We start from the raw sequence: 53,629 nt of genomic DNA on the forward strand, positions 1-53,629 counted from the left end.
GCTCTAGTCGTGGAGAACTGGATTCTTCGCGAGGGCGATGGCAGGCTGGTTGTCCAGCATAAGTGCTAGTGGGTGAGCTTTCACACCGGTCAGCTCGCCCAGTAGCCGGCGTAGCCACACAGCTTGGCACGCCGCTGTGGCTGCCGCCACGTACTCTGCCTCACACGTGGACAACGCCACCACCTTCTGTTTCAACGACAGCCATAAGATTAGAGCCGATCCGAGGAAGACGAGCACGTCAGAGGTGCTCCGCCGTCCATCGATGTCCCCCGCCATGTCTGCATCGTTAAACACAGTGAGCTGCAGCCTACTCTCGTTGATTTTGGGGAAGACGATCCCATGATCCACCGTTCCCTTAACGTAACGCAGCAGCCGCTTTACCGCAACCCAGTGATCCTCTCGGGGATCCTCCATGAAGCGGCTGACGTAGCCCACGATGAACGCAATGTCTGGCCTCGTGTGGACTAGATAGCGTAGACCGCCGACGATGCTTCGGTAGAGTGTTGCATCTACCTTCGCCGCAGTACTGGCCTTCGTTAGCTTCAGCCGCTCCTCCATTGGAGTCACGCACGGCTTGCACTTAGCCATGCCGCTCCGCTCCAACAGCTTTGAGGCGTACGCGCTCTGACCGAACGAGCACATCATACCCCTGGCTCACCTCGATGCCGAGGTAGTAAGAGAGCGTGCCGAGATCGCTCATTTGAAAACGAGCCGCCATCTCACGCCTGAAGCTATTGATGTCCTCCACACGCGCGCCGGTGATGATCAAGTCATCCACATACATGCCGCCGACGAGCTCCTCCTTCCCCGTCGCCGTGTGTAGAGCGCATGCTCGGTTGCGCACCGTGTGAACTCAAGCTCGCCCAGCGTGGCATCAAGCTTGGCGTTCCACGTTCGCGGAGCCTGCCGCAGCCCGTAGAGTGCCTTGCGCAATTGGAGCACCCTATGCTCCGCTCCCTTGACGGTGAAACCCGGAGGTTGCCTGACGAAGACCGTCTTTGCCAGCTCATCGTTGAGGAAGACTGATTTTACGTCCAGGTGATGGACGCGCTAGTCCTTTGCTGTTGCCAAAGCCAGAAGCAGTCGGACAGACTCCATGCTCGCTACCGACGCAAAGACTTCCTCGAAGTCGATGCCCTCGCGCTGGACAAAGCCTCAAGCGACGAGGCGCGCCTTGTGCTTGACAATGGCGTCGTGCTTGTCTCGCTTGACCTTGTACACCCACTTCAGTCCGATCGGACGACATCCTGGAAGTGGATCGATGAGCTCTCAAGTCTTATTTTCCTCAATCGCCTTTGAAAGGATCAAGATGCCCAAGAGGGGGGTTGAATTTGGCTAATTCTAAAATTCTTTGCAATGATTAAACCCTACACTTAGCCCACTTCACCCCTTGTGCCTCAAATATGATTCTAATGATCTACCGCACAAAAGTTTAGCACCCTAAGTTCTAATCATACTCTAGTATGACAATTCTAAGAATGTAAAGACAAGAATTGAATTGCTCAAAAGTAAATGCTCAAAGTAAATAAAGGAGAAAGAACGCGGCGATATTTTACCGAGGTATCGGAGAGTCGTCACTCCCCACTAGTCCTCGTTAGAGCACCCGCGCAAGGGTGTAGCACCCCCTTGATCCGCGCAAGGATCAAGTGCTCTCTACGGGTTCATTTTTTGATACTCCATCACGGTGAATCATCCACAACCGCTCACAACTTGAGTTGGGTTATCCACAAGCTCCGCCGGATGATCACCAAACTTCCAATCACCCCCAAGTCATCTAGGTGATGGCGATCACCAAGAGTAACAAGCATGAACTCTCACTTGACCACAACAAGCCTAATGAGAAGGGTGGATGCACACTTGCTACTCTCCTTGCACTAATGAGACTTAATCTTGGATTCTCAAATCTCAATCACCTCACTAGGCTCTTGCTCTCCAAAGCACTCTCAAGGGTGCTTCTTAGCTGATCAAATGGGCAAGAGACCTCCCTTGGATGAATAGAGGAAGTATTTATACCCCCTCATTCAAAACGAACCATTAGGAGGTTGCGTCAGCGTTCTGCCGGGTGACCGGATGTTCCGGTCAGTTCTCCCCGCCACAAAGCCGTTAAGTTGTGACCGAACTCTGACCCGCGTCCAGTCAGCACTGACCGGACGTGGCCGGTCACAAAAACTGATCTCTGGACCCTTGCTGATGTTGACCGGACGTTGGAGCCTAAATCCGGTTGCTTCGCTGTTCAGCGTCCGGTCAGTAACCGGAACCTGACCAGCGTCCGGTCAGCACTGACTGGACGTGTCCAATCAGGATTCTCCCTCTCTAGAACCTTACTGGAGTTGACCGGACTCTGGCACCCAGCGTTCGGTCACAACTAGACGACTTCTTCTTGATCAAATAAACTGACCAGACTCTACTGCCAGCGTCTGGTCACAACCGGATCAGTGTCCGGTCAACATTTGACCCTCCATTCACTTCCAACTCAAAATCATATGTGAATGAAGTTTGCCCTAATTGATCTTAGGGCTACTCCAGAGCTACCTAGTGCTAGATTTGACAAGTGTGCACCACACCTAACCTACTAGACTCACCTAGGTCAAGCTACTAGTTTATACCCCCCTTAATAGTACGGCTAAAGGAAAAACAAAGTCCTAAACTACTCTAAGTGTCTCTTCAATACCAAATGACACTTAGAACTGGTCCATCCTTAACCTTGTCGTCCATTCTTTGAAAACCGAAACGATTTCCATTCTAGGGGCATGACAACCATGATTGCCCAATCAATTGTTATTACCATGATCTAACTTAATTACCTCTGCAAAACACATGTTAGTCATAGTAATCTTGTATTGTCATTAATCACCGAAACCCAACTAGGGGCTTAGATGCTTTCAATCTCTTCCTTTTTGATGATTGATGACAATACACCTCGAGTATGTCAAAGAGATGATGTTTTCAATATGCTTGGTTCATATAAGTTTTTGACAATGAGAACAAGGAAGTTAGACAAGCCTACATGACCCAAGCCAACATGGTGTACTCAATAGATATGAAATAAGCATGAGTACAAGAAATAAAGCTCATTTGAATCGGAGTAAAATGCGGAAGCAAACCAAACGAGCATAATAAAGTGACATGGTATATATAAAGATCAAAGTAGAGAGCACACATGTCACATATCACATAAATATCACACATATCACATAAATATCACAATCACATTTATGTAGTTCAATGCATGAAAGTAAACATGAATGCATAGTAATGTATCACACATGAAAACCAAACGTAATAAATAAGCTCCCCCTAGATATATCGCTCCCCCTAGATCTAATCATACTCGATCCCTCTCCCCCTTTGGCGTCAAGCACCAAAACCTAAGGGTTGGTCGATAGGGCTGGAGCAGATGAGTCGAGCGCTGAGGTGCGGTGAGCGATCTAAAACTAGGTAGCATCATCCTCTGATCCGACGCTCTGAGCTATCTGACCCTCTGTCGCTGGAACTGAAGCTAAAGTGGTCTAGGTCGGATCTGGGACTGGTGCAGCCTGTGACTCTGCAGGTACCACTGTAGCAGCTGGCTCTGATTATGCAATAAATGAAGGGAGCGTCTCTGTAGTCCCAGTGACTGGAGCAATGGTGGTAGGTATAGGGACATGTAGCTCTGGTGATGTAGGCTACCCTATCAATTCACTAAGAGTAGCACCAAGGCTCCTGGAAACTGGGGTGTCTGTCACAAGCATTGAGGAGCTCTGAGCTGATGTGAAGCCCGTAACGATAGGTGTGAAGTGCGGGGCTATCACTGGTGAAGCAAACCACTAGGACACCTACTTTGTCGATGAAGTAAAATGTGTAGCTAGTTGTCCCTGACTTTGAAGCCCACTGGGCTATAAAGCTAGAGTCACAGTAGTGGTAATAGGCTGGCCGAGCCGAGGTGTAAGCTGTGGCGGTGCAGACCCAATAATAGTAACGACATGCTGCATGAACCCAAGTAACTGCTGCTGGATAAAGAGCTGCTGCTGCATGGCATGTTGCTTTTGCTGTATGACCTGCTGCTATCGCTGGAACTCATCCTATCTGGCTTGAACCTGTGCAAGGGCAGCTGTGGTCTCCTGGGCCTAACGAGCCTGATCCTGCCTCATCCGCTCAAGAATAGCAAGAAAAGCGGGGTTTGTCTGTGGTGGCTGTGGTGGAGCAGAGCTAGAGCCGCCGGCCTCACTATCATGTCATCGAGGAGGCATGTGAGGGATAGCCTGGTCGTCATCATCTGAACTATCACTAGGGTTGCTCTCGACCATACCCTCCTACTAAGCATCAAGTTGCTCCTCCTCTATCGCTATAACACCCCTGATGATCTCATCTTGCTGGGCTACAGTCTCTGGCACCTCTAGGCGACGACGTGGCTGGCTAGGTGTCCTCGCTGCACTGTGATGGAGCATCTAGGTCATGTTATATGGTGGAAACTCTATAGTAGCTCCTGTGTACTTAGCCATAGTCTCTAGGGACTTCACTATAACTGTCTTGCGAATAAAAAATGTAATCCAGTGAGCATAAGGCAGCTGACAATGGCCTCTGAACCCCTCTGCAAGAGTGTCCTCCATCTCTGATAGAATAATATCCCAAATATAAAAAAAAACTATCTGCTGGATCAGAGAGTTCACCAACCATAGCTGAATGCGAGTCAATCCCTCACGATAGCCCATCCTCAGGAGCAGGGTCCTCATGATAGCATCAAGCAGCCTCGCTATAGGAGTAAGATCTCTCGGTGTCCTGCTTGACCCCTTGCCAAAAGGCTCTGTGAAGCAGGGTCAGACCAAGTCTGTGGGAGGCACAAGACCACCGTGAGGGCGTCTAGGAGGCTCTGTCTGACCGTAGCACACCTCATGCAGGCGAATGGGTGCCTCTAGAATCCTAAGGATCTCTCTAACCCTAAAGCTCATCAGTCTATAGTCATGGCCTCTGAATGCAAAGTGAATGAATCTGTGGCCTGGGACAATTCAAAGAGTAGTGTAGAACTCATGGACCCATGATGGAACATATCTGCCAGTTCGTCCAAGTAAGTCTGTCAGCCCTGGTAGATAGGATATGTGAGGGCGGATCTGCTCTCCTACTGCTGCAATAACTGACTCAATAGAGCAAACCCTCTGAGATCTGAATGCAACCTCACCGTTAACATATGCATTATAGAAATCCTCCTACAGTGGTGTAGGGTCGAGATGGTGGACTAAAGGGGGGTGAATAGTCCTTTCTAAAAAAACGCGTTGGCTAACCGAAACAAGTGCGGAATTAAAACTATCGGTCTAGCTAAGACTACACCCCTCTATTTATGTTCTCTAGCACCTTCCAAAGATACTAATTAAGCAACAAAGATGCCGGCTAGCTAGAGCTTACCTAACCAATTCTAGAAGCAAGGTCACACAAACCTATGCCACTAGTACTTCAAGCAACAAGAGAGCTCCTACACAAGCTAGTAAGCAAAAGCACAAAGCCACCTAAGCTCACTAGCAATGCTCAATAACAAGGCAACCAATGCCAAATTAGAGAGCGCAATTACTTAGCTATACAAACTAAGTAATGTGACTAACAAGGTTACACAAATCAAATTAGCCACGCAAGGGAGCTACTTCTATGCTACACAAGCAAGAAGGTAACTAGTAAGCTACACAAGCTAACTAATTACAAGAGCAACTATACAAGCACAATGTATATGAAATATAAATATAAGCTTGTGAAAGGGGATTGCAAACCAACGGAAAGAACAAGTTGACACAGTGATTTTTCTCTCGAGGTTCACGTGCTTGCCAACACGCTAGTCCTCGTTGTGTCGACCGCTCGCTTGGTGGTTCGCCGGCTAATTGGCATCACCCGCTAAGCCCGCATGTCGGGCACCGCAAGAACCTACCCCGAAAGTGAGGGTAGCTCAATGACACGCTCAACTAGAGTTTCTCTTTGCGGCTCCCGCGGGGCGAGCACAATGCCCCTCACAAAAGCTCTTCTCTGGAGCATCGCACAAGCTTCTTGCGGGCTTCGACGGAGACCACCACCAAGCCATCTAGGAGGTGGCAACCTCCAAGAGTAACAAGCACCACCGGCTTGCAACTCGATCACCTAGTGCCACTCGATGCAACCTCACGATGCAATCGCACTAGAATTGCTCTCTCACATAATCAGATGATCACTATCAAGCATATGTGAGATAGAGGGCTCCCAAGCACTCACAAGCATGGACACAAAGTCCCCCAAGGTGCTTAGCTCCAGCCATGGCCGAGACCACCTTTTATTTATAGCCCCATGGGCTAAACTAGCCGTTACCCCTTCACTAGGCGTTTTTCGGGTTGACCGGACGCGCCGGTCAAATCGACCGAACGCTGGACCTCAGTGTCCGGTCAATGGATGCTCACCATGTGTCGCCTCCGTTCAACTTCAGTCACTTGATCTCAACGGTCAAGTGATGACCGGACGTAGCTGCTCAAACTGACCGGACGCAACAACCCCAGCGTCCGGTCGTTTCCAGAAAGGTATCAGTCGTGACCGGACGTGTCTGGTCGGTCACGATCGGACGCAGCGTCGGCGTCCGGTTCTTCTCCAACTTTTCTATGTCGCCTATGTCACCATACGTCAGCCAGACTGGACGCATCCTGTCAGCGTCTGATCACTTCTAGCACCAGCGTCCGGTCGAAGACCGATGCCTACACGCTCTCTGCAGCCACTGATCGGACACAGGACCCCAGCGTCTGGTCACCACATGACCAACGTCCGGTCCACTCTATGAGACCCTATCCTTTCTATATAGGGCACCGGTGGAGTTCGAACCCTTTGCCGATGGAGTTCGAACCCTTTGCCGATGGAGTTCGAACCCTTTGCCAATGGAGTTCGAACCCTTTGCCTCCGTTCCTTCGCCGAATTGATCCACATCAACTCCAACTTCATATCCTTTGTAAATGTGCAAACACCACCAAGTGTACACCACCATGTGTATGTGTGTTAGCATTTTCACAATCATTTTCCAAAGGATTAGCCACTCAACTTGCCACGCCACTCAATCCTAGTGACGATGCAAAGTTAGATCACTCGAGTGGTACTTAGATGACCGATATGCAAACAAGTTTGCCCCTCTTGATAGTATGGCCATCTATCCTAAACCCGGTCATCAACTTCTCTACACAACTATGACCGGTGAAATGAAATGCCCTATGTTATACCTTTGCCTTGAGCATTCCATTCCATCTCCTGTAATGTCTATGCAACATATGCACCAACATGATCAACAATGATATGATCCACTTCATATCATCACGTGATCATATTTATTCATTGATCTTGACTTCACTTGCTTTTCATCGTTGCCTTCGTCTATCGGCGCCAAGTCTTGCTCAAGCTTCACCGCCACACGGTCCATCGCTCCAAAGCCTTCGACTTGCCCTTTACGCATGCAACCGGTCCATCAAGCCAAGTCTTGTCTTGATCTTCTCCACCTTGATCACATGACTCAATGTTATGTCTCATGTGCAATGAGCTCCTTCATCATCACATGTGTGAGTTTTGCAACATCTCCAAGCCATTTTCACCTTCATTGCATATGTTGCTCACACATATGTACCTGTGGACTAATCACCTGTGTATCTCATATAAACATAATTAGTCCACCTAGGTTGTCACTCAATTACCAAAACCACACAAGAACCTTTTAATCTCTCCCTTTTTGGTAATTGATGACAACTCTACAAAGATAAGGAAATTAAGCTCTTTTGGATTCATGTTGTTTGCCCAAGCAATTTTACCATATGAAAATGATTTTGGACAAGTACCACAAACCCGAGATGGTAGTATTAGCTCCCCCAACATATGTGCTAGAGTGTTTGATTTGAAGCTCGCACATATGTATAGATTAAAATTGTGGGAGATTAATTACTACTAAATGATGCTAAGGTATATAGAATAAACCTTTGAAGCGTGTACCAATCGGAGTTGCACCTTTAAGTTCATCCTTAGCACCATGGTTAGCTAGATATCACTTGGAAATAAAAGTACTAGATACCTTGTGAGATCAATATTAAAAGCAAGGTACTAGCATTACTTGAAAAGCATATCAAGTGTCTAGCTATCATCCTATGCATGCTAGTTATCAAATCATCGTTCAAGTTCTACAACTAGCATACACCATACAAGCATGCGTATTGAATTTGAAAGCTTATGCAATGCAAGCAAGCACATGAATATGCACATATCAAATGCAATCAATCAAAGTTCATGAGCTTGCTCCCCCTACTTGTGTGCTTCTCTTGTCTAAGAATTTTGATCCATCTCTTTTCTTCAATGTTGCTCCCTTTTTGTCTATGTCCATATCCAACCTCTACTTTGAGCTTTTATATCTTATCTCTCCCCGTTGTACAATCTCAATCTCAAAGCTTTCATATCTTTGTACAATCTCTCCCCCTTTGTCATCAATTTCCATAAAAAAATATGCTTCTCATTGATGCAAAGGTACGCATTTGGGGTAGATGGTTGAGGCTTGAATCTTGTATTTTTTATGGATATCACTTGATTGTTGGAATGACACCATTTGTAAATACCACTTGTAACTTGTACCACTTGTATCTTGTGTAGGACTTCTTGAGATACCACACATAAGATTTTTGATCTTGAGATCAATTTGTGGGACACCTCCCCCTATGTGATAGCATGGGTCATCTATTTGATACACTTGAGCTCTTATAGATGAGAGATGTATTCTTCGTTTGATGATCACTTAAAGTTGAGGATCACTTGTAGAACTATCGTCTTGCATAATTGATATTATGTGTAGATGTGATATCACTTGAAAGAATCTTCTAGTATGGACCCACTTGTTGGATTTATCAATAAAAATCATTTCTTGAACATTTGCTATGTTTATGAGTACCACTTATAGGATATTACTTGTGAGTTGATCTAGACATCACTTGTGAATTCTTGATGAAATACTTGAGTCTAGATACCATTTAAAACAAACAAACTAGATATCTATTTGCATTGTTGTCTTGTGCTTGTACTCTTATCACTACCATGAGCTTCTATGGTTAACTTGAACTAAATTGATTTACCTAAGCTTTCAAGTCCGATTTGAACCAATGACAAGCTTCTTCACACCTCTTGCAAGGGTTATCTTGCCAATGTTGTACTTGTCACTTGTTAGCAATCTAAATTAAGTCAATTAATTAGGTTCACTAGCTCATGAACAAATTCATATACTAACCACTAGATCAAGTAATAATTCAAGCAAGTGGTAGGTTATGAATTTAAATATTTCATTTGTTATGCATGATCCTATGGAGCATGTACTATATGCACTAACTGCATACTAGTAAGGGATGAAATGATCATGCACATTACAATGATACCGTCGCTATGTTAGAGTAGAGGATAGTCACATAGATTCCAATTTATTACTCCAATAGCAATGTGAAGTCCAATTATAAGCATGGTGAAGACCAATAGATACCATGTTGAATTTCATTCTTTAGCCATATGAAATGAATACCACTTATGATCAAGTGCACTTTCTTGTTGTGGTTGGCTTGCTTCATCTTTTTATCTTTACTTGCATGAGAGCATCAATTTGAGAATACCACTTGAAATATCATGACTAGCTCTCTTTTGGATGTTGCTTGCTTTTCTTGGTCAATCCTTTTATTTGCTTCAACTAAGCATCTCAAATATTCCTCGGATCACCACTTCCATGTTAGTCTTCTAAGTACCACACTTAGTTCACCTACACATAGGCGGCAAGCCTCTACACTAGGGAGAAGTGACCTCTCTCTAAGAACCATCCTTGACACTCACATAAAATAACTTGATTGATTGATCCAAGTGATGGACTTAACTTGATGAGTAACCTTGATTCCTTCTTTAAGTTCTTTTCTTTCTACCAAATGATCTCCAATCATATCTAGAACTTAAATTTCATCTTCAACTTGAGTTTGATCTTCATCTTCATCTTGAGTACCAAAAGTGTGCAAAGTACACTCCACAATCAAATAACCTTGTACTCTTTTCTTGTCATGCTTCTAGATCTTCTCAAAACCAAACTTATATGCCTCAATTACTTATAAACATATTTCCAATTTGAGGACCTTTTAATCAAAGTGACTATAGATCAATCCAATATTTGTCACTTTTCTAGCAGATTCTTGGTTAGCTCATGATCATCCAACTAGCAAGCTTCAACTCAATTATTTACAAGTCATCAAATATATCCAATGAATTACCAACAACTTGAATTATAGCACTTGTATGTTGATAGCACTTGTAAGCTACATAAGCTAACTAATTACAAGAGCAAATATATAAGCACAATGTATATGAAATATAAATATAAGCTTGTGAAAGGGGATTGCAAACCAACGGAAAGAACAAGGTTGACATGGTGATTTTTCTCCCGAGGTTCACGTGCTTGCCAACACGCTAGTCCCCGTTGTGTCGACCGCTCACTTGGTAAGGTACCAGACGTAGCTGCTCAAACTGACCGGACGCAGCAACCCCAGCGTCCGGTCATTTCTAGTAAGGTACCAGTCGTGACCGGATGCGTCCGGTCGGTCACGATCGGACGCAGCGTCGGCATCCAATCCTTCTCCAACTTTTCTGTGTCGCCTACGTCACCATACGTCAGCCTGGTCGGACGCACCCTGTCAGCGTCCGGTCACTTCCAACGCCAGCGTCCAGTCGAAGACCGACGCCTGCACGCTCTCTGTAGCCACTGACCGGACGCAGGACCCCAGCGTCCAGTCACCACATGACCAGCATCCGGTCCACTCTGTGAGACCCTATCCGTTCTGTATAGGGCGTCGGTAGAGTTCGAACCCTTTGCCTCCGTTCCTTCGCTGAGTTGATCCACATCAACTTCAACTTCATCTCCTTTGTAAATGTGCCAACACCACCAAGTGTACACCACCATGTGTATGTGTGTTAGCATTTTCACAATCATTTTCCAAAGGATTAGCCACTCAACTTGCCACGCCACTCAATCCTAGCGACGATGCAAAGTTAGATCACTCGAGTAACACTTAGATGACCGATACGTAAACAAGTTTGTCCCTCTTGATAGTACGTCCATCTATCCTAAACCCAGTCATCAACTTCTCTACACACCTATGACCGGTGAAATAAAATGCCTTAGGTTATACCTTTGCCTTGCGCATTCCATTCCATCTCCTCCAATGTCGATGCAACACATGCACCAACATGATCAACAATGATATGATCCACTTCATATCATCATGTGATCATATTGGTTCATTGATCTTGACTTCACTTGCTTTTCACCGTTGCCTTCGTCCATTGGCGCCAAGTCTTGTTCAAGCTTCACCGCCACGTGGTCCATCGCTCCAAAGCCTCTGACTTGCCCTTCACGCTTGCAACCAGTCCATCAAGCCAAGTCTTGTCTTAATCTTCTCCACCTTGATCACATGACTCAATGTTATGTCTCATGTGCAATGAGCTCCTTCATCATCACATGTATGAGCTTTGCAACATCTCCAAGCCATTTTCACCTTCATTGCATATGTTGCTCACACATATTACCTATGGACTAATCACATGTGTATCTCACATAAACACAATTAGTCCACCTAGGTTGTCACTCAATTACCAAAACCACACAAGAACCTTTCAAGTGGTGTATAGAATCCCTCTGAAGCACGCTAATCCCTCCTCGGTGGGAACCAGCCCTCAAACTGCACAAACGTGAGCTACTGCACCTGCTTGGCTGTGGCTGCCCTCAAGTCTAGGTGAGTCACGGGAGGCGGACGAGAACCCCTCCGTTGTGTCTCTAGCCTCGGTGTCACCTGAGCATGAGTACGACTAGAGCGTCATAACTGTGGCCAAGGTGCCTGCTCTATCTCCTTGGCCTCCTCTGCCTCCTAAGTCTGCTCTATCTGCTGGGTGCCCTCTGACTGCTCTACTAGTTGTGTCTACTGCTGTGGCTCCCCTTGAGGCTGACTCTCCTCTAAAGCGACCTGTTGTCCTTCAAGCATGACAGTTCCAGCTAGACTACCATGACAATGCTCAACTTGCTCGACGGTGGCCCTCTGAGCTGGTGAAAGCTGGTCTACAATGTGAACACCACTCCAAGCTCCACCACTCTTTGCATGCTCTACGACGGCTGGAACTGCTGCTGCTCTCTCAGTATCAGCATCTGCAAACTTGTGCTTCTTTGTCGTAAACTTCTTTGCCTTGCCTTTCTCCTCAGCAGGCATGCGAGGCGGAGGCCTCGGATCCTCATCACCTGGACCACCTCCGGCGTTTTTGACACGTGTCATTGTTGGAGCTAAAAAGAACAACTGCCACTGGCAAGAATCAACTACCAACTGTCACTTCTGAGGCTTGGCCTTGATCCATACTCGCGGGCTTGGCCCCAAGTTATCTGACAACTGCCAAAGTGACCTCAACAACACCAACTCGCTGCACGAAGGAATAGATTGGATATATGAATAATTTCAATATACATCTAGAGACACGAAACCCTAAGAAGCAAGCAATAGGTACGAAATTAGAGGTGATGGCTTGCTACCCGACGAACCGGCGAACCGAAGAGCAGAGGAATTAATCGCAGGGAACCATGGGGAATCACCTAGGGTTAGGGTTCGATGCAGGGTGGTGTGGCGGGCGAGCAATGCGATGAAGGGGCACGACGATGGATGCGCTAGTGATGGTAGCTAGGGTTTCGACGTGGATCACGACGACGGTGGCACTATTGGCGTTGGCAGGCGGCATGGGTAGGCGACGTGGGCACGAGAGCAAGCAGCGGCATGGGCACGAGAGCTTGCGGCGTCGTGGGAGCAGCGCGAGCGTGGCGGAGCAAAGCTGCGCGGCCTAGGGCACTGGCGTGAGGTGGCGTAGGAGGCGACGCGAGCACGGGCACAGGAGCGCAGCGATGAGGATGAGCGGCGGCGAAGTCGGCACGATGGATGCGGGCTTAGGTCAAAGTCACGGCATGGTTATATGGTGGCCCCCCGTGTTGGATTAGGAAAGGAAACAAGAAGAGACCAGGATCCTCACGACTTCTACTGACTAGACGCTCTGGTGGCAACGACCGGACGCTGCCACCCAGAATCCGATCGACAACAGAGAGGTCCAAAACCTCCCAAGTCACGACCGGACGCGTCCGACCACCACTGACCGAACGTAGCTAGAGTCCAATCGATCCTGTCTTCATATTCTTTGCTTGATCAGACGCAGGATCACCAACTGACCGGACACAGGAAAGGTACTGTTTCAGCGTTCGGTCACTCTTGTGCAGCAATGGTTCACCTCGTGTGAACTGACCGGATGCAGGGAGCAGAGTCCGATCGCCCTTTTTCAGCAAATCTTCAATGTTCCTTCGCGCTGCCTATTCCCAATCAAGTCTCAACTTCAATAAGACCCAAATAAACATCAATTGGGACTTATGTGACCCTCAAGTTTTTTTAAAATATTTTGCCTTAGGCTATACTTCTTTTTAAGAAAATAGACAATAAAAGGGTAATTGAAGAGAAACGACAAAACAACATACATGCATATGCAATGCATGACTTGAAAGTAATTCTAGTTGCTTGTCAAGTTTGATCCAAGGTTAAGCTTCTTCACATGCTTTTCGGCAGTTATCTTAATCATGTTAGACAAACCCTAAATGCATTACCAAGAAGTAAACATGTTGTATATTACAATGCAATGCAAGGGACAACACAAGCTCATTTTTAGTGAAGTTACTAAAATCAAGAACATTGAGCTCATTCCTCAATCGACAAAATATAGCATCATCTAGCGGTTTAGTGAAGATACCCACCAATTGATTCTCGGTCCTTACACCTTCTAGTGAAATATCATTTTTAACATGATCTTTAAGAAAGTGATAACAAATATCTATATGCTTGGTGCGAGAGTGTTAAACCAGATTATTAGCAAGCTTTACCGTACTCTCATTGTCACACAAAAGAGGTACATTTTCTAGAACTACGCTATAGTCTAGCAAAGTTTGCTTCATGTAAAGTATTTATGCACAACAAGCACCCGCGGCAATATATTCCGCTTCGGTGGTGGACAAAGCCATACTATTTTGCTTCTTAGAGGACCAAGACACAAGTGATCTGCCAAGCAAAAGGCACCATCTGGATGTGCTTTTTTTATCAACTTTGCAACCAGCATAATCCGAATCAGAATAGCCAACTAAGTCAAATCTAGCTCCTTTGGGATACCAAAGGCCAATGCTTGGTGTGTGCTTAAGGCACCTAAGGATTCTTTTAACGGCAACCAAATAAGCTTCCTTAGGATTAGCTTAAAATCTAGCACACATACACACACTAAACATGATGTCAGGCCTAGATACAGTTAAATATAATAAGCTACCAATCATAGAGCGGTAGAGAGTTTGATCAACCGTTTTACCTCCCTCTTCTCGGTCGAGATGTCCATTAGATGACATTGGTGTCTTGACTGGCTTACATTCATCCATATTGAACCTCTTGAGAAGATCCTTGATATACTTTTCTTGAGAGATGAAAATCCCTTCTCTCATTTACTTGACTTGAAATCTAAGAAAGAATATAAGCTCTCCAATCATTGACATCTCAAACTCCTTCGACATCAATTCACCAAACTCTTTGCAATAATCTTCATTTGATGATCCAAAGATGATATCATCAACATATACTTGACAAATGAGGATTTCTCCATCAAGCTTCTTGGTGAATAGTATGGTGTCGACTTTCTCAATGGTGAAGCTCTTCTCAACGAGAAAATCCCAAAGACGCTCATACCAAGCTCTTGGAGCTTGCTTAAGCCCATATAGCGCCTTGGACAACCTATAAATATGATTAGGATATTTATGGTCTTCAAACCCAGAAGGTTGATCAACATAGACTAGTTTATTTATGAAGTCATTTAAAAATACACTTTTAACATCCATTTGATATAATTTTATTTCATGATGCGATGCATATGCAAGGAGGATATGAATGGCTTTAAGTCTTGCAACCGGTGCAAAGGTCTCTCCAAAATTCAATCCTTCAACTTGAGAGAACCCCTTTGTAACTTGTCTTGCCTTGTTCCTCACTACAACGCCTTGATCATCTTACTTGTTGCGGAACACCCACTTTGTTCTAATGACTCTTACACCTTGTGGTCGCTCTTCAAAAGTCCAAACTTCATTGCGAGTGAAGTTGTTCAACACTTCATGCATGGCATTGGTTCAATCCGAATCTTGAACACAACAGACAAAAGAGTGATATTCAATGAATGAAGCAAGTTTTTGAGATCGGATCATTACACCCTTTGAAAGACTCCCTATGATGAGATCTTATGGATGAGCTTATAGTAGAGGTGAATTTCTTCTATCAATCACTTGACAGGGAGGTTGTGGAGCATCAACATCTTGTGCTTGTGCCATCATTTGATTATGAGAGACATGAGTATCTTTATTTTCAACTCTCCCATCTTTATCACCATCTTGTGGCACATTTGATGAAGAAGGTGGATCAATCACTTGTACATTATCTTCATCATCTTTGGGCTTGATGTCTTCAGCCGGAATGTTCTTCATGGTCTCCCTCAATGGTTCATCACCTACATCATCAAGATTCTCATCTGCTCCTTAGAAGCCGTTAGATTCATCAAATTTCACATCATATGTTTCTTCAACCAAGCCATGGCATGATTAAATACTCGATATGCTTTGGACTTTGATGAGTAACCAACAAGAAAGCCAATATCACAACATCTTTAAAACTTTCCTAGGTATTGCCGCTTCTTGTAGATATAGCATTTGCAATCAAATACCCAAAAGAATAAGACGTCCGGCTTCTTTCCATTGAGCAACTCATAAGGGGTCTTGCTAAGAAACTTTTGAAGGAATAGGTGGTTGGATGCATAGCATGTGGTGTTGATAGCTTCCGCCCATAGAGCTTTAGGTGTATTGTACTCATTAAGCATTGTTCTAGTAAATGTGATAAGTGTCCGGTTCTTTCTCTCTACTACACCATTTTGTTGAGGAGTGTATATTGCGGAGACCTCATGCTTGATCCCAACTTCATCATAATAGGCTTCAATGTTTGTGTTGTCAAACTCTTTTCCATTATCACTTCTAATTTTCTTGAGCTTCACTTCAAACTCATTTTGTGCTCTCTTGGCAAACTTCTTAAAGCATGATGCAACTTCGGTCTTGTCATGAAGAAAGAACACCCATGTATATCTAGAGTAGTCATCAACAATCATAAGACAATAAAGATTTCTTCCTAAACTCTTATAAGTTGTTGGTCCAAATAAGTCCATGTAAAGGAGCTCTAACACTCTTATTGTTGACATGAAAGCTTTTGTAGGATGAGTATTTGCAACTTGTTTGCCGGCTTAACATGCACTACAAAGCTTGTCCCCTCTCAAATTTCACATCCTTCAACCCTCTCACCAATTCATTCTTCATATGCTTCTTGAGTGAACTCATCCCAACATGAGCAAGTCTTCTATGTCATAACCACCCAAATGATGTTTTGATGAATAAGCATGTCTTCAAGTTAGCATCTTCGAAGATGAAATCCACTAGATATAGGTTGTTGTATCTAAATCCCTTAAATACAACTTGATCATCATCTTTTTTAGATACAACCACTTCCTTCTTGGTAAACAAGCATTGGAAGCCAAGATCACAAGCAACATATAGGACATTTGAGATTGAATGATCATTTGATATTGCCACTTTGCCTAATCCTTTAACTTTGTCCTTTGAGTTATAACCAAATGTTATCCTTTCTTGGCCATCAACTTCTTCTAGTGAGGTGAACATACGAGGATCACCGGTCATATGTTGAGTGCAACCACTATCAATTACCCAATGACTTCCACCGGTCTTGTAGTTCACCTACACACAAGAGATCAAGCTTGTTTAGAGACCCAAACTTGTTGAGGGCCCTTGACTTTCTCAACAAGTGGCTTTGCAACTCAAATTTTCTTAGACCTATTCTTGTTGGGAGGTCCTAAGAACATGACTTTTATTTTCTCATTTGAGTCCTTTCTAAGCATGTAATGAGCATTGAAAGCAAAGGGTCTAGCATGCTTAGGCAAGGGTTGTGGTGGTGGAGTTTGACACTTATGGGCAAAGTGACCTTCTTATCCACACTCAAAACACCTCTTTGGCTTTAGCTTTGACTTGTGTTGTTGTTGATGTTGAGCTTGAGCCTTCTTCTTTTGATGTGCCAAGTATCCAATTCCACTTCTATCCATCATCATGATGGTGTTCATGAGTAGCTCACTTTAAAGATGTTGACCTTTTGTGAATTTGTTCAACCCGGTCTTGAGATGTTCTTTTTCTAACTTGAGCTTCTTGTTCTCATCATGATTTTTCTTCTTCTTGAGCCTCTTGTTATCTTCTTTAAGCTTCTCATTTTCAAGAGCTAGATCACTATCATGGTCAAGGTTCCCTATCACAATGGTGTTGGTGGTTGAAAGCTTCTCAAGATCTTTCTTTAGCTTCTCATTCTCATTCTTGATCTTGACATACTCATCATAGTTATCGGACTCAACCACTTGCTTGCCTTTGCTACTAGAACCTTGCTCAATGCTCTCAATAATCAAATCATCACATGATATAGCTATATTAATCTTAACAACATGGTTAGTAGCATCATGTGGCTCATTGGATAAAAACTCATGAGAGATAACAAGATTATCATGATTGATCTTGAGATTTGTATATTCTTCTTTTAGCATTTTGTAGCTAGTGATGAGCTCATTATGTATCCCCTCAATTTTATCATGTTTATCTTTAAGCTCTGTCTTAGAAGATTTGAGCTCCTTGAGTTTGGATGACATAGCATCATTTGCGTCTCTAAGCTCAACACTAGCCTTTTCCGCTATGTCACATTTAGCTAAAAGAGAATCATTCTTAAGTTCTAGCTTTTCATTCTTAGCTCTTGACTTTCTAATGATCTTAGCGTATTGATTTAGCAATTTAACAAGATCATCATATGAAGGTGATTTAAATTCATCATCATCACTATCACTATCATCATTGCAAGTATGTTCATCACCACTACTTTCGTCATCATTTGATACCTTTCGTTCACCCTTAGCCATAAGGCATAGGTGTGTAGAGGATGATGGCGGTGGTGTCGGTGAAGATGATGAAGAGTCAATCACAATAGCGGCCACCTTCTCATTCTCACTACCATAATCGGATGAGCAACTTGATGAATCAATATCTGTGAGCTAATCACCGATGATGTATGCCTTGCCATTTTTCTTCTTTTCATGGAAATCCTTCTTTTTGTATGGCTTGTTTTTCTTCTTCTCATCATTATCTTTATCATTTGAGTCATCTTTCTTGCCCTTGTACTTCTTGTACTTATTTTTTTTTTGGCTTGGGGCATTGATGAGCTAGATGACCAAGTTCTCTACAATTATAACAATCCATCTCTGAGATTGACTTCCTTCTATTGCTAGTGAAGAACTTCTTTTTCTTGACATCAAACTTGACATCGTTCTTGTTGAGCTGCTTTAACATCTTGGCGGCTCTTCTCACTATGAGAGCAAGACATGTATCATCAATTTCATCTTCACTTGAGCTCATACTCAACTCTTGCTTTGCCCTTCTCTTGGCTAGCCTTGAATGCCAAGTCTTTGTCTTTCTTCTTGGTAGAAGAAGAGCCATCTTGTGGTGTGATGTGCATATACATCTCATGAGCGTTGATCTTTCCCAAGATTTGAGTTGGTGTAGCGATGGAAAGATCACCTTGATGAAGCATGGTCACAATGTGTCCATATTTGTCAATAGAGAGGACACTCAAGATCTTTCTTACAACATCGGATGGTTATATTTGTGTAAGTCCAAGCCCATTGACTTCCTCTACAAGAACATTTAAGCGTGAGTACATTTCATTTGCACTTTCTTTAGGAAGCATCTCGAAAGAATTAAGCTTTTTCATGACAAGATGACAGCGTTCCTTACGCTCGCTCTTTGTTCCCTCATGGAGCGCACAAATGTTCGATCATAGTTCATGGGCGTCCTTGTGGTTCCGCACACGGTTAAACACATCTTTGCAAAGGCCTCTAAAGATGGTGTTTTTAGCATTTGCATTCTATTTCTCATAATTGACCTCATCGCCTTGAAGATGTGCAGGATCCCTAGGTTTTGGGAAGCCTTGAGAGGTGGCTCTAAGAATTCCAACATCTAGAGCTTCTAAGTACGCCTCCATGTGGATTTTTCAATAAGAAAAATCATCTCCCTCAAAGATAGGAGGAGGATCATCCCCATGGAACATATTTCTCTAAGTTGTTAAGCCTAAATGCATTAGCACGAGGCTCTGATACCAATTGAAAGAATCAAAATACCCAAAAGGAGAGGTTAATTGGGCTAATTCTAAAATTCTTTGCAATAATTAAACCCTACTAACTTCACCGCTTGTGCCTAAAATATGATTCTAATGATCTACCGCACAAAAGTTTAGCACCCTAAGTTCCAATCCTACTCTAGCATGGCAATTTTAAGAATATAATGATAAAAATTAAATTGCTCAAAAGTAAATGTTCAAAGTAAAGAGAGAAAGAACGTGGCGATATTTTGCCGAGGTATCGGAGAGTCGCTACTCCCCACTAGTCCTCGTTAGAGCACCCGCGTAACGGTGTAGCTCCTCCTTGATCCGCGCAAGGATCAAGTGCTCTCTACGGGTTGATTCTTTGACACTCCATCACGATGAATCACCCACAACAGCTCACAACTTGAGTTGGGTTATTCATAAGCTCCGCCAAATGATAATCAAACTCCCAATCACCACCAAGCCGTCTAGGTGATAGCAATCACCAAGAGTAACAAGCACGAACTCTCACTTGACCATAACAGGCCTAATGAGAAGGGTGGATGCACACTTGCTACTCTCCTTGCACTATTGAGGCCTTAATCTTGAATTCTCAAATCTCAATCACCTCACTAAGCTCTTGCTCTCCAAAGCACTCTCAAGGGTGCTTCTTAGCTGATCAAATGGGCAAGAGACCTCCCTTGGATGAATAGAGAAAGTATTTATACCCCCTCATTCAAAACAAACCGTTAGGAGGTTGCGTCAGCATTCTGCGAGGTGACCGAACGCTCTGGTCAGTTCCCCCGCCATAGAGCCGTTAAGTTGTGACCGGACTCTGACCGGCGTCCGATCAGCACTAACCGAACACGTCCGGTCACGAAAACTGTTCTCTGCACCCATACTAATGTTGACCGAACGCTGGAGCCTAGAGTCCGATCGCTTCGCTGTTCAGCGTCCGATCAGTAACCAGAACCTGACCAGCATCTGGTCAGCAATGACCGGACGCGTCCGATCAGGATTCTCCCTCTCTAGAACCTTACTGGAGTTGACCAAACTCTGACATCCAGCGTCCGATCACTTTTCACTCAACGTCCGGTCATAACCAGACGACTTCTCCTTGATCAAATGAACTGACCGGACTCTACTGCCAGCGTCCGATCACAACTGGATCAGCGTCCGGTCAATATTTAACCATCCATTCACTTCCAACTCAAAATCATATGTGAATGAAGTTTGCTCCAATTAATCTTATGGCTACTCCGGAGCTACCTAGTGCTAGATTTGACAAATGTGCACTACACCTAACCCACTAGACTCACCTAAATCAAGCTACTAGTTCATACCCCCCCCCTAATAGTACGGCCAAAGGAAAAATAAAGTCCTAAATTACTCTAAGTGTCTCTTCAACACCAAACGACACTTAGAACTAGTCCATCCTTAACCTTGTCGCCCATTCTTTGAAAACCGAAACAATTTCCATTGTAGGGGCATGATAACCATGATTGCCCAATCAATTGTCATTACCATGACCTAACTTAATTGCCTTACAAAACACACGTTAGTCATAGTAATCTCGTATTGTCATTAATCACCGAAACCCAACTAGCGTCTCCACTCCTGTGGATGACTAAGTGCTCGACGATGAAGGTGCTAGTGAAGCCGCTAGCTTCCCTCGTCCTCGGACTGTTCTAGTCCCAGGTCGCCTTCTCGTCGAACACGACGTCGCGTGAGACAACCACCTTGCCTCCACGTGGGTCGTAGAGCCAGTACGCCTTGGTACCCTCCGTGTAGCCTAGGAACACTATTGGTGTGCTCTTGTCTTCCAGCTTAGTGAGGACCGACTTCGTCTTCCTGACGTGGCCGCTGCAGCTGAATGTCTAGAAGGACACGCTCGGCTTGCGTCCATACCAAGCCTCGAACGGCGTCTTGCCCTTCGGGGCCTTGGTGGGTGCGCGGTTGAGAATGAACACTACCGGGGTCACCGCCTCACCCCAGAACCTTGTCGGTATGCCCTTGGCCTTCATCATGGATCGAGCCATGCCGACCACTGTCTGGTTCCATCGCTCCACCACGCCATTCTGCTATGTCGAGTACGGCGCGATGTGGTGTCGCACCACACCCTGATCTACGCAGTACGCAACGAACTCCACCGAAGTAAATTCGTCATCGCGATTAGTTCGCAGCACGCACAGCTCCTTGCCACTCTTCGCCTCCGCGTGCGCCTTGAACTTCTTGATCGCCTCCGTCGCTTCATCCTTGCTCGTCAGGAGTTGCAGCCAAATATAGCGATTGTAATCATCCATGAGCAGGAGGAAGTACCGCCGACCACCGTTTGTGGCTAGCGTGATTGGCCTGTAGAGATCGCCATGGACGAGCTCGAGAGCGTCCACCACGTGATACTTGGCCGCCTTAGGGAACGGCAGCCTCCTTTGCTTCCTGGCTAGGCAGCTGTCACACAGCTCGCCTCCGTGCTTGATGTGGGGAGCCCTCGGACCATCTTCTCTAGCCAACCGAGTGCGTCGAAGCTGAGATGGCCGAACCAGGCATGCCACAACCATGGCTCCTCGATGTGCCATGCTGCCAGGCACACCGGCTGCTCCACCTTCAAGTCAAGCAGGTACAGTCGGTTCCGAGACCTCTTCACCTTGGCGAGAAGGCGCTGTTCCCGGTCCCTGATCCTAAGGACGTCGTCCTTGATCAGTACCTCACTACCACGCTCATCCAGCTGGCCAATGCTGATGATGCTTGAACGAAGTTGCGGGATGTAATATACATCCATTAGCGCATGGTGCTCGCCATTCTGGCACCTAAAGATGATGGTGCCACGCCCTCGAATTGCCACCCTTGAGCCGTCACCGAACTTCACCGTGCCGGTCACGTCGTCGTCGAGCTCGGAGAAGGCTTCCTTGGAGCCCGTCATGTGGTTGTTGGCGCCAGAGTCCAGGTACCACCGCTGCTCCTGTCATCCGCCCACACGTCCGAGGTGGACTTGGGCGCGCGGTTCGTCGAGGTGGACAGCCTTCAGAGCCTTGTCGTGCTCGGCCACCGCCGTCACCTCTCCCTTTACCTCGGCCTCAATATCGTGCAGTGCACAGAATGTCGCCATCAAGATAGTGGCCTCATCATCATCATCAACCTGCGCTAGATGAGCTTCAGCCTTCTTCTCCTGCTTGTGATTTGGGCACTCCCTTGCCCAGTGGCCTGTCTTCCCGCAGCGCCGACAGGCGTTGGGGTCGATCTTCTTCTTCTTCTCCAAAGAAGCCTTGCCGCGGCGCTTGCCATCGCCACCGCGGCTGGAGGAGGCTTCCCCGGAGTTCCTCCGGGCAGCCCACTCCTCTGTCATCAGCAGCTTGGCGCTGTCCTTCGTTGCTGTCGCCTGCTCCAAGCGCTCGTCCACCTCCCGCAACTGACCAGTCATATCCTCAATGGTGAGGGTGGACAGATCCAGCATCGTCTCTATGGAGAGAGCGATCTAGATGTACTTCGTCGGCACGAAGTGGAGATACTTGGAGACCATCTCTTCTTTGTCGATGGTGACGCCGTGGCTCTTCAGCTTGCTGATGAGCGTCTACAGGCGGAGAGAGAAGTCCTCCACCGATTCACCATTCTTGAACTAGAGGTTGGCGTACTCCTGCTTCAGAAATCGGGCCATCGCCTTCTTTGCGCAGTCAGACCCAACGCGCATCGCCGCAATGGCCTCTCACGCCTCCTTAGCAGAGCTCTTCACCCCCAATGGCTCCTTGTACTTCGCCGATACAGTAGCGAGGATAGCCTCTAACGCTGACATATCATCTTCTTCATTGTCGGTGCCCTTATCAACAGCATTCCAGAGCCATCGGGCTCTGAGCTTGACCTTCATGGTCACCGACCACTCGCCATAGTTGGTGCGAGTCAGCGTCGGCCAACTGGTGTCGCTGACCTCCCGCATCGTTCGCACGACCTCTTGTCGTGGCTAGGCAGCCACAGCAGCTCCACCGCGATCGCCCATCTCCAAACCGTGCGTCATCGCCAACGGTTAGTCCGACGACGACGTTTGTACGGTTTTGATACCACTTGTTAGCCCACTGGATCACCGACACGGGTGAGCCGACCACTCACCAGGGCTGTCGACCACAGACTATCGTTGGCGACCACGCACTATGACTAGAGGTAGAAGAAGGGAGGGAGAACAGAGCACACACACAGCACAAGCACCAGCGTTGGCCGGAGCTCTGAAGAGTAGATGACAGAACTAAACTCGCTCTCTTTACTGAGCTGCAGTGGCAAACTATATACAACTCTACTCATCTAATCCTAGTATACAGACATGTCAGGCTGCCATGCTACTACAATGACTAGATGTGACAGCAGGGCTAACTTTAGCGCCTGCCCCTGCTATGGCCATAGTACGACAGGAGAGTCGTTCGATGCCTGCCCCTGTTGTGGCTACAGTACCACAACAGGAAGCCTTTTCGACGCCGCCTTCCCCTGTTGCACGTTTACACAAGGGAGCAGCAGATAACTTAACACTTAGTTGTAAAACAAACAGGTAACAGCATATCACCGGGCGATTTGCAAAAATAGGACTCAAAACATCGGTCGTTTGCAGATTTGACACTGGACCCACATTCATAGACACAGATGGACCCACTTGTCAACCACCCGAGTGTCATCATAATCAAGGAGTCAATCTTTCGAATGTCATTTTTGCATTTTTTTCCATTTCAGCAGATTATGACAATCTTCTACGATATGAGTAAACGAGAAAATAAGCAATTATGCTCATGAATAAACTCAGAACTCGCAATAAGATTGCAGGAACAAAGAAAACACATAGCTTGATCATTAGGACAGCAAGTATATTAAGATGCGTGCCATGAGTACAAAATGTAGCACATAATGATAAATAAAAGGTCCGATTAGCTAAACAGAAAAGATGAAAAATAAAGTACTGATTATCCTACTTTTACTGGACAGAATTGTACAATTACATGAATCGAACTGGTCTTCTCGCCTTCTATGTCCATTGATAGGCCAACGAATGATATATCATGATTATCACTTGAAAAACTTTATATGATGCTCTAGTCTATAGTCACCTCAGAGCTATAATTATAGGTATACATATGTTCATGATTTCATTAAGCATAATCACTCCAGAACAATAAACTGCAGGTCCTTTGGGCTTCTTATTGCAAAAAAGATATAATTCCATGCTGCCACAGAGTCAGATGCAGCCAAGTATGTTCAATATCATATTGTTGTAGCTTCTAATGATTGCATGCCATAAACAAAACAAACATTATTAGTTCTTACTTCTTACGACCCGGTGATACTCCACTGTTGCAGCACTTATACCTGATTACCTGTTACCTTCACAAGTTAGTTGCTTAGCCATTTCTCCGTGACACTGTAAATGGTTAAATGCAGGGAAAAGGGAGACCTAAAAATCTAATAATCAGGCTATTGATAAGGATAGATTCATTGTCACAAATGAATCATAAAGAATAGCAAGTGAGGTAGCAACTAAGTCAGCACAGATCTAATACTAGTACACTCCTGGTGTGCCACACTACAGGATGAAACTAGTATTTGTGATAACTTAGCAGAGTTTCTCTCTTTTTGGGAATTCAACTTTCGGCTGTACCTGTGGATTTCAAATCTCACCACCTAATATACTAGTTTAAATGTTCTCAATCCTCAACATTTTCTTCTTAATTTTCTTATGCCAATCTCATAAAGCAAATCATTATTTTAAGCATTACTACATTGTCTGGAACAAGAATGCTTTCCACAAAAAGGGTCCAACCAACGAGAACACCCAATCTACTTAATAAGAGCTGTGGATAAACGTGTGACTCTATTTCTGCCAAATCAGAATCTCCGTCTATATCCTTGAGCAAATGAGCTAAGAAACACTAGAGGATGTGGGTTGTCTCTGTTTATTCATTCCAAATCAAGAAAATACCCCACAAAATCTTATGACGATTACATATCTGGCTGAATTGCTGTGAGAGAAAAACGCAAAAAGAAGCCAAACGAGCCGGTTTCTGGGTAAGTCGTTGCTAATGCTACAGAACTAAAAATGATTCCACAGAAGCAGAACCAGGACCCAGACACACAATAGTAGCTAGTACTGCGTACCATTGGGTGGCGCGATCTTAGGGGAAGGGCGGCAGCCGCAGCACGACCTCCTCGGTGTCCGCCAGGTCCGACCGTGATATCTGCAACAACGCCCACAAAAATCAGAGAACCAGAACCTCTAAATCAGCAACTTTGCACGAACAAGAGATGCGACGAGGGAACAGTTCCTAATTTCCTACTGGCCAAGTGGGATACGAACCGGATCGCGGAGGACGGGCTTTGTGTCGTCCACGGCGGGCCGGAACGGCGGCTTTCGGCTCTTCGTCGGCGCCCCGGAGGACGAGCTCATCCCAGTGCTATCTGTCGCAGCCGCGGTGGGGGTGGGGGCGGAGCCGGAGCCGCGGGAGAAGGGACCCGGGACCACCGAGGGGGTCGCGAAGGTGTACGGCCTCTCGCTTCCGGCGGACATGATACCGACGGGAAGTGGTGGATCACCGATTGGGCGCCTCACTTCAAGATTTCAGATCCGAAGATTTCGGTGCCTGAGAGGACAACCGTCTTCAGTAGTTCAGCACTACTACCTGTTTCAGCAAGTCGTACACAGCAGTCGCATCGCATAGACTCCTCTACACTTTTTTTTTTACAACTACTCCTTCCACGAGAGATTAAGGCCCGTTTGGCATGGCTCTGGCTCGTGAAAAAATAGCTCTAGCTCTGGCTCCTATGGAAAAGCAGTTTTTTTCTGGCTCTGGCTTATTTTGTACGAAAACGTTTGGTAAAATGGCTTCTCCTAACTTTTTAGAATATAAAGAAGATGTCAAATGTCCAAAATACCCTTATATTTTTTCTCTCTTTTCTTTTTCTTTTTTCTCTTCATTTTCCTTTTTTTTCTTTCACTTTTTATTTATCTTTCCTTCTCCCCTTCTTTTCTTTTCCCCTCCTCTCTCCTTATCCAATCGGCCTCTCCCTCCCGGTCTTATCCTGGCGGGGTGCGGCGCAGCGAAGCAGGAGGCTGGCCGCGGGGGAGGAACCAGGGGCGGAGGCGGGGCGCGTTGGCCGGAGCAGGATGCGGGCGGAGCAGGAGGCCGGTGGCGGGGCGGAGCAGGAGACCAGCGGCCGTGGTGGAGGAGACGGAGGTGCGTGGGGAGGAGCAGGAGGCCGGCGCGCGGGGGAGGAGGAGGCCGGCGGCGCAGGGAGGCGGCTGTTGGCGCGTGGGCGTCGAGGAGAGTAGGCCCGGGGACAAGGATAGAAAAGCAACGCGTAGGTGAGGAAGAAGCTGGGGGAAGCCACATTTTTTTGGCTTGCCCTCCCCTGTGTAAGCCATCGAACGGCTTCTCTCCGGCTTCTAGGCGCAAGCCGTTTTGCAGAGTGCCATTTGGCACGGCTTCATCAAAAATCGCTCGAGAAGCCGCTAGATGAGCCGTGCCAAAAAGGGCCTAGCTACACAAGCTGCAACATCTGTTTTTTCTTCTCTGACGTTCTTAACTCTTGATTAAGGACAAGCCTCAGATCCACACATCATTCGCTCCATGATTCCATTACTTTGGTCCGTAGGGTACACAAAAACTAGTCGGTCATCGTGAATTCGCAGTACCAGGGTTGCATATTTACAAAGGAAACACCACAGGATCAGAACTGGGAACACACATGCACTCTTCAAATGTACTACTAGTCTACTACTGCTTCCCTTACAAAATGGAAACATTTCCCATTTTTCTGATTGCAAAACAAGAAACAAAACACAAATGAAACTTTGTTCATTTCTTTGCTTCTGAATTCAAAACGTTTTCAGATTCTCATTCTTCAGCAGTACATTGTTTGCCTATCTCAATGATTCCATCTCTTTGGTTTGTAGGTTACAATAAGATTTTCAACAGAAATGATCGCTAAGTATCATAGTGCGACATAAACGCAAACAAAGCACTTGCATAAATCCCCTCAACTATCAAGATTCATTAGACTTGGGACGAAGCTGCGCAGAACTTGACAGTGGTCGTGACAGCATCACAAAATGCTTGTACATCCGCCACCAATTCTCCGATGCTTCATCGACCGTCCGGTAGGTCCAGATATGTGGCTTGGCCTTCTCCCGCGCGATGAGGATCTCCTCCACCTCTGCCACCCGCTTTGTCTTGAGAGTGAGGCAGTCCACAAGATCGCCCCACTTGCCGAAGCAGTTGTCGAACTCCCCATGCCGGTAATAGTTCTGCATCTGGTGGAATGGCGAGTAGCAGAACCAGAGCATATCAAAGCATTTTATGCAGTCCAGCCGTGGTGGTGGTGGACTGCTGGTTGCCTCTGGCTTCTCTTTCGGATCCATAATCCTTGCTGGTTGCTGCATAATAAGAATCCAGCAATAGTAAGATTTACACACATTGGGTTCAAGTATTAGTACTTGTAGACACATCTTATCATAAAGAGCTCAAAATCTTGTTTGGCATGACGAATGCACAGCCCACACGGATGGTGGTGTGACACAATCACAGCCCAGGGGGTCAAATCTCACCATCTCAGCAAACTACAGCACTGAAAACACTACAGGAAAAGGCACACCAGAGAGTCTAATTTATTATTTTTTGATTGATAAATCCTCCAAGAGCAAGAACAAGTAACTAGAATTTTGGAATAGAAAATAACTAAAAAAAGGTGTTATGATTTTTGTTGATAAAAATAAATGAGAGACACAGCTAGGAATAGATGACGACTGATTATAAATCTCCAATGATATGGTAAGTTCATCTCAAATCATACAAAAGAATTAATAAAGAGGGCTAGGGATCAAACAAAATGATTTTCAGGAAAACAAAACAAGGAACTTTCTCATGTCTGTTGCCCTTGTTGCAATGGCCGCAGTGGGTGGTGGTTACTCAATTGAGGCAGCAGGAGCATGTACTGTATCTTATAATGGGTTAGCTCTAGTTTTGCCATAATAACTCTAAAATTAGATTTGGTGGATATAGATGATTGGCTACTCGCATTACGAGACAGGGCAGCAGGTATGAAATTCCCTTGGCCCCTGCCAAACTCCACAACCTAATCTCCTCCGTTGTAGCTGAGGTTTGAAAGATTGGGCAAAACCCCATCAAGCACACAACGGTTATGAAGGTTCCACAGAGACCAAGCAGCCAGGATGACAATCGAATTGACACCTTGCCGAGCTTGACCAGCCAAAGCCACACTAGCACCTCACTACCATTCATCAAAGGACTCTTCCCCTGGCTGAGGGGAAAGGTTCTGAAGCCCAACATTGTGCAACAACAGGAACCAGAACTGCGGAGTAAAAACACAAGCCACCAACAAGTGATCTATCATCTCATCTTCCTGGTCACAAAGGGGGAAACCGGGATGATGATCAAGACCCCGACAAGCTAATAGAACAAGCAAGACTCCACCATTGAACATGCAATTTTTCCACAATATCCAAGCCCCCAAGGGGTAGAGGGTATTGAGCTGGATGGGCCAGCATACAATGCCCAAGTTGCTGTTCTTAATTAGTTTTTGCTTCTATTATCCGTGTTAATCATCTATAACTACTTATGCATGGGACATCATAGCTCATCAGTCTAAACTTCAGCAAACAGAGAACATTGGGGTCAGTCATTGTCATTCTATACCGCCCCCTTCAACCATTGTTTTTAAACATCTGTGACCCACGCCCTCGACACCAACCAGTGAGCCAGTCGACCAAGCTTTCTGGTGATTGTGAGCCAGAATCACAGTCCAAGGGGTTAATCTCAGCATCATACAGCACTGAAAACGCTAAAGGAAGAAGCGCACCAGAGACTCCAATTTATTGCTATTCAACTGCCAAAATTACCTAATGAGCAAATTTGGACTGAAATATAAGAACAAAGAAATTTTGCCTTGTTTGTTGACAAATCAAAAGACATCGGATACTCAGAAAATAGGATAATGTTTAATTTGACGCTGAAACATAAAGCATTTTGACAATGATTTTTTTTTTATCTAAAACAAAAAGGCGATGCAATAACATTCTGAATCAACACAAGAGGTAGCTGAAGTCAAACACAGCAATAAAGCAAAAAATAGCACTAACCTTGAAGAGGCATAGTAGATGTAGCAAAATAATTAAGGATTACATCTAAAATTACTAAGTTCAGATTGGATTTAAAAGACAAAACCAGAGTTTGGAATCAAGCAAATCAAAAAGGGAAAGGAAGTAAATACAGAATGAAGACACTAGATTCGTTACTAGAGATGTAGCAACAATAATTCAAAATTTTAGCATCGCAGGAATTCTTTATGCAAATACCATTCTAATGTACTCGAGTGTCCATTGAGCTGAATATTACGCCAATTCATGATTAGAAATGTTTCCAAAAAAAAATCAGAATAAGACACTCAGAGCATCTCCAACAGATTACTCATCTCATCCCCAATACCAAGAAACCTTGAGAGGGCTCCAACGGATTACTTAACCCATTACCAATAACTAAAACTTTTCAGTAACTACTCAAAATCACTACTCTCTCCCTCAAATCTAGGAGATTCACCCCCTTCTCGTACCTAGGTTTTTTTTTGTGGCAGGAAGACACTTGTGAAGTGCTCACTGGGCTTAATGCATAGATTAAGGTGTTTAGGCGATGCCAATGCAGCAATAAGCGACAATGCTACATGCGCTGGGGCTTGGTGACAGCAGCCGTGTGATATGAGAGAGCCAAAAGCGTGCTGTGTGTGCAAGTCAGGTGTGGCCTATGGGTATTAAGGAGAGGGAGGTGTTGTGCAATGAGCAGTTGGGCGAAGGAAATGCCGCAGCTACCACTTTGTAGGAGAGCAGCATCGCGTCCCTCAAGAGCACCGAGCAGCCAAGCAATGGACAGGACTCTAGACTACTGGAGGACTCGGCGGAGTGGAGCCTCCATGCCATTCCTAATCACTACTCCCCCGTTCTTAACCCCAATGAGGGGAAAAAAAAGAACTGCCGTTTCCAGCGGACCTCGATCCAATCCCCAATGAGTTTTTTTTTCCTCGACCTCTCAAAATACATCCTCCAACCCCTCGAAAAAAGGAACCCCCAATACCTAAGATTGTTGGCGGTAGACCGGTAGCTCCAACTGTCGTTCCCCTGCCGTCGCTTGCGCTGGTGCCGGCAGCCGCCGTAGAGGAAGCCGAACGCCAGATGAAGTTGACTGCAGCCGCGAGCTCCAGCCGGCGTGGATCTCCCAGCCCCCAGCTCGCTGCCCGAAGTCGTGGCGCTGGCAGAAGAGAAGAGGAGAGAGAGCGGCGGTGGTGGAAGAGGAGAGAAGGGGAAGCGGCGGCGTGGCGCGGCGCTGGCGGAGGAGGAGAAGTGGCGGCACGGCGCTAGCGGAGGAGAGCGGCGACGTGGGTGGAGATCCAGCAAGAGGCCGAGAGCGGCGCGTGCGAAGAGAAAGGAGCGACGGGAGAGAGAGAGAGATGGGCCAGTAGTGGCCCATTGAGAAAAGAGACTTTTCCTGGGTGCTATTATAAAAGATCGTGCCCTAAAAAAATCAGCGACAATTTTTTTTCGTGTCCTTCTTGTCATTTCCGTCAGTTTGAACTCTAATGTCGTTAAATTGAAGGTGTAAAAAGACGAAAATGTCCTTAAGTTCAAATATGTTATTAATTTTTTTTAGCATCTTAACGACTTCAAATGAAAAAACTCAAAACTAGAAAGTTGTAGATCTCGTCGAGATCTATAATTTTTTTTCATTTAATTCCGTAAAAAAAATAATATGATTTTTCTAAGATATATTAATCATATCAAATCATATTTTTTGCGGAATTAAATAAAAAAAATTTATATGAAAATTATAGATCTCGACGAGATCTACAACTTTCTAGTTTTGAGTTTTTTCATTTGAAGTCGTTAAGATGCTAAAAAATTAATAACATATTTGAACTTAAGGGCATTTTCGTCTTTTCACACTTGCAGTTTGACAGCGTTAGAGTCCAAACTGACGGAAGTGGCATGAGGACACGAAAAAGTTAGAGTAGTGGCGCTAAAAACCGCTGAATTTTTTTAGAGACACACAGGAAATTACGATCTTTTATAATGGCACACAGGGAAAAGTCTCTTAAGAAAAAAGGGGGGGAAAGGAGTCCACGTGTATGAAAAGTTATTGGGCCTTCCACTAAAAAAAGATTATTGGGCCAGTTTTCTTATTCTGCTATAATAGTTTTTTCTCCAAATTCTAAAGTCAAGAAACATTTTGAGGCCCTTTTAATAACTTTTTGGAGGACAAAATATATTTTAGGATCTGATTGGTTTAGCTATGAGCCCTGAAAAAGATGTTGTAAGCTGTAAGTTGTATAAAAAACTGATGTGCTATGAAAAATTGTAAGATGTTTGATTGAAACTACGAAACATACGCATTCTCTCTATCTCCCTTGAAACAGCTATAAAACATCTCTCTATTTTCATTCATCTAAAAAATCAGAAAGCCAAAAGAATGGCCAAAGATGATGTGAAAATAAGTTCCTTCTAGAAAAACAGCTTCAAATTCCATATATTCAGTTAACATTTTGTTTGTACCAGTAAAAATACTTTCCAAAAACTAAATCAAACACATACTCAATATATTGATTGATAATCTCTGAGGATCACAGTTCAGAAAAAGTCCAATTTACCTCCCTCAACTATCGCAATAGTTCGATTTTTTTCCCCTGAACTATAAAATCAGTATTTTGATCCTCTTAACTTGCATTTTGGTGATTTTAATGATGCTTTTACTGATGTGGCGCCACATCAAATGAGGGTAAACCAGACTAAGTCGATAGTTTAGGAGAGTAGATTGTACTAGAAATATTTAAAAATACCCAAAAAATCATAATTTTTTTACAAAAAATCTAAATATTTTTATAAATAAAATGAATCCTAAAATCTGTTTAGTTTTAGAAAAATCAAAGCTATTTTTTTATCTTGGAAAATTATGAAATTAGTTTTGGATTTTTTTCTAAAATCACGCTCTATCTTATGTTGCCCAGTTTGAAATTATTTGAATCTTTATGGATTAAATTTAGTGCTTAAATGCTAGTATAAACTTTTGTTGTCTATTAATTAGTCGATGCTGATCTTCTGGGCTACGCAGAAGCGCTAATGGAGCATTGTCAGAACCGCATGCACGGATGGTGCATGTACCTACACAGGCTAACACAACTACTTTTAAATGTATCCATGGAAGGGACCACCGCCCACCCTTGTCACACATACTTGGTCCTGATTACGTGGAGCATTTTTTACATTCTACATCGACCAATTAAAATAGTTAATGAGAGTTTCTACTAATAAAAATCAAATAGGCATCAAAATAAGTCCATAAAAATTCAAAAAATAAGCTATGCACTATAAGATAGAGCATGATTAAAAAAATGAAACTAGTTTCATAATTTGTTGAGGTAAAATAATTTTTCTAAGATTAAACCAAATTTTAGGTTTTAATTGCATTATTTTTCTATGTAAAAATTGAAAATATATTTTTATGATTTTGGATATTTTTTTAAAAATACTTCTAGTCCGATTTGCCTATCTAAATTTTCAATGTAGTCCAATTTACCCTTCTGACGTTGCGTCATATAATAAAGTCACCATCAAAACCATTATTCGCTTTATAGAAACAAATAGTTTTAAAAGTTAAGGAAGATAAAAAAAAAACTTGTTCTATAGTTTGTGAAAAACCGAACAATCACCATGGTTAAGGAAAGGTAAATTGAACTTTTTTCTTACATCAGGGTTGATTAAGAGGGTGTTTGGTTCTTTAGTCGCTCCTAAAATTCATGTCACATCGAATGTTTAGATACTAATAAGGAGCATTAAATATAAATTAATTACAAAACCAATTATGGAGGCTAATTTATGAGACAATTTTTTAAGCCTAATTAATCTGTTATTAGCACATGCTTACTGTAGCACCACATTGTCAAATCATGAACTAATTAGGCTTAAAAGATTCGTCTCACAAATTAGTCACAAGTTGTTCAATTAGTTTTATAATTAATCTATATTTAATACTCTATGCATATGTCCAAACATTCGATCAGACAGGACATTCAGAGGCACTGCACACCCTAAAACCCACTATGATGGCTCATCTATGTGCTAACATGTGCCGCGACCTAGTTTGCAAAAAGACCCTCCAATTTCTCAGAATCAACCCACGATCCACCTGCTCTATCCCGCAGCAGCTCGCTTCCTCGTACACGATCGTAACAACGTTTTTCTCTCGCACCGAACCGGCCAGCATCGTTTACGGCCTAGCCCGGTTTGCTTCATCCTCTCTCTTTTCTCTCCTCCCTAGCCGCCGCCACCACCATCGCACCTCCGGACCTCCCTGGCCCTGCCCTCTCCTCCCCGCGCAGCCTCCATACTACCGTTGCTCAAGCATGGAAGCTGCGTGTCCTCTGCGGCATGGGGGAGCGCGTTGAGCGACGCGAGATCCGGTGGTGCAGATCGGACGGACCTCACCTACTCCCACGAATGGCATGGTCGATGGAAGAGGAGGCGCTAGCCCTTTCCCATGCAGCCTCCATGCCGGCAAGAGCGTCGTCATCGCTCGAGCAAGGGAAGCCGTGTGGCCTCGACAGCATGGGGGAGCGCGTGGAGCCGCGCGAGATTCGGCAGCGCGTAGATCTGGCGGAACCGGTTGGCAAGTTCTAGGAGGCCTCCTATGATTCGATGTAAGCTTTCCTCGGACTTGTTTAGATTGAAGTTAGGAATCAGTATTTGGCACGGTAGTACTTTCATTTGTATTTGATAATTATTGTCTAATTATGGTCTAACTAGTTTCAAAAGATTCGTCTCCTAATTTACAATCAGTAATTAGTTATTTTTTTATCTACATTTAATACTCCATGTATGTGTCCAAAGATTTGATGTGATAGAGAGAGAGTGAAAAAACTTGCAATCTAAACAAGGCTCTCCTCATATTTCTTGTGGCTGAATTGGAGGGGCTGGCCAGATCCCTGGTCGCTTCCTAGCGAGGATGCCTTATCTGTGCGGATCCCCACGTCGGCGTGTGGGTTCAGGTCAGTGAGGGGCGGGGCATCCATCTCGAGCCGAAGGCATCCTCTGTCTTCCTGCTCTCCTGCGATGTTGGTGCTGCATAGGTGCATCCCCTCCCCCGTGCTTTGGTTCTGCTATCCGTAGTGAGGCTTGTTTCTGCCTATTTCCCTTTGCTGTCTCCAAGAGCCACACAAAACAATTCAGTTCCATCCAGGAGCCCTGTGGATTTCTATGTGCATTGCATTCTTCTTGGAGCATTGGTATTATTTATTGGCAGTAACGGTTCAAGATGTTTTTGCGCCTTGTATTGTTTACCGGGTGAGGCCATACTCTCTAGATTATTGTCGAGCATGTCCATCTAAGTCATTAGTAAGAAATGGGTCTGCAGTTTGCTTCATGAGAAGCTATTGTGTGTAGTTACTGATGATATATGTCTGCTAGCTATTTTTTCCTTTCATAATGCCACCTTTTATTCAGTGAAATATTATTGTAGTTTACTCTACTACTATGGATAACAAGTTACATACTTACATTCCTCACTGATGATTGATAGGTTGTCTGCATGGTTGAGAGAACAAGATCACTATGAGTATCGGACAGGCAAATGGTAAGACTTACACTTGATCTAATTTGATGAATTTTAGTTCAGAGTGTATCTGAGTTCTGATCAGACAATATATGTACCTTCATCACCTATGTTACCCGAAAGATCATTTTTAAGGATGTTCAGTTATGACATGCTGTCTTTTTTTTTCTAAATTTATTGTGATCACCTATATCGTTTTATATTTGTTCACAGATTTTGGTTCATATAGTCACTAAAAAATAATGTGATGAGCACAGTGATTAAAGAACTGCACACTCAGCATTGTATGCTTTGATTTTACATGATTAACCAAAGCAAGTCGTGACCTCAAATACTCTTATTTCAGTATCCCTTTCCATCCATTTAGATAAGTAGGGGTAACCACATCTTTTCCGCATGCCCATTGAATTTGTCAAAGATGGAAATGAATTCCTTATTTATTTATGCCTTCTGAATTCATGTGCATGTCCTGCTCTTACAGTTAAATACATCCATTTCCTGAAGTGGTCTTTAATCAATTCTATACTATTTACACCGATGGTATTACATGATAATTGTCATTAGTGCTGTGGAGAGATGTTTGACATGATGCACTGGTCATATTATTTCCAACAACTGAAAAGTTTGCTTTTTAGAGCAGTATATTGCATTGCTGCATTGGCTTGGGCATTGTAGCCAGTTTGGCGTGAACAAGTGATTTATCCAGGTTTTATATATATTCTTCCACAAGTGACACAATCCTTTGCACCAAACATTTAACATAGTTTCTCCAGTGATGTTTTTTCCTAGGTCCTTATAGACGTGGATATCAACTTTTTGCTTATCCACTCCTTAAATCTGGTTGACACATTTTTGTCTGAACTAGAAGCCTGATTGCTTCTTAATCTTATTCTTGGTGAAGTTAAGGCATGCAGCACGAAGGAGAAATGAAAATTGTAAGCAGATAGACATTTTTGGTGATCAACCACTAAGACTTCGGATGAACACTATGTAATGTAATTGTCAAAATTCATTTTATGAGCACTTTAGAATAATTTCCAAGTGGGTGTTTGCACAACCAAGGAGCTCTAGATGATCTGGACGTTTTCCCAAGTCATTGATGCATGATGCCAGATGCAGGATTCATAGTTATTACATGTTTTAGGTGAATGTGGATTTCAACCGCATTTCTACGCGTGGTATCCTTGTGAACACAGTAAGAGCATGAAATAAATGCATTTGAATCCTGTAATCTTAATTGATACCAAGTATGGTGGCTAGCTTGATTTGTATACGTTGGCAATTTTTAAATGTTTGTGTTGAGGTTCCTGCTGTTTTGTATTAGCTCCGGTTCAGCGTTGTGCTTGAGCTACTTGTGCTTATTTTGAGATCTTAAATTCTTAATTTGCTATCGGATGGTTGGGCTCTCTGTACATAATTTCCTATGCTGATTTTAAATCTTGATAATGAAATAGGACGGATTTTATCTATATCAGTCCATTCATGTGTCCGTTTTTAGATAAGGAAATATGACGAGCTTTTAACTATACCAGTTCATTCATGTGTCTGTTTTTAGATCTTAATGATATCATCTCCTTGGGCCTTTATGAGGTTATATATGTCTTTAACTCTTGATTGCGGTGGATATTAATATTTGTAATTAAAGTCATGGCAGGGCGCGCAAAGCGCGCCTGATGTTCTAGTAAAATATAAAAATTACATGGTTGGAACTTGGATGTCGTCGTCGTGTAGGCGGTGGGCGGTGGCATGATTGTCTGGTTCGCTCGGAGGCCAGCATCGAGGACGGCGGCTAGGTGTTCTTGCAGAAATGAACCCAAGATTGTTCATGGGCTTGGCTTCTCCATGTTGACATGTTGGGCTTATGGGCCCAATTAGTAAAATATTTTTCAGTTGTGGGATCTTAAGCCCTGTTTGCTTAACTTATCAGCTATACCTTTCAGCGAAATAACAGTGTTTTTTTATCACAACAAATCAGCATCAGTTTTTTTAGCTAGCCGAACAGGGCCTTAGATATAATATTTTTATTTTAAAATCATGTTTTGTAAAAATATCTCTCCAAAGAAAAAATTGTAAAATATATTTTTTGAGAGAGTACAACTGGATGCACACAACTCATACAATCCTCACTCACACCACATGCACACACACGTGTGCGTGTCCGTACACTCGCAAAGAAAGAGGTTAGGAGGACCTCCGTTGTGTGAAAAACGTGCAGTACCACAGAACGCGCGAGAAACGAGCAGTACCACTGAACGCGCACGCGTGTGTACCCTATCTTTTCTGAAAAAATCCAAAAAAAAGACGTGTCGGGGCCTAACACCGGGGTACCCCAGGAGGTAGAACCAATAACCATCGAACGTTAAAAATTTCTGGACGGACAAGGGCGCCGCTACGTTCCTTGCCCGAATGATGGGAGTTTTGGTTCCGCCTCGCACGACGCCTTTGGGCCAGCCCCACCTCGCCCGAGGGCTAAAGGCTAGTCTCCGCCTCGTCCAACACCTTTTGGCCAGCTCCGCCTCGCCCGAGGGCTGAGGGATAGACTCCGCCTCGCCCGACCCCCGAGGGACGGGCTCGGTCTCACCCAAGGGATAAGGGCCAGCTCCGCCTCGCCCAAAAGCTTAGGGATTGACTCCGCCTCGGCCGACCCCCGAGGGACGGGCTCAGTCTCGCCCGAGGAACGCCCACAGCACTGCTTCCTGCTCCGACCCCGCGACTCCGACCCCGCGACCGGGGCTCACGGGAAGCCTGCTCACCGCTCTTCTCCGACCGGCGCATTGAGGGCCGACTGGAGCCATCCGACCGGGGGCTCCCCGTTCAGAGGGAACTAGAAGACGTGCGAAGAAAGGCAAGGCATGACTCATAAGTCAAAACCACTATACCAGAGTCCATACCCTGCGCCCTGACAGGAAAGGTACTGCCAGGGAACGACGGGATGGATGCTTTAGACCCTTCCAGGCGTAGCAGAGCCTGAATAGTGTAGTGGACGCGTGCTCTTCGCCCTACAGAGTTGTGGGCATCGCCTTCAGCCCTCAGGCACGGAACCCGACGTAAACATACGACAACCACTGAGACCCTCACCTTCGACGTAGTGGGGTTCCCAGGAACTTTCCACGCCATCCTGGGACGACCGTGTTACGCGAAGTTCATGGCCGTCCCCAACTATACGTACCTTAAGTTGAAGATGTCGGGCCCCCACGGGGTCATCACCGTCAGCACCTCCTTCCAGCGTGCTTACGAGTGCGAAGTCGAATGTTGCAGTCACGCCTCCACAGTCGTCGCCTCCAAGGAACTCGCCACCCTCAGGGAGGAGGTTGCCAAAAAACGCCCGACGCCAAGAAATTGACCGAGTTGTTCAAATCGGCGGAAGGCTCCAAGGAGGTCCTCGTGGACCCCAGCAGCTCGGAGGCTAAAAAGGTACGCATTGGCACCGCGCTCTCCTTCAAATAGGAAAGCGCGCTCGTTGACTTCCTCCGCGATGACAAAGACATCTTTGCGTGGAAACCCTCGGATATGCCAGGCATTCCGAGGGAGGTCGCCGAGCATACCTTGAAAATCCACCCAGGCTCCAAACCGGTGAAGCAACGCCTGCGCCGCTTCGACGAGGAAAAGCGCAAGGCCATCGGTGAAGAGATAGCAAAACTGTTGGCTGCTAGGTTCATTAGGGAAGTACACCACCTAGAGTGGCTAGCAAATCCCGTTCTTGTGCAAAAGAAGAGTGAGAAATGGAGGATGTGTGTTGACTACACGGGCCTCAACAAGGCATGACCAAAGGACATGTTTCCTTTGCCACGCATATACCAAATAGTTGATTCCACCTAGGGTGCGAAACCCTCTGCTTCCTTGACGCATACTCTAGCTACCACCAAATCATGATGAAAGAGTCTGACCAGCTCACGACGTCTTTCATCACCCCCTTCTGATCATTCTGCTACATTTCAATGCCGTTCGGTCTAAAGAACGCTAGGGCAACTTACCAGCGTTGTATGCTCAATTGCTTCGGGGACCTCATCGGGCGGACCGTTGTGGCCTACGTCGATGACATCGTAGTTAAGTCCAAACGGGCTGACCATCTTGTCGCCGACCTCGAACGAACCTTTGTGAAACTCTGGGCAAATAGCATCAAACTCAATCCCGAAAAATGTGTTTTCGGGGTCCCGAGGGGCATGCTGCTTGGCTTTATTGTCTCCGAGCATGGCATCAAAGCCAACCCAGAGAAGATCTTAGCCATCACAAGGATGGGCCTGATACAAAACATAAAGGGGGTTCAGTGGATCATAGGGTGCCTTGCCGCCCTCAGTCGATTCATTTCGCGCCTCGGCGAACGAGGACTCCCCCTTTATCGACTCCTAAAGAAGTCTGATCGCTTCGAGTGGACAGCCGAGGCCCAGGAGGTGCTTGACATGGTCAAGCAATTCCTAACCAAACCCCCAGTCCTAGCCCCTCCAAGCAATGGAGAATCCCTCCTCCTGTACATTGCGACCACCACGCAAGTGGTCAGCGCCGCCTTAGTAGTAGAGCAGGAGGAAGAGGGGCACACCTTCAAGGTACAGCGCCCTATATATTTCATCAGCGAGGTGCTATCCGACTCTAAAACCCATTACTCCCAAATCTAGAAACTCCTCTACACCGTCCTTATCACCAAGAGGAAGCTACGCCACTACTTCGAGTCACACCCTATGACAGTCCTGACGTCGTTCCCCCTCGACAAGGTCGTTCATAGCTAGGACGCCATAGGAAGAACCGCAAAGTGGGCACTCGAGCTGATGGATCAGGGCATTACTTATGCCCCCGAACAGCGATCAAATCCTAGGTGTAGGCTGACTTCATCACGGAGTGGACCGAGGTCTAGATGCCACCAGTAGTCGTCGATCAAGAGTGTAGGATGATGTACTTCAACAGATCGCTGATGAAAAAGGGCGTCGGCGTGGGACTAGTCTTCGTATCTCTCCTTGGGGTCCGCATGAGGTACATGGTTTGGCTCCATTTCCCCTCATCAAATAATATCGCCGAATATGAAGCACTCATCAACGGCCTATGAATCGCCATCGAGCTGGGCATCCGACGCCTCGACATTAGGGGCGACTCCCAGCTGGTCGTCAACCAGGTCATGAAGGAGTTGAGCTGCCATGATGCCAAGATGGAGGTGTACTGCCAAGAAGTTCGACGGTTGGAGGACATATTTGATGGCCTCAAACTCAATCACATCCCAAGGTGCCTCAACGAAGCAGCCGATGTGCTCGCGAAAGTAGCATCCGCCCGAGAGCTAGTGTCGATGGGTGTCTTCGCTAGCGATCAACATAAGCCCTCGGTGCGCTACAAGGGGTCAGAACAAGCCGACGATGGCCCACCTGATCTGGCCCCGGGGGCCGACCCGCCAACTGCTCCACTCGACCCTGAGGTCATGGAGCTTGAAGGGGACCCAGCAGCAGAGTCTGACCCTCCCAACGACTGGAGAACGCTCTACCTCGACTATCTCCTCCGCGACACACTCTCGGTAGACAAGACGGAAGCCCAATAGCTCGCGCGCCGCGCCAAGTCCTTCGTTCTTGTAGAGGGCGAACTCTACAAACGGAGTCACATCGGGATCCTGTAGCTCTGTATCCCTAGCGAATAGGGAAAACTTCTACTGAGTGATATCCACGGTGGGGTCTGCGATCACCATGCCACGCCAAGGACCTTGGTTGGAAATGCATTCCGATAGGGCTTCTACTGGCCCACCACAGTAGCCGACGCCAAGCAAATTGTACGCACCTACGAAGGGTGTCAGTACTACGCTCGGTAGACTCACCTCCTGGCCTAGGCGCTCTAGATGATCCCTGTCATGTGGCCCTTCGTGGTCTGAGGGCTTGACCTAGTTGGGCCACTCAAAAAGGCGCCCGGGGGCTTCACCCACCTGCTTGTCACCATAGACAAGTTTATGAAATGGATCAAAGCTCGATCGATCTCCACGATCAAATCTAAACAAGCTGTGTTGTTCTTCCTTGACATCATCCACCATTTTGGAGTACCGAACTCCATCATCACAGACAATGGCACGCTATTCACCGGTAGGAAATTCATTTGATTCTACGATGAGCAGCACATCCAGATCAACTGGGCGGACGTCGCGCACCCCTGAACGAATGGGCAGGTTGAGCACGCGAACGACATGCTCCTACAAGGCCTCAAGCCCAGGATCTTCAACTGATTGAACAAGTTTGGTGCACACTGGGTCGCCGAGCTCCCGGCGGTGCTCTAGAGCCTGAGGACAACTCCTAGCTGGGCCACCGACTACACACCTTTCTTCATGGTTTACGGTTCCGAGGCCGTTCTCCCAACAGACCTTGACTATGGAGCGCCAAGAATCAGAGCATACAACGAACAGGGGGCCAAGGTGTCCCACCAAGATGCCATGGACTAGCTAGACAAAGCCCGCGACATTGCCCTCCTCCGTTCGGCCAAGTACCAGCAGGCGTTGCGATGGTACCACAGCCGACGGGTGAAGACCGAGCCTTCAACATCGGGGACCTTGTCCTCCACCTTGTCCAGAGCAACAAGGACCGCCACAAGCTCTCCCTATCCTAGGAGGGGCCATACGTCATCGTGGAAGTACTCCACCTAGGCGCCTACAAGTTGAAAACCATCAATGGCGAGGTCTTCACCAACGCCTAGAACATTGAGCAGCTACATTATTTTTACCCTTAAATAAACGCATGTTTCTTCTTATCAGTTTTTGTCTTTAAAAAACCCTGATCTTTAGTGACATCCGACCCCTGCAAATTGTGAGGGGTCGGACCTCACTCGGGGGCTGATACAAGTACAAGTACGTTTATCTTACAAACACTTCCTATATTATCTTTGAAAACTTTATCTAAGTTTTTCGATCTTCTCGTAAACAAGTCCTAAAGACTAAGATTTCGGGAACAAATTCTGAGTACAACTGGTAGGACTGCAGGAGACCCATGCCCCAGTGGCTACAACCTCTTTGCTCACCAGCGTGATCAGAATTAATTCACCCACACTCCTAGTTTCTTACAACTTGGGCCACGGGAAGGGTTGGAGGGCACCGAAACCTCTTTTACTTGAAGAGGAAGCTGAAAAGTTGTTTGCCGTAACAAAAGATGAAAATTTATTCATTTTTGCACAAATTAACCACTTACAAAATAATTTCATCACGCAAAGGACTAGTGTACTCCTAAAATCCAAAGGACTGTTCACTCGGGGGCTTCCCTAAACTTATTCAATTACTGTCTCTGCTTAGCTTTGCTATGAGTACTACTATGGTTGCCGCGCCAAGCTCTCCATCGACAACGTCCGGACGTGCACACGGACCAATTCGTCTACTGCGGTCGCCGCACCATGCTCTCCATCAACAACGTCCGGGCGTGTACACGGACCAGTTCATCTACTGTGGCCGCCACGCCAAGCTCTCCATTGGCAACATCTGGGCATGTACACGAACCAGTTCATCTACTGCGGCCACCGTGCCAAGCTCTCCATCGGTGACGTCCCACCACTTCACCGGAACTTCGGAAGCGCCGTCATCTGCAACAATGAGCACCACGCCGGCAACTGTGGTGTCTTGACCCCGGGGCTCCCAGGGACTACGCCATCGTCATCAGCTGTAACCCCGACAACGGCGCCTTCGCCGGGACGCCCGGGGACTACGCCATCATCATCAGCCACAACCCTAACAATGGCGTCGGGGCAGAAAGCGCCTCCTGCTGAAGGAAGGCCGCAACCAACGGTGGCGAAATCGACAATTCTCATCGCCCTCCGGTGCCTTTTCTCCTTCGGTAGCGGTGGCTCCTCCTCAGCACAGGCGAACCGCGCCATCTCATCTACGTCGAATGACCTCTAGCTCAACATCGCGCTCCAGATTCACGAGCAGATCTATGAGTTCTTCTCTCCCTGGCATAACCCTCTCTTATTCATGAGCCGATGCTTTCAGTGAGAAGGAAGGAGAGGAGGTGGTGGCTCGGAGGCTAGCGGGGAGGTGGGACAAGAACTCTTCCTCCCCTTCCTATTTAAAGAGGGGGATTAACAGCTAAGGAAAGGCGAAAGGTTCGAACGAAAAACTCTCTACCTTCCCCTATTCAATACAAATGCGAAATCAATGCTGATAGAAATCTGAGGGGACACGACGGAAACGATGGGACACGCTCTGGTCGACGGGACGCTACCTAGTAAGCCAGAACATCACCCGGGCATGGCCCGCCACTAATGCGCCCTGGACGCAAGAACCAGGGCACGCTCACCTATAGGCGGCTCTTCGCTTCCCTAGGCAGGACCATGGAATGACCCAATGATGGAACCTTCCTTCAGGGGGAGCCTAGCAGGCCTTCTGGGCTGATCAGGTAGCCCAGGCAAAACAACGAACGAATGGCCAATTGAAAGATAAGCACCTTTGTTGACTTACTTTGAGTGTTGAAATTCTTTACCAAGCCTTCGACCCCAACAGCGGCAGGGGCACGAACATCGCTCGGAGGCTGCAGGGACGCCTGTTTATTTTTAAACACCCTCTTAGCCCGACCCCTCCTTACATTTGCGGAACCAAAAGCATGGTGTGTGGTAAAATGATAAGTACAACTAGACGAACCACTAGACCCTATGCTTCGTCGGCTTTGGAGTCTTTTTGGTTCACCAGCATAATTACATTCACAGTCCCTCACATTACTAGCCTTGGCTCCCGCCTTCCCAAAAGGAGTTTGGAGGGGTCCACCTGCAGAGCCCCCCTTCAGGGCGGAAGCTGGCAGATCGCTTAAAAATCAATCGCAAAAACAAAAGTAGTGATACTTATGCAGGTTACGCCGACCTCGTCAAAAACATTGGACCTGAACCTGGCTCGGACATGTCTGGTAGGAGCTTCCCATGGCTCATACCACCAAGGTAACGTTACCGACCCCCGCTTTTGTTTCGATTAAACTATATGTTAAATTCATACATCCAAACATTGCATATGCAAATTCTTGCATCCCAACGCTTCGTGTCGCGTCACGAAGTGATAGCCGCTTCATTCAATATGAGCGATGCCTGATCGGGGTTCGAAGGCTGGCCCACGAAGGGCTCAAGGCCGCCTCGTGTCAAAAAGAGCTAGGGGAGGAAAACCAAAATGAGCCCAGCGGCCTTGCCCGACCCCGTCCAGAGACGGACAGGGATATTTTGACCTTTCTCGTTCGATTCTAACCTTGAGCCAAACCCATAAAATCTCCATCGAGGAGAGGCCAATGGGCCGCCTGAGCCCAACAAACGGCCCGGGCATCTGCCGGGAGGTGGGTTCAAAAGTAGTGGAATGCCACATGAGGGCTCTACCGACCCCTGTCAGCGAATGATGGATCCGGATTCCATACGAACATACCCGTTAGCGAGCTCATTGAGTGTGACACTCGAGCCATCGAGGCAAGTGTCGTCAACTCAGCCCCTCTAGTCGTGAAAACCAAGGATGGGGTAGCACGCGAAAACACGGTCAACCCCTAGCAGACCCTAAAAAGGGCTCGAGGGCTCGAGCCACTCAATCCAAGATTGAGAGACTGAGGTTCGACGGCTGACCAGCGAAGGGTCCGGGGCCGCCTCGCGTCAAACAAGAGCTAGGGGAGAAAACACTGATGAGCCTCAACGACCTTTGCTGACCCGCATTAAGGCAAGTAGGGTTGTCTCAACCTTCTTGTTCAATCCAGCCTCTAGCCGAGCCCATAGAAACCCATTGAGGGGGAATCTGTTGAAAGGCGGGCAAAGGACTAACGGAACGCCCCCCGAGGGCTTCACCGATCCCGCCGCAAAGCAGACGGGATCGGATTCCGTCTGAACATCCCCGTTAGCGAGCTCATAGCGCACGGTCACGCAGCGATCATCAAAGTCCTAGGTAAGAGGTATGAGTAAATATAAACATAAGTTTGCCTCCCTCGCTCTGGTCTCCAGTAACATCTGACCTCAGCAACTGCAAGGGGTCGGATCTCACTCAGGGGCTGATAAAGGTATGGGTACCTCCTTTCTTTTTTCAAAAAAACATTACATTAGATCTCCTCGCATCAAGACTGGCGGCAAGATTCGGGGGAACAAACTGGCAAGATGGCGTCGTTGCCAGGGATCGAACCCGGGTCACCCACGTAAGCCCACATCCCGACAGCTACGGTAATTTTGCTCACCAGCACACTTAAAATTTCCTCCACAAAACTTCGGGCCCTACGGTGTTAACAAATGGAAGGATCGATTATCGAAATCTTTTCATCACAAAAAAGAGAAGAAGGTAAGATTAGACAAACAAAATGAAAATCACGAAACCATTTCCAGGACACAAAAATACTGACACTTGTTCACATATTACAAATAAGTGTTTATCAAGCTAACTAATTCCGCGAAGGGAGAACCTCTTGTTTTAGCTGATCTGCCAGGTTCCGCACGAGGGGAGCCACTGCCTTTTCCATCTTGTCCAGCTCATCATCATCATAAATAGGCGCAAAACCATGACTCATTACCTTTAGGTTGATCTCTTGATCGTAATGGGAATGGGAGACAGCAAAGGCTTGGGTGATCCCGGCATGGAAGGCGTCCTCCTCAAGTTGGCCTACTCGCGCCGTGATTCCTACTAGCACGAGCTGCAAGCAAGCTGGATCCTTCTAGCTGTGCCACCTCTAGGGCGTCGGTAACCGCACCAACGGCAGTTTGCAGTAGGTCGTGCTCATCGCTTTCGACTCGGAGGATCTCTCGCACCTCAGCAAGCTCCTTCTCCAACCTAGTAACTACATTCTCAACATCCAACCTTCGGCTCACCGCATCTCCAAGATCCACCCAGAGGGAGTCGGCCACCCCATGTGCCTCGTCAAGCTCCTAGATGGTCCGGTCCGCCCTCTGCTGCAACACCACGGACCTCTCCTCAGCCTTAAGCTTGAGGTCCCGCTCCATCTGTAGCTCCACCAGGAGCTCGCTGGCCCTGCTCACTAGCCATGGCATTCTTCTACAGCAGCTCGTCTCACTCCTTTTGGAGCTTGGCGATCTCCTCCTCATCTAGCTTCGTCCTCACCGACAAATCCTCAAACATCGTATGGAACTCCTCCATGTCACGACGTGCCTCGGCCTCCCGCCGCTGGACAACAGCAAGCTGCATGCTCACATCTCCTCGTCACCAGGCCTCCTCGGTGAGGCGGTCCCACTCCACCTTTCGCTCATGGAGAAATCGGGATTTATTCCGGCTATGGGCAGCAAGATTCTAAAAAGAAGACCGGTATCAAAAACACGAAAACACAAGGATACGAAAAAGAGGAGAACAAGGTGAATACCCTGGCTAGAAGGGACGATGATTTCACACAGGGCTCCATTGGCCTGGTTCAAGGCATTGATCACGGCCGAGAACCCGATGTCAAGGTTCTCCTGCCCCACACTCTCAGCAACATCATCAAGCGAGAACAGAGTCGATGACGGATCTCGAGCATCCATCCAATGGAGCATCGGCTTGCTCAGCGCAGGGGAACGGCTGCCCCCCGACAACAGGGCTAGGGGCAACGACCGGTGAGTCCTTCCCACCACCGCCAAGATGCTCGGAGACCCACCGGTCGTATCATCGCCCATTCGGCCCACCTCGGAGGCCACCACGGCCACATCCGACCCTGCCGGGCCTAACGCGGTCGTGGCCTCTCCCATCTAGACCTCTGGTGGTGTAGACTACGTCGCTCCCTCGGATACCACTATGGCCACATCCAACTTTCGCCCGATCCACATCGGGCGCCGTCTCTGTGGCCACCAGAGGCACGGACTGCGCCACTCCCTCAACCATGACCATGGCTGTGTGAAAGGTCCTTGTTTGGTTTTGGTAATTAAGTGACAACTTAGGTGAACTAATTGTGTTTATGTGAGATACACATGTGATTAGTTCACAGGTACATGTGTGTGAGCAACATATGCCATGAAGGTGAAAATGGCTTGGAGATGTTGCAAAGCTCACACATGTGATGATGAAGGAGCTTATTGCACATGAGACATGACATTGAGTCATGTGATCAAGGTGGAGAAGATCAAGACAAGACTTGGCTTGATGGACCGGTTGCAGGCGTGAAGAGGCAAGTCGAAGGCTTTGGAGTGATGGACCACGTGGCGGTGAAGCTTGAGCAAGACTTGGCGTCGATGGACGATGGCAACGGTGAAGAGCAAGTAGAATTAAGATCAATGAACCAATATGATCATGTGATGATATGAAGTGTATCATATCATTGTTGATCGTGTTGGTGCATGTGTTGCATCGACATTGAAGGAGATGGAATGGAATGCGCAAGGCAAAGGTATAACCTAGGGCATTTCATTTCACCGGTCATAGGTGTGTAGAGAAGTTTATGACCGGGTTTAGGATAGATGGCCGTACTATCAAGAGGGGCAAACTTGTTTGCATATCAGTCATCTAGTGCCACTCGAGTGATCTAACTTTGCATTGTCGCTAGGATTGAGTGGCGTGGCAAGTTGAGTGACTAACATCCTTTGGGAAATGATTGTGAAAATGCTAACACACATACACATGGTGGTGTACACTTGATGGTGTTGGCACATTTACAAAGGAGGTGGTGTTTGTAGGGTTGAGATGGGTTTGGGTCCCTCTCTCCCTCCCGCCGAGCTTGCGAGGCGGGATTACGCCGGCATCTTCGCGACCAACTCGTTTTCACTTCTAACTTCTTCACCCTTGCACCAATGTGCTAACCACCAGAATTTGCATCCGGCGCAATAGAAAATAGACATTCCATTTTCCCAAAAGCGCCGAATCCCGCCGAGCAGGCGGGATTCGGCGCTTTTGGGAAAATGGAATGTCTATTTTCTATTGCGCCGGATGCAAATTCTGGTGGTTAGCACATTGGTGCAAGGGTGAAGAAGTTAGAAGTGAAAACGAGTTGGTCGCGAAGATGCCGGCGTCGGTCAACTGACCAGACGCTGGATCTGAATGCACCGGACACTGGAAAGCTGCGTCCAGTCAGGCTGACGTATGGTGACGCAGTAGCTGGAGTGTGACCGGACGCTGGCTGTGTCCGATCGCGTTCGACCGGACACGTCCAGGTCATGCTCGGGTGCTTACTGGAAACAACCGGACGCTGGGGGTTCAGCGTACGGTCAGTTGAGTGCTGCTGCGTCCTGGTCAAGTCAAGTGACCGTTGGAACCGGGACACGTGGCCGTCTATGAGCGACCGAACGCTGAGGTCCAGCGTCCAGTCAACACGACCGGAGCGTCCGGTCGGCCCGACCGTTGCCTAGTGAAGGGGTAACGGCTAGTTTAGCCCTTGGGGCTATAAATAGAAGTGGCCTTCGGCCATGGCTGGTGTGGAGCACCTCAAGGGACTTAGTGTCCATGCTTGTGAGTGCTTGGGAGCCCTCCATCACACATATACTTGATAGTGATCATTCAATTGTGTGAGTGAGCGATTCTAGTGCGATTGCATCGTGAGGTTGCATCGAGTGGCACTAGGTGATCAAGTTGCAAGCCGATGGTGCTTGTTACTCTTGGAGGTTGCCACCTCCTAGACGGCTTGGTGGTGGTCTCCGTCGAAGCGCACAAGAAGCTTGTGTGACGCTTCGGAGAAGTGCTTGTGAGGGGCATTATGCTCGCCCCGCAGGAGCCGCGAAGAGCAACTCTAGTAAAGCGTGTCATTGAGCTACCCTCACTCAAGGGGTAGGTTCTTGCGGCGCCCGATGTGCGGGCTTAGCGGGTGATGCTAATTAGCCGCCGAACCACCAAGTGAGCGGTCGACACAACGGGGACTAGCGTGTTGGCAAACATGTGAACCTCGGGAGAAAAATCATCGTGTCAACTTTGTTCTTCCCGTTGGTTTGCATCCCCATTACACAAGCTTGCAATTACTTTTATACATATTAAGCTTGTGTAGTTGCTCTTGTAATTAGATAGCTTGTGTAGCTTGCTAATTATCTTCTTGCTTGTGTAGCATAGAAGTAGCTCCTTTGCGTGGCTAATTTGGTTTTAGTAACCTTGTTAGTCACATTGCTTAGTTTGTGTAGCTAAGTATTTGCGCTCTCTAATTAGGCATTGGTTGCCTTGTTATTGAGCATTGCTAGTGAGCATCGTTAGCTTTGTGCTTTTGCTTACTAGCATGTGTAGGAGCTCCCTTGTCGCTTAAAGTACTAGTGGCCTAGGTTTGTGTAACCTTGCTCCTAGAATTGTTTAGGAGAGCTCTAGCTAGCCCGGCACCTTTGTTGCATAATTGTTATCTTTGCAAGGTGCTAGTGAACATATATAGTGGGGTATAGTCTTGGCTAGACCGATAGTTTTAATTCCGTATTTGTATCGGTTAGCCGACGTGATTAGGTTTTAGAAAAGACTATTCACCCCCCTCTAGTCGCCATCTCAACCCTTCACTGTGTCCGGCTGCTCCTGGCCTGACATGGTCATGGTCGCCTATTCAGCAACCACCAAGGGCGTAGGTGCCACCACAGGCGCCGCCTGGACCGGCCAATGAGGCCGCGATGCTCCCGCCCAAAATAGGGGCAATGTCGGGCAGCACCAGCCGTCCTGTCTGAAGGGCAAGGCTCTTCTTGGGCGCCGGCCCCAGAGGGTGGCCCCGTTGCAAGAATCTACAAAAGAGGAAAAATCGTAAGATCAGAACAGAAAAATAAAGGGAACAACAAGGGGAGTCGATGACGTACTCTAACGCTTTTGGGCGGCGGGTACGTTTCGGGGATGAACCCCCAGACCCTTGCTTCAACTCATGCGGGCAGGACCATTTCGAGCCTGCCCCCTGCTCCGAGGTAGGGGGGCTCATCTCCCTTGTCTCATAAGGCGCGGCACCAGAGCCACTTCCCTCCATCACCTCTCAGGGCGTGGCGTCAGAGCCACTCCCCTCCACCATCTCATGGGGCGCAACACTAGAGCAGCTCCCCTCCATCACCTCTCAGGGCGTGGCGTCAAAGCCGCTCCCCTCCATCACCTCTCGGGGCATGGCGTCGGAGCCACCCCCACCACTAGCACTGTGGGGACGGTCTCGGATCTGACCCCTCCCATCCACCGATCCTCCATCGGCACCTCGAGGGTAGCGATGGATCCATCGGCTCCCACCGGACTTAGGGGTGGGCCCAGCTCCACTGCTCCCACAGACTCGCTTCCCTCCACATGGAATGAAAAGGGTCCCTGCGTGGGCAACGAGTCCTCGTTCACTAGGTCACCCCAATCCACGCCGGCTGCTTCCTCATTTGACTCATCAGTCATCATCATCGTCTTCACTGCTTGTCTCCTCTCCTCGATCTCGAGCTTGCTGCTTCCGCATCGCCTTCTTCTTCGTAAGCTCCCGTGTCTTCTTGTCCCAACCAGCCGTGGCGTGGTTTGCTACCGCCCGAGCTAGGTCCTTCGGCAATGGAGCCTGAGCTATCCTTGAAGTGTAGTCCCCCTAGCTGGTCCCGCCATCCCAAGGTTAACATCAGGGGATCAGAAATTACAAGAGAAGAAAGGAGCAAAACTTACGAAGTTAACAAACCCCAGTTCTGGTCACATCGGGGGATGCCCCGACATCGGATACTCGAAGTGAAGGACCGCGCCAGTAGAGTCCTTCATGGGCTCCATTGCCTCCTTGATCCGTTGCACCACTTAGAGTAACAGAGCGCCTCGTCGACGAGCACCAGTCCCTTCAAACGACGCTTTGGGCACCATCTGATACAGGGGAAGTGCGCGGGCCATCAGTGGCACCACCCTCCTCGCATGGTAGGCGCCGATGATCCCCGACCCCTTCACGCCCCTCTGCTTCAGAGTCTGGATGGCGGCGAGAAGGCTATTGAGTTGCTTCTTCCCCTTTCCCGGGACGCCCCACCCCCATGACCCCGGGGCCTCCAAGATGTAGCGCCTGGTGAAAGCTGGCAAGGGGGCGGCAGCGTCGTTCTTGATATAAAACCATTACGATTGCCACCCCTTGTTGGAGGTGGACAAACACATTAGCGGGTACATCCTCCCTCGGTTGTTGCGGAGGTGGATGCTGGCGCACCCCACCGGCGCATGCAGCTCTTGCTGCTCGACCCGCTTCTTCACCAGATTAATGGCAAAGATATACCGCCACAGGTCAAAGTGGGGACCGATCCCCAAGAACCCCTCACATAGGGCAACAAATGCTGCAATGTGCTGGATCCCATTGGGGGTAAGGTGCTGCAGTTCCACCTGATAATAGTCCAGCAATCCCCAGAAAAACGGATGGGCGGGCATGGCCAATCCCCGCTCATGGAAGTGAGCAAAAGACACGACATACCCTTCAGGCGGCTATGGCTCCTCCTCCTCACCGAGCAGTCGCCACTCCTCGGCGGTGGTCAACGGGCAAAGGAGGCCTCGGTGGACGAGGCCCTCCAGGCGCCGAAAGGGAGATGTTGGATTTGTACCCCAGGTCCATTGCGACAACAGGAGCAGCACGGAGAGGAAGGCAGCAACAAGTTTGACGGCAGTGGCAGCATGGGCACAGGAGGCTAGGGCGATTGGCGGCGAAGGTTTTAGACGCGAAGGCAAGGGGGTGAAATACGAAACCCTGGGGGCGAACACCGTGGTTTTATAGGGGCGACGGATGCGAGAAGGGCAACCGTCCGCCTCGATCTCCAGGTCTACCACACACACCGTCACGTCATGTCATGGGACACATGCCCATGATCCCTATCTCTCCCACCAAAATCATGCCAAACGGTTCGCCTTCCCGAAGCGACTGGACTCTTTTCCCACAGAGGGGACGTGGACCAGAAAAATCTCTTCTCTAATCCGCCTGGGCCCATAACGACTGAGGGTCAGCCCAAACCAACTCAATGGCCGCCCTAACGGAGGATGGGCCCATGAAAAACCAGAACTCAAAGACGCAAGCATCACCAGGGCCTTGATCCATAGTCAGGTCCTAGCCAGGTCAGCACTGAGTAAAATTCCTACGAACGGAATAACACGATTCCCATAAAAATATCCTGTCGACAAAAAACCAAGTTCTTTAGCCTTACCCGCGAAGGGTCCGATACTACCCCCCGGGTGACTCTACTCGAGTCACCCGGGGGCTCAGGGGCTACACCCATCGGGTGCGCTTGTGCGCACCTCTGGCAAATTAACTCCGATGAAATTGAAAACACCCCCGGACGAGCGCACCCTCTAGCAAATTAACTCCGACGAAATTGAAAACACCCCCGGACGATTCTGTCCGAATCACCCGGGGGCTCGGGGGCTACTATCGGGGACCTAACACCAGGGTACCCTAGGAGATGGAACCAATAACCATCGAACATTAAAAACTTCTGGACAGACAAGGGCGCCGCTACATTCCTTGCCCGAATGACGGGAGTTTTGGGTCCGCCTCGCCCGACGCCTTTGGGCCAGACCCACCTCGCTCAAGGGCTAAGGGCTAGTCTCCGCCTCGCTCGATGCCTTTAGGGCCAGCTCCGCCTCGCCCGAGGGCTAAGGGATAGACTCTGCCTCGCCCGACCCCAGAGGGACGGGCTCGGTCTCACCCAAGGGATAAGGGCCAGCTCCGCCTCACCCGAAAGCTTAGGGATTGACTCCGCCTCGCCCGACCCCCGAGGGACAGGCTCGGTCTCGCCCAAGGAACGCCCATAGCACTGCTTCCTGCTCCGACCCCGTGACTCTGACCCATCGATCGGGGCTCACGGGAAGCCTGCTCACCGCTCTTCTCCGACCGGCGCACTAAGGGCCGACTGGAGCCATCCAACCGGGGGCTCCCCGTTCGGAGGGAACCAGAAGACGTGTAGAGAAAGGCAAGGCATGGCTCATAAGTTAAAACCACTATACCAGAGTCTATACCCTGCGCCCCGATAGGAAAGGTACTGCCAGGGAACGATGGGATGGATGCTTTAGACCCTTTCAGGCATAGTAGAGCCTGAATAGTGTTGTGGGCGCATGCTCTTCGCCCTATAGAGTTATGGGCGCCGGCTTCAGCCCTCGGGCACGGAACCCGACGTAAACATACGACAACCACTACGGTCCAGAAAAAGACTCGCGTCCTCCACAGATCATGGATGCGCTGTCACCACGTTATGGCCCTAAGAGAGCGGCACCCACTTCACGGCCCCTCGGGTCCACCAGATTGGAACACTCTCTTCGACCTCCGAACGCCCTCTCCAATCGGAAGGCCTTGCCCCTAGCGCTACTTCAGACCCCGACCCCGCGTCCCTTCGACGGGAACTCATAGTAACCAGAAGGCGTGCGGAGCAAGGCTAGGGCAAGGCTCATAAGTCAAAACCACTGTACCAGGGTCCATACCCTGCGCGGGGCAGTACTCTGTAGCCATCCTAACATTCTATAGTGGCATCGACAGTATTGTAGGCACTTATCATCCTTTCGCACCCACCAGAATAGACTAAAAGGCTTGGTAGACGTGAACAACAAGGCGAGGTAGCGTACGCATCCAAGCCCTCTCACTTGTAAAGTCGTCCCCTTCATCTATAAAAGGGGATGCGCTTCCTCCAACAGACGGACCGACTCTGGACGAACACACGTCACACACAGTCAAGCTGCTATCAGGCTCTTGACATCCTTTCGACCCTTTCATCAGAGACTTGGGACCAGTCCCTCTTTCGACCGTTTGTACCCCCTACTACGAACCATTTTTGGTGCTAATAACACGAGCAGCAACATACTGGACGTAGGGAACATTTAGCCCGAACCAGTATAAATCTTGTGTCCTTTAGCGCACCATCCAGGCTTAACGCGCATTACTATAAATTTACTCGCCGGTGCTTGTACGAAACACCGACAAGACGTGACACCAAGATTTAAACCCTGATGGATAGTGT

At 47.3% G+C, this 53,629-nt stretch overlaps 4 protein-coding genes and 1 long non-coding RNA gene across 6 annotated transcripts; 2 read left to right on the forward strand and 3 right to left on the reverse strand.

Annotated features, from left to right (window-relative positions):
• Window positions 1–3: 3 nt before the first annotated feature.
• LOC136548722 (secreted RxLR effector protein 161-like) lies at window positions 4–642 on the reverse strand. Its single transcript, XM_066540146.1, has one exon. The coding sequence runs from the start codon at window positions 640–642 to the stop codon at window positions 4–6; it is 639 nt and encodes a 212-aa protein (XP_066396243.1).
• A 23,448-nt stretch (window positions 643–24,090) lies between these two features.
• On the reverse strand, window positions 24,091–25,949 carry LOC136551878 (uncharacterized). Of its 2 annotated transcripts, XR_010782684.1 has the most exons (4): window positions 25,606–25,949; window positions 25,407–25,486; window positions 24,579–24,628; window positions 24,091–24,478 (listed from the first exon to the last, which is right to left on the reverse strand). XR_010782684.1 is itself a non-coding variant. In XM_066543413.1 (3 exons), exons 1-2 carry the CDS (start codon window positions 25,813–25,815, stop codon window positions 25,424–25,426), a joined length of 273 nt encoding a protein of 90 aa, XP_066399510.1. In that variant the 5' UTR covers window positions 25,816–25,949; the 3' UTR covers window positions 24,091–24,628; window positions 25,407–25,423. The 2 variants fall into 2 exon arrangements, 1 of the variants encoding a protein (XP_066399510.1); XM_066543413.1 differs by having other exon boundaries at window positions 24,091–24,628.
• A 1,118-nt stretch (window positions 25,950–27,067) lies between these two features.
• On the reverse strand, window positions 27,068–30,765 carry LOC136551879 (uncharacterized protein C227.17c). The gene is made up of 2 exons (XM_066543414.1): window positions 30,389–30,765; window positions 27,068–27,681 (listed from the first exon to the last, which is right to left on the reverse strand). The coding sequence occupies exon 2, from the start codon at window positions 27,664–27,666 to the stop codon at window positions 27,292–27,294; it is 375 nt and encodes a 124-aa protein (XP_066399511.1). The 5' UTR covers window positions 27,667–27,681; window positions 30,389–30,765; the 3' UTR covers window positions 27,068–27,291.
• Window positions 30,766–33,543: 2,778 nt separating this feature from the next.
• On the forward strand, window positions 33,544–36,263 carry LOC136551880 (uncharacterized). The gene is made up of 3 exons (XR_010782685.1): window positions 33,544–34,001; window positions 34,880–34,933; window positions 35,702–36,263. It is a non-coding gene; the product is annotated as an uncharacterized lncRNA (long non-coding RNA).
• Window positions 36,264–40,049: 3,786 nt separating this feature from the next.
• Window positions 40,050–40,430, forward strand: LOC136548723 (uncharacterized). Its single transcript, XM_066540147.1, has one exon. The coding sequence runs from the start codon at window positions 40,050–40,052 to the stop codon at window positions 40,428–40,430; it is 381 nt and encodes a 126-aa protein (XP_066396244.1).
• Window positions 40,431–53,629: the final 13,199 nt, after the last annotated feature.

This window comes from Miscanthus floridulus, chromosome 4 (assembly GCF_019320115.1).
Source record: "Miscanthus floridulus cultivar M001 chromosome 4, ASM1932011v1, whole genome shotgun sequence".
Classification (NCBI taxonomy): domain Eukaryota; kingdom Viridiplantae; phylum Streptophyta; class Magnoliopsida; order Poales; family Poaceae; genus Miscanthus; species Miscanthus floridulus.

Excerpts from the sequence above, each read along its gene's own strand:
- LOC136548722 (XM_066540146.1), bottom strand. The coding sequence starts at position 642 with ATGTGCTCGTTCGGTCAGAGCGCGTACGCCTCAAAGCTGTTGGAGCGG.
- LOC136551878 (XM_066543413.1), bottom strand. The coding sequence starts at position 25,815 with ATGTCCGCCGGAAGCGAGAGGCCGTACACCTTCGCGACCCCCTCGGTG. Across the intron at positions 25,487-25,605 it reads AGCCCGTCCTCCGCGATCCG|ATATCACGGTCGGACCTGGC; the intron begins GTTCGTATCCCA and ends GCGTTGTTGCAG.
- LOC136551879 (XM_066543414.1), bottom strand. The coding sequence starts at position 27,666 with ATGGATCCGAAAGAGAAGCCAGAGGCAACCAGCAGTCCACCACCACCA.
- LOC136548723 (XM_066540147.1), top strand. The coding sequence starts at position 40,050 with ATGGAGGTGTACTGCCAAGAAGTTCGACGGTTGGAGGACATATTTGAT.